This window comes from Daktulosphaira vitifoliae, unplaced genomic scaffold, assembly GCF_025091365.1.
Source record: "Daktulosphaira vitifoliae isolate Bord-2020 unplaced genomic scaffold, ASM2509136v1 Scaffold_3, whole genome shotgun sequence".
NCBI lineage: Eukaryota > Metazoa > Arthropoda > Insecta > Hemiptera > Phylloxeridae > Daktulosphaira > Daktulosphaira vitifoliae.
Window position 1 is genome coordinate 18,009,882 of NW_026099574.1, and position 60,948 is coordinate 18,070,829.

General features: G+C 25.5%; 6 protein-coding genes across 12 annotated transcripts; 4 read left to right on the forward strand and 2 right to left on the reverse strand.

The window, feature by feature from the left end:
- The first annotated feature begins 3,286 nt into the window (after nt 1-3,286).
- LOC126900702 (sestrin homolog) lies at nt 3,287-9,180 on the forward strand. Of its 2 annotated transcripts, none has more exons than XM_050676613.1 (7): nt 3,287-3,739; nt 4,852-5,031; nt 6,090-6,272; nt 6,344-6,518; nt 6,729-6,988; nt 7,585-7,920; nt 8,453-9,180. In XM_050676613.1, exons 2-7 carry the CDS (start codon nt 4,864-4,866, stop codon nt 8,537-8,539), a joined length of 1,209 nt encoding a protein of 402 aa, XP_050532570.1. In that variant the 5' UTR covers nt 3,287-3,739; nt 4,852-4,863; the 3' UTR covers nt 8,540-9,180. The 2 variants fall into 2 exon arrangements, with proteins under 2 accessions (XP_050532570.1, XP_050532571.1); XM_050676614.1 differs by lacking the exon at nt 3,287-3,739 and adding an exon at nt 3,864-4,001.
- Nucleotides 9,181-10,927: 1,747 nt separating this feature from the next.
- Nucleotides 10,928-12,222, reverse strand: LOC126900703 (methionine aminopeptidase 1D, mitochondrial). Its single transcript, XM_050676615.1, has one exon. The coding sequence runs from the start codon at nt 12,036-12,038 to the stop codon at nt 11,088-11,090; it is 951 nt and encodes a 316-aa protein (XP_050532572.1). The 5' UTR covers nt 12,039-12,222; the 3' UTR covers nt 10,928-11,087.
- Nucleotides 12,223-15,152: 2,930 nt separating this feature from the next.
- On the forward strand, nt 15,153-25,029 carry LOC126900547 (ras GTPase-activating protein-binding protein 1). Of its 2 annotated transcripts, none has more exons than XM_050676349.1 (10): nt 15,153-15,431; nt 16,514-16,669; nt 16,897-17,197; nt 18,008-18,250; nt 18,713-18,923; nt 20,763-20,908; nt 22,941-23,115; nt 23,189-23,331; nt 23,776-23,922; nt 24,390-25,029. In XM_050676349.1, exons 2-10 carry the CDS (start codon nt 16,572-16,574, stop codon nt 24,582-24,584), a joined length of 1,659 nt encoding a protein of 552 aa, XP_050532306.1. In that variant the 5' UTR covers nt 15,153-15,431; nt 16,514-16,571; the 3' UTR covers nt 24,585-25,029. The 2 variants fall into 2 exon arrangements, with proteins under 2 accessions (XP_050532306.1, XP_050532308.1); XM_050676351.1 differs by having other exon boundaries at nt 15,218-15,233.
- A 3,153-nt stretch (nt 25,030-28,182) lies between these two features.
- LOC126903346 (SPARC) lies at nt 28,183-37,648 on the forward strand. Of its 4 annotated transcripts, none has more exons than XM_050681495.1 (9): nt 28,207-28,295; nt 31,742-31,806; nt 33,250-33,350; nt 34,222-34,375; nt 36,659-36,774; nt 36,836-36,982; nt 37,056-37,258; nt 37,319-37,466; nt 37,525-37,648. In XM_050681495.1, exons 3-9 carry the CDS (start codon nt 33,267-33,269, stop codon nt 37,573-37,575), a joined length of 903 nt encoding a protein of 300 aa, XP_050537452.1. In that variant the 5' UTR covers nt 28,207-28,295; nt 31,742-31,806; nt 33,250-33,266; the 3' UTR covers nt 37,576-37,648. The 4 variants fall into 4 exon arrangements, with proteins under 4 accessions (XP_050537453.1, XP_050537452.1, XP_050537455.1 ...); XM_050681497.1 differs by lacking the exon at nt 28,207-28,295 and adding an exon at nt 28,347-28,365; XM_050681496.1 differs by lacking the exon at nt 31,742-31,806 and having other exon boundaries at nt 28,183-28,295.
- LOC126903345 (NAD kinase 2, mitochondrial) lies at nt 34,955-36,663 on the reverse strand. The gene is made up of 3 exons (XM_050681494.1): nt 36,373-36,663; nt 36,050-36,314; nt 34,955-35,967 (listed from the first exon to the last, which is right to left on the reverse strand). The coding sequence occupies exons 1-3, from the start codon at nt 36,652-36,654 to the stop codon at nt 35,375-35,377; spliced, it is 1,140 nt and encodes a 379-aa protein (XP_050537451.1). The 5' UTR covers nt 36,655-36,663; the 3' UTR covers nt 34,955-35,374.
- Nucleotides 37,649-40,428: 2,780 nt separating the features above from the next.
- LOC126903344 (glutamine--fructose-6-phosphate aminotransferase [isomerizing] 2-like) lies at nt 40,429-56,873 on the forward strand. Of its 2 annotated transcripts, XM_050681492.1 has the most exons (15): nt 40,429-40,598; nt 48,715-49,011; nt 50,037-50,144; nt 50,904-50,993; nt 51,066-51,379; nt 51,444-51,585; nt 51,732-51,764; nt 53,184-53,353; nt 54,111-54,350; nt 55,145-55,343; nt 55,421-55,665; nt 55,846-56,001; nt 56,059-56,187; nt 56,257-56,391; nt 56,453-56,873. In XM_050681492.1, the coding sequence occupies exons 2-15, from the start codon at nt 49,005-49,007 to the stop codon at nt 56,561-56,563; spliced, it is 2,079 nt and encodes a 692-aa protein (XP_050537449.1). In that variant the 5' UTR covers nt 40,429-40,598; nt 48,715-49,004; the 3' UTR covers nt 56,564-56,873. The 2 variants fall into 2 exon arrangements, with proteins under 2 accessions (XP_050537449.1, XP_050537450.1); XM_050681493.1 differs by lacking the exon at nt 51,732-51,764.
- Nucleotides 56,874-60,948: the final 4,075 nt, after the last annotated feature.

Sequence of the window (60,948 nt, forward strand, 5' to 3'; positions counted from 1 at the left end):
TATTTTTAACTCTTACAAAGAATTTTGATATCAACTTTAGGATAAGTATTTATTTAGCATTTTAATACATTAGGTGGGTACAGTTCGTACTGGTATATATTTATGATGCATGCTCCAACAGCGCTACATATTCTTTGTACTAAAACACTACAAATGCTTTAATGAGATTTTGTTAACTTAATTTATTCTTCTTCCTTTTCCTCTCCTTAATCCCAACTACTTGGAGTCGGCCAAGACAATCTGCCTAAGTTTTGTTCAGGACTCCTCATACTTTTTGACAAAAATTTTACGCCGCCCGTCGACATGACGCAACCTCATTAGTCTCCTCTTACGACTGGCAGAAGAGCCGTGGATGTATTCTTATACCCTATCCACAGGGAGAACTTAATTTATTAAAAAAAACATTTAGCTTTAATTATTAACTTTTTCAATTTACTTAATTTTAACAAGTTGAAAAAACAATGACTTGTCCAGCTTTATTAATTACTAAGTAAAAATTTTACCTACTAACCCTACTAAATCCATAATTCATAATCCCACTTAAGATATTAATGATCAAAGTTCGCCCTTATATATTTACAAAAAAAAAAAAATAAAATATCTTATAATGATAAAATAAATAAATCTTAATTATAACTTTTAAACAGACAAATATCCCTACCTAAAAATAAAATCTTATCGCATAATGATGACGGGACACAAAAAAAAAAAATGACATATTAAGTTACCCGAAAATTGGCCCACGTGAACATGTATTCATATAGTTATAATATGCTATTTGATAGAATACCAGTATCAAGGACACGGACGTTGAAACTATAGTTATTTAAAGACGACAGGCAGTAACTGTAAACGAAATTCTTATGGTACCAGTTACATGGACTTACACAATGCATATTACAATATAATTCAGTAATACATTAAAATTTAATGGAAAAAAACACATTTTTAAACATTTTCTTACATAGACCAATTTAAAATTAATATATAGTTAAAAAATTACTTCAATTTATTTTATTGTAGATTTAGTTTAAACAAATACTCATAGGCACAAAATAAAATGTTTACGCTCTGCTCCAAATAATATACTAAATCTTATTTTCATTTACTTATAAATAAGCATTATTTATATACGTCTTTTCTCAAAAATTATAGTACTTCTACTATTATCATTGAAACCAAAACATATTAATATGTTTAATGTAAAATACATTAACAATATACACACCCACATAAGACAAGACTCCAACAAACTAGTAAAATTTCGTTATACAAGGAAAATATTAAGTATTTAATTTCGATATTTTTCGTGTAATATTTTAAATTAATAAAATCTACCTGTAATACTAAGTAGACAAAGCAACCTTCTATTTGTTTCTATTTAATACCATAGTAAATAAAATTTTTTATTCTTTTAGTTGTTTATATATATGGGAGTCCACAGGGGGAAGCAAAGGAGGCATTTCTTCTCTTGACTTTTTGCTTGGTGAATTTTCATAATTGAAAAGTATTATAAAATTTCGTTATTTTTAATTGTATTATGAATACTAAGATTAAGAGCATTTGTTTATTTATAGATTAAAAATATTTAAGTTTGTTTTTTATTTATTAAATTTAAAAAGAAATTTAATCTTATATGTAATATATAGAACTAACAAAAAATCTTTTAACTATAATTTTTTTTTTTTTTGTAAGCCCATAGACGGCTATTAGAATAACATTTTTGAGTAAGCTAATTATATTTTATCTCTACCCTAAAATACATTATATATATAATATATATATAATGTATAATATATATATATTATATATATAATTTTTAATTCATTGGGGAGCTAATTTGTTATCTGTTGACGCCCTTTTATATGTATGTTCTAGAATTAAGTATTTTGAAATCGACACACTCGAAATTTCATTTAAGTGTACTGTTACAAATTATAATTATTAAATATTTATTTAATTTTAGATATTTTGTATTCATAAAAAAATTATATAAAATAAAGTAAAATTTTATTGATATAATTTTGCTCTTTGTACAGTTAAAACATCGACAAATTAAATCAAACAATTATTACCTTTAATTGGAAAGCATTAATAGAAGATCAAAGATCCAAAGATATTAATTGATAAGTAGATTAATTTATTATCGACCCAACATGTATTAATACTATACATGTTTTCTATATCTATTTAGGATTTTATTAGTCGACTAAAAATTATATCTATAACTCAGATTGTAACTGAATATTAATTCTTATTTAACTTTAATGGTAAATATTAATTAATACCTAGTAAAATAGTTGAAATGAATCTGATTTTTTATTGATAAAAGTGAATCTGAATCTTATCATTTAATAAAATTATTGTTTTATCTGAATTAAAGTTGTTTTTGAAAACGTTATCTTTTTGTTTAGTTCAATATTATTGATAAATTTCAAGTGAAATCCATTAACGTAACTATGGCGGGCGCCACCCTTTTTGGGAACAAAAAATCCTCCCCTCCTCAAATTTGAAAGTTATAGATAGTCATAAAAAAAAATAATTTAGGAGAGAAGTTAAAATAACACTCAAAAATTTTATTCTTATAAAATTATATCATCTTTTGTCTTAAGTTTTTAACAAATTATTAAATATTTAATGGATCAGATTTTATAAGAATATTTGCCATTCCCGCTTCGAATGTTTTAAAGATTATACGAATGTTTGATACAACTAGTGAAAAATTGAGAAACCACATGTAAATTAAATGTCATTTCCTTTGATATTTTTTCTCTCAAACTTAGAACATTTATTAGAAAATATGAAATAAATATATAACATTTTATTTAACAAAAAAAATTTACATAATAAATGACATCTTCAATTATCTTACTGTTTAATGTTTGTTGGTAAATAGTAATATTTGAGGAAGTGTAAAAGTAATTTAAATTTGTCAAGTACACTTAATAATTTAAACAATTAAACTATGTTTTATGAAAAAGAAAAATAATTGGCGTTCATTGAATTTAATTTCGATACATTTGTAATATCACTTTATTCATTAACCATTGACATAACACACAGCATGCATGCGTTATTTGTTAACTCAGCAATGTTGTATTTTATAACAATTTTACATATTATTATACATGTTTATGAGCCCGCCTAAAAAGACTAATGAATTAATACTAGATTTAAAAACCTAACCTACAAATCTATCATTCGTCATAAATCAGAGAACCATTGTCATTTTAAGTAGGGAGAAAACATTATTTTCTAACTTCACGGTCGTCGTGGGTCCGCACTGACTTTATTATCTACTTGCAATTATGGCGCACTTGTGATTTGTACTTTTAACCCGTGATAAGTTGAAAAAGATAGTGTTTGTTAAAATTTATGTGCTCATAAAGAATTGTTATACAATACACTAACACTTGCACTCTCGCGTTGACGACAGAATCGCACCAGTTCGCGGTTTTCTCGATTTTTAATTTCATTATAATTAGTATTATGACCACGACCAATTCGCTCATTGTTACGATCTATTGTTATAAATTATAACAGTTAGTTGAGTGACATTGTCGTTTTACTAATTTTACGATATAGTTGATAAATTATCGCTTCTAAAACGGAGGTCCCAAGTAAGTTTGCGGCAGAAAATGATGGTTGTCGCTGTACATCAGAAACTGGACACACAGACAACGTATGTGGTCATTATCGGGCAGACTCGGTTAAAATCGAAGACCAAGATACTCACTCGGTGAGTTGCATCATTCATGTTTACATTTTAACGCTTCATCAGCGATCAACAGTCATATTTTTTCTTTTGCGTCAAATTATTATTTGCAAATATTTACCTTTCTATAAATACATAAAAAATAAAAAGACTATAAATTGTACTTTGTCAAATTTAAACTTAATAAAGATATATTAAGTGGTGTGCTTATTCATATAATTTTCAATTTTTTAATCTTGCATGGGTTATAGAATAGAAAATTATTGATTGTTTTTCATTCTAATTTGTAAGTGAAATAACAAAACCTAGCTTTGTAATAAATCTATATAAGATATATTTGTTTTGCACTCATTTAGAGATTTTTAGTAATTTTTTTTTTTGCTATTAATTTCATTTATTTAATTAAATAATGTATAAATATTCTTTAAATTAAATATGTAATTAATTGTTCTAATGATTAATTTTGAGATTGGTGTATCAATCTCACAATTATATTTAGATTAATGCTTTTCTTTCAATTATTTAATTTAATTTTTAATGTTTAATAGTTTATAACAGCATATTTTTCAATATTTCCTGTTAGCACATGTCATTTTGTTACTTAACTATATTTTGATTGAAACATAAATTTTTATTATAATTATATTATTAAGGTTTGTAAAATAATGTCTATTAAAAATATAGTAGTAATACTTTTGTATATTAAGTACTAATTTATATTTTACTTATTTAAATGTGCTGATTCTATCTGTGAAATTTGAATTTAATTTAATTTAAATGAAAGTAATACTCAAAGTAACTCCTATAAGAGATTAAATATTTAAAGTTAAATATCTAAAAATGCATTTTTTTTTCTAAGAAATAGTCCTTTGTTTTGATATTGTGAATTAGCTTATAAGAAACATCTAAATTTTTGTGTATTGGGAATTATAAAAACATGATTGGCCTAAGGACATATCATTATATTCCATTTGATTCATTTTTATCCCTTTTAATCTTCTATTATTATGTTTTCTACATATAATGATATAGTAGCAAACTTTAAAGTTAATTAATGTTAAAATACGTAATGCTATAGCAAATAATTTTCTAGAAGTGATGTCATAATATATACATTATTTATATTTTGAATTTAGGAACAAATAGCAATGGAAAATTTCTTGTCAAATACTAGTTCAGTTTTTGGTTTGGGTCATGTTACCAATATTATGAAATTTCATAAGACATATTTTGAAACATTTCTTGGGCTGCAGGAACTTATTATATATGGAGAAGGACCTTTACCTATTCAGTATCGTCATTATATTGCTATTATGGTAAGAAAAATGTATCAATATTTATTACTTAACAATCAGTGAATAAATAATTTTTTTTACATAATCAAGGTAATTTTATGCTTACTGAAACGATATAGCGTATATTGTAAAAATTGACTTAGAAGATACATCATATCATTAAAGTCTAGTTTTTTAGTAGATAAGTAGTTGAAATGTAGTTTTTGTTTTAATTTTAATTTGTTATTAAATAACAAAAATATTTCTTTTGAGTCAATTTTAGAAATAATAGTATACTATTAAGGTCAAATGAGTAATTAAACATGAGTAATATTTTCATTTTTTGATAGGAACTGTATAAACTTTTAAATACTACTTATTGAGTTGTTTAAAATCATAGGTTATTAATGTACTTTTTTAAAAGTTGACTTTATTTTAATATACATTTAAAAAATGGTAATTAAACTTATGGGGTATCAAATTTTTTAAGTTATTTATCTTGTTTTTTGTAATGCTTTTTCTCGAAATCAGCTTCGTTACACTAATGTTTCATTATAAGCACGATTGAATCAAATTGAATTAGATTAAATAAAAAGTTTATATTCTTGAAAGTAAATCTCTTTATGAAAACTCTTATTAAATGGTATTTTAAAAATATAATTAGATATTTAATATTATAGTGTTATTATATTTTCAGTTTAATTTCTTAAACAACTAATTTTCAGTTAATGCTAAATAATAATGAAAAAGAATATTTCACAGAAAAGACTTCTTAAAAGCATTTCCGGACAACAAATTTCAGTTTATGATAGAAAATATCTTTCTTAATTTTGTAACTAATAGTTCTAGAAATTTTTATATTTAACTCTGTATTATTGATAAATAAAAAGGTGCCTTGACTACTTAAAACTCCCAGATATTTAGAAAAATAATGTTTATGGTTACTTAAACATTTTTTTTTAAAAGCAAAAAGTTATAGTTAGTACCTCCGAAATTTTTTACTATTTATCTCTACGATAATTGAATTAAAACTTGATTATATGAACAGATTATAAGTACATATGATGTGTTCTATATTTTAAAATTACTTTGAATTTCAGGCTGCAGGCCGACATAAGTGTACATATCTTATCAATTTTCATAAAAAACAATTTTTGGAACATGATGGTGATCCAAATTGGTTGAATGGACTGGCTCATGTTCCAAGAAAACTCCGTAATCTGTATGAAATAAACAAAATATTGGCACATAGACCATGGCTAATAAGTAAAGAAGATATTAAGGTTTAAAATATTTTTTTTCTTATTAATCATATAATAAAATTTTAATTTAATATTTTTAATGTATTTTCCAGAAAGTTGTTAAAGGTCCTCACTCTTGGTCTATGTCAGATTTGGCTCATGCAATTATATTACTTGTGCACTTTCATAGTCTATGTAGTTTTGTTTTTGCATGTAATTTAAATGATGAGATACCAAAAGCTCCAAAAGTAGCTAATTATAGACGAAGTAGCAAGGCATGTTTTCCTGGTATTTATCTTTTATTAATTTTTCTAAAAACCCTTGAAATTTTATTCTTAATAAAAAATTTTTCATTGTAATTTTCTTTTAGTAATAAACTTTGTTAGTTCTAATTATTTAAAAAACATCTTGCTAAAAAATCTGAAAAAAAAAAATCTAGATATTATAACATTGAAATGGTTGAACTTTCTTTAATATAAAGTTTAAAATAATGTTAAGATTCTACTGAAGACTTCTCTGATGATGAAGGCCTTGAACCTATCATGGAAAGAATGAAAAAGTTAAGTGATGTTTTACCAGCTTCTGAACAAGAACGTATACAACGTTATGAACTCTTGCAAAGTCAATTGTGTGAAAGTGATACTTCTTCAGATAATAGTTTAGATTCAAGTGTAAGGCCTTTTGTTGAAGACTCTGGATATACATATTTAGATTGCTCACGTCGACAGTTTGCTCAACAATCATTATTCATATTGCAGGTACTTAAATTTTATTTTTTAATGAATAAATTTATTGAAACTTATCTTTAACATGTACATTGTATTTAACATTGTATTCTATATCAAGACTCATAATGGCTTAATACCAGTTCAATTAACTAGTATTTGGTAAAGTAAATTTGGTAATTGTAAATTTTGTATTTTTTTTTTTTTTGAATATTTAGTAAATTTTATTTTAGATTGAAGTGTTTTGGTTCTTATGTGTATTTCTATCATATAAAATGTATGATTAAAATAAAAATGTCTGCATATATCCAAAAAAATTTATATACAATTATCTCACTTATTCCTAATATTCTTGATGTTTTAATTTAATTCAATCATAATTTTTGAAAAGACATTAGAAATTTAATAAATTAAACTATTACAATTAATTATGCAGTATATTTTTAATAACTTTAAACTTCTGTGTTACATTGTAACATATTAACAATTTTTTTTTTTATTGGAATACTGACAAAAGTTACAATATTTTAAGTTTTCTGATATATTTTTCAAAATTTACAATTCAGTTATCTTAATTATTTTGTATATACTTATCAAATAAATGTATTTATATTTTATGTTTTTAAAAGGAATTTTCATGGGACCATCATGGATTTTCATTAATAAACCGTTTGTTTAATGACATTGGATTATTATTAGATAAGAAATTCAAGACTGCATATAATATGACATATTACACAATGGGGGGTCGTCATGATATTGATACTACAAGGTTTCGCAGAGCAATTTGGAACTATATTTATTGCATCTATGGAATGAGAAATGATGATTATGATTATGAAGAAGTAACACAACTTCTCACTAATCCTCTTAGGGTATTTGTTAAAACAGCAGCATGCTATCCAGAAAGGTTAAATGTATCACATTCTGATAATGCTTTGAAGCATTTTGATATAAGTGAAAAGGTAATTTTTTAAAGCTGAAAATTGTAGTAAAATTTACAGTTGAAATTATTAAACTAAATATTTCTAAAAAAAATTTCAAGGACTTTTGCTTAAATTTTTTAAATGTTATTTTAATATCCAAATATAAAAGATCTAATGAACTTGGTTCAATATTTTTTAATTCTTAAAATAAATTTGGCATATAGAGTTATAAACAAATATAATATTTTAATGTCTAATTATTTTATTGGATTTCAAAAATTTGACATCTAATTTTATTGATTTGCAAATTTAAAACTTTAATGAAACTCATTTTTTAAACAGTTAATGATTAATATGATAAATTTGTCTCTTGCCAAAATATTAAATGCTTCTATTTATAGTTATTGATGACATCATTGACACCTGTATTTACTGATGTAAATAGACATTTTCCTTTGTTTTTCAAATTAATTAATTTTTTTTTTTACTTCATTTTTAATTTAATTTGTTGTGTTGTAAAAAAGTTTTGTATTCTTTTATTATTAATTTAATTATTAATAAAATATTTCAGATTCATATAAATCTTATGATAATGGAAGCACGGATGCAATCAGAATTGTTGTATATCTTGCGTGCTGTCATGAACTACATGTTATAATCATAATCACAACGAACCTAACTATGTTTTAAACTGATTTTATATTATATCATTTTTTATTGTTGTAATTTCTCAATGTGTTTCAATATTGGTTATATGATTTTTGTTTTTAATTATTAGTATATATATATATATGATTTTTTTTTTTTTTGCGTAAAGACTCAATTTTAAAGTGTTCAATATGTTTGCTTATTTATTAATATTTATTATTGTTGATTTTATTATTGATTTTTTAATTGTGAATTAAGTTTATTGTGATATTACAGAACTTATATTGAAAATTTACCTTTTTAAAACAGATGTATATTTTAAATTCTATATTGTTGATAACATATTTTTGACTTTGAAAACCAATATTTTTATACTACTTTATTTTTAAATTTTAATCATTAGTTGTGTAACAAAGTTTTTGTTGTTTTAACTTAATATTTTTTATTTATAATTATTGTTTTTGTTTGGATATATATTTGACCAGTATAAATTACTAAGAACTGATAATCAAACACAAGAAGTTACCCAAAAATATATATTTAGTTAAGGCAGTACAAAATTAACTTGTGAATTCAGACTTGAACAATTATTTCATTAAATGATAATAAATGTGTTATGCAAATAATTAAAGCTTTATATTTTATTGGTTATATGTATTTTTTAATTAAATTTTAAAATGTTGATTAATAACTAGTTAAGACCATTTTATTAGTTTTTGTAATAGGCTGGAGAGAAAGGTTAATAATACTTTTTTGGTCAAATAAATTTGAGATGATTAGCAGTAAAATCATAGAGAAATAGTCGTGAGGAGCAGGAGGGGTTTTAGTTTTTTGTCTGGGAGAGCCAATTTTTCTTTCAAAAGAATTATGAGTAAAAATATAACTTAAACATTTTCTGGGATGTATTATATTACAGTACGTACTATAAGTTAAAGGGGGCATGCTTCTCTTAAAAGTCGCCACTGGTATGAAATATTAAGTTCGTAAGAACCCAAGTTAAAAGATCTACGAATTTATTGTAAAACGGAACTAGAGACTTCAAAAGTAGAATCACAAAGTATATTACTATACTTGGTGATTGATTGAACAAGAGAGTTTCCAGAAAAATTATGATTTTGAAGTTTTGAGAAGTGCAGTTTATAAATCTAATAAGTTTAAGTGCTTTACTGTATTTATCTTGAATAGGGCAACTGGAGATACATTTTTAAAAAAGATAAAACCTAAGCCACGTATTGTATTCTTGCACTGATTAATGGGTAATATGTGATATGTATTTACATTTAAAGAAAGTCCTAAATATTTCCCCTAAGCAACAAGACGACATGAATTGACTTTTTCAATCAGTATCTGTAAATTCTGAACATGCATAAACAATTTCATATAATCAGCTTAAAAATAAGTGACCAGTAACAGAGGTAGTAAAATTTATATACAGAACAAACTGGAGTGATAATAAAACAGCACCCAATGTAACCCCCAAATGAAGGAGAAAAATAGGAAGATTCTAAATTATGGATAGAAATAAATTGAAGACGATTTGACAAGTATGAGGAAACTAGGATAAAAATGAGTCATTAATACTAAGGACATTTTATAAAAAAACAGTGATCTACTTTGTCAAATGACTTCGAAAAATTAGTATATATTACATCTGTTTGACAGTGGTGGTAAAAGGAATCAAATATAAAAAAATGTAAGAACTGAATTACAGGTGGTAGTAGAACGGTCAGGTCGAAAATCATGTTCATTAATAAGGATGTGATTAATAGAAAAACGAATAGTTTAAACTAAGAATATGATAATTAATTACATTACTAAGATCACTATGCTTAATACCAAGAAATATAAAACTTAATTTAGGGGAACTAATTTGTTGCAAGTTTTCTTTAGGTATTAAAAAACTTTGTTCAGAAAAAACATTGTTCTTATTTAAAATAATAAACTATTCTATTGATTTTTATTGTAATAACTATTTTAAAATGCTAAAAAATCACAATATTATAGCTCCGATGTAGAGTTTAAGGGCTATTGGTGTTATCATATGTTAATTTTTTTATGTCTATTATTCATGCCATAAAAATAATTATTATTGAGAAAGGTTTAATTAAAAAAAAAAACCTGGTAGATTTTGGATTTTTTTGGATAAATCTCTAAAAATCGCTAACGTTTTTGGTTAAAAAAACAGTGTTTTTGTTCAACATTGATTTGATTACTAATCCAATTTGTTAATTTTTGGTGTTGTAAACTATGTAAATAGAACAGATAAACTTATTAATATATTGCATGATTATTTGGGGCATTGACTCTTTCTATTATGTAAGGACAGAAATTAAATTTTTCTTTTAAGAATTAACTGACATACCTTTTAAATTATTGCTTGCAATCAGTTATAGAACAATTTGAGATATAAAATAAATATATTAATTCTTACAATAGAGATTAAACATATTCAGTTGAATATAACATACATAGCTTAAAACATTAAAAATAACTTAGAGTTTATTGTATTTAGTCATCTATGTAGACCTTTAGATAATATTAAATAAATTAAAAATTATTTAAAGAGTTAGAATTTCATATCCCGTATCTGTTATCAAAATAGTATGTTCAAATTGTGCTCCTCTAGAATCATCAGCTGTTACAATGCTCCAACCATCATCTAAAAATTCTACATTTTCAGTTCCTTGTACAATTACAGGTTCAACAGTAAAAATCATACCAGGTTTCATTACACCAGAGAATTTATTTAATGTTGTATGAAATATTGTAGGAGGACCATGAAAATATGTACCTATACCATGACCAGTAATACAAGAAACAACACGATGATCATTTTTAATTGCATGCATTTCTATGGCCTTCCCAATATCTGAAAAACTTCTACCAGGTTCACAAACACTTATACCACTATACATACATTGTTCAGCTATACTTAATAACTTTTTACCATATTTATCGACTTCTCCAATGCAATATGTTGCAGCACAATCTCCATGAAATCCATTTAAATAAACAGAAACATCAACAGATATAATATCACCATTTTGCAATGGTCGATCATCAGGTATGCCATGACATACTACATTATTTATAGAAGTACATATAGATTTCAAAAATCCTTTGTAATTAAGAGGTGACGGATATGCATTATTGTCAATTATTAGATTATGGGCAAACTGATCAATTTCATCTGTTGTAATGCCAACTTTCATTAGGCTTCGAGTACTATCCAAAACAAATTTAGCTAATTTACAACTTTGTCTCATCATTAAAATTTGACCTCCTGATTTTATTTCTGGAGGACTATTATAATCAGGTTCATCAAAAACTTCTCCAGTTTCTGCATATGAAGGTAGTGTCACATATTGTGGAACAATTCTTGGTGGACTTATATTACCTAAACTTACTATGTCATACACTCCATGTGATTGTTTAGTTCTCCACCAAAATAGTCGAGTGCAGAGGTTATTATAAAAATAATGTCTAAGCGTATGAATAAATAAAGTCATAATTATTTAAAACTAAAATTACAGCCCTATATAATAAAAAATATTTTAACCTAATTTTTATAGTATCAATTATTTTGATTCTTTTTTTTAAATAAAGATTAGAATATTAATATTATTTATAAGATTTTAATGGTGCAAATATTTTAAAATAAATATAAGTAAACAAAATTTGTAAAGAAATAATTTTGCTTCACATATCACTATTGTTGTTAATGTAATGATATTGTTATCATTATCTTACAGATGATTTTATCAAGTCAAAAGATAATTAACTTACTAAACTATGATTTTATTTCGATGATATCAATTAAAAAAGACCTAAATAATTACTTTTGGTTTGTACTAATATATTTAAAAATAAATTGATTATTAGTAGTCATATTATTATTTAATTACATGGTTGTATTTAGGGAGGGCACTGATTGCACTTGTCCTTGGGGGTTACTAAAATACGAAGCAATATAAATTATAGTTAAAATTTTTTTTTTGCTCATTCAAATAAAAAAAAATGTTTGATTAACAAAATTAAAACATTATTTGTGTAGTAAAATTGAGTATCCCTTAGGCCATTTTTTAAATGGTAACATACATACGATATTTAACTATATTATAAAATATAACTTTAAGAAAATGACTATTCTACAACAACTTTTTGATCAGTTTTTCAGAAGTTTATTTGCATTTTAATACCTTGGGAAGAGAATTGAGGCCAAAAAATAACTAGTGATAAAAATAACACCCCTCTCTCATCTCCAGACAATACTTATTCCTTATACCATAAGGTATAAGGATGATCATAAAAAATACTTAATGATTGATAAATTTAAAAAAAATGTACTTACGTGAAATCTAAGAAATAAATAGTAATAAAAATAATCATATTCGCGCTTAACCTCCCCAATCTACGTTTTAAAATGCTAATGTTTTCCAAACTACAAATTCAAAAATTGTTATCGAGCATTAAAATTATTTTCTCAAATATTAGTATAACAATTTACAAGTTAGTTATGTTTGTTCCAATTCAAAAAAATAAAGCCAATACCCTTGTAAGATGTAAGGAATAAACAAAAAAAGTAATTAATAATTGATAAACCCAAAAAATATTTATAACTAATAAAGACCAAAAAAATATTTTCGAAATTATTTTTATTTTTTAATTAATTGAGTGTGTAGAGTTGTAATACATGTAGGGCTGTGATGGTCTTAAGAAACATTACTTTTAAACCTTAATTTTTTCGTAAATTTACATTAATTCTTAATTGAAAACACTCAATACATTGAAGAAGCGTATAGTTGGACACAAGTATACAATATAACTCACATTGATTAACATCATTATAAAATAGCTTCGCAAAGTATTTATTAAATTTAACGATAATTTGTATATTTGTAATTCTACAACTGCTATGTTTTAAAATTTCACTCAGATATTAAACACTTTTTAAATAATTGGTTAAAATTTCTTTTTTTTTCATCATAAAGTATTATTAAAACAATTTATTGCGCTTGGAGTGAAATTTAAAAATGCGCCTTTTAGTTTCGTCGCAAATGCATAGACTTAAATCGAAGAGAAAATTACTTAGTTTCTCTGAAATTTTAAGATAATTATATGTATTTTATAAAATAAAAAAGAAGGGGAAAATCAATTTGTCATTCCCTCAATTTTATTCATAAACCTGCATTATTTAGCAAAGTACAAAGTTATAGGTATTAAAGTAGTTTATTTTTTCACATAATACAAAAATATTGCATTTATACAATTTTTTTTAAATTTTTTCTATGAACAAACCTGCATTTACAACTTGCATAGTAAATGTGATAAAAAGAGTAACATAGCCAGTGAAAATAGCGTTTATGGGGCAACAATTACTTTACCACCAGGCTAAATAATTCATAAATTGTTTATATTTTGTCAATATTTTTAAGTTTCAATTTTGTAATGTTTTATTACATTACATTACAATACATTAATCCAGTCAATCCATAGTATTATCGCCGCATTGCACAATAAGTGTTATAATGTATCAGATGATAACTAACAGTATCTAAGGTATAATAATTTTTGATATTTTTATATATTGATGACTATTTTGAGTGATTGATTTTTTTTTTTAGAAAAAACTGTAGTTTCTTTTTTATCAAAGAGCAGTATGCAATTTTTTAAACGAGTCGATATCAATACTAATTTTTTAAATTTGGATCCAAGTAATTGGAATACTTGTGATTTTTATTTACATAGAAAAGAAATTGTATGTTCATTTAAATGTGAAAAATGTGAATCGATAAATTATAAATTTACTTTTTTTTTGTTCAATATTAAAAGAACTCCCAAAGACAATTGTTGAAATAAATTTAATTTTAATGAAAGCAAAAATATTATTATAGTAAAAAAATTTTGGGCAACAATTTTTTTCTTGAAAATAGTTGTTGCCCTCCGCCATGTGTTAAAAGATATTTATGAATTTTATGCCATAAAGAAAAAACATTCTTCTTTAATCCTAATTTCTTTGGCAATATTTTTGTAAAAGGAAGACATTTTGTGATAAAATCAATGAACTTTTCGTTACTTATACGCCCAAATAATCAATCTAAAGTTGTTTTTATAATATTTAAAATTATTTGAGAATAATATTATTTATATATAATTTTCCATGGTTCACTTTTTAAGCTTGATATAAAGGTAGTGATATACCCAGAATTATGTCAATTATATTTATAAAACAATTTTTACTACTTCCAACAAAGTATATTTAATAACCAGTAATTATTTCTTAAATAAACTTAATTGATTCAAATTATATAATTTATAGCAATATTACTTAAATAATATAATAGGGTTAGTTTAAGTTTATACACGTTTTATCATGAGCATAATAAGAAGAGTAATTGCAAATGTACATTAGCTTCTGAAATTTTGTGGACCATGATTGTCACCTTGCCTTGATTGATTTTCGGTGAAAAGGCTACTCTGTAGTATATGTTATCGTAAAAATGGTTTCACAGTTGGTAGAATTTGTTGAATAAAAGGTTGTATACACTGTTATCAAACTAAAGTCGGCGGGCCGCGGTACATGCGATACCACCCGAATATAGCCGACACTAGTTTGTGAAGGGTTATTTTTTTGTTGTCTCCAATGTTGATTTCAATACGGGTTTTTCACTTGATTTACAATTGAATTTTTTCTTCTATCCGAGGCAATCTTTTGCTTTCGTCGCATTATTAGTTCGGTTGCGTGTGTGGTGTTAGCATTATTGAATTTTTTTTTATTAAAACTTTCGGTTTACGTCTAAATTAGAAATACATCGTTATCTTAACGATACAGTTTTCTTTTGTTTATAAACATTTGGCGCCGTTTTCATACTCGCCTAGACCCCGTGGTTCATCAAGTTTTAGTAAGTAACTAAGTATCAAAGATACTCGAACCAAACTCGGAAGTGCACCCATGACAATCATTGCAAAAGGCATAGCAAATTTTTAATTATTTGAATTCTGTTCAAAAACACGTTGTTTAATCACGTTTATCATCATGTTTGTTACCTATTTTTCAAGGTCTTATATTTTACCCTAAAAAATACATAAATATTTTGCCACGGCATGCTTTGATATTCTTTCATAATCTCTGATAAACATTTTTAGTTTTGTGGAATAATAACTATCTTATAATTTATTTCTGTTTAAAATTTAAATAACTGTTGATTTTTTAATTAAACGACCGGCAATTTACCTTAATCTCTTATAAATATTGATAAATTAAATACACTATCGTGAAATAATTAAAAAATAATAACTTTTGGGGAATTAATTTTTTAATTCAAGGGCACCTAATTATTAATAAGTATTCAATTTACTACTTTTAATTTGTGATAAAATAATGTTAGTATCTTGGTCACAACTTATAATAAATATTTTATTATTACAAATGTAATTATTTTTAGCTGCTTATAAGCTTTCCCTAAATATGTTTAACTAACTTCTAAAATTTATTTATTTTTTCAATCTTCAGTAAAAATTTTATTCTTAAATTAAATATCTAAATACTTAATTAAAGCTCATTTAAATAGCTAAAAATTTTATAATTTTTTAGTGAATTAATACTGATAATTAATTGATGTAAATATTCATATTACATTAGTGGCTAGTTTTGTTATGGAATTTTTACTTAAGTAAAATTTAACTTACATCAACTTGCTAAATCCTCTAGTTTTATTGGTATTTGGTTAATTTATATTTTTTTAAATTTGTATTATTTAATATTTAAAACCATATAATTAATTATAGTGACTAGGTTTTTTAAATTATTTTATATTTGTCATTTAATTTATGTTGGAATAATGAATTTATAAATAACAGAATTTCTGTAAGAAGAAATTTAATCATTTTCTGTTAGTATTTTTTAATGATACTTGATAAACTATCAATTATATTAATAATTGTCTACTCCATACAAATAATAATTCAATTAAAACAATTTCAGATATTTTACTTGTAAAGAATTGATGCTTGATAATCTTTGAGTGAACAAACAATATAAGATGGTTTCTGATAGTTGTCCTAACCCACAAAGTGTGGGCCGTGAATTTGTTCGTCAATATTATACTATGTTGAATCAATCTCCACATTACTTACACAGGTAATTATATTATTCTATATGAAAATTTAAATTATTTTACATGAGTTTTCCTATATATTTTATTGTTATTATTGGTTATCAATTATTCTTATTCTTAGTTTCAATTGCATATAAACAAAGAAAATTCTTATTTATTCCTATTGAGTAGCAGCAGGAATATTAAAAATGTTGTACTTCTTATTTATTTATAATTATTAATTTTGTTAAAAGTATATTTCAATTTTTAGGTTTTATAGCAGCGAGTCATATTTTGTGCATGGTGGTTTAGAACCATATAGTCGTGATATGACACCTAGTATTGGTCAGAAAGATATACATAAACGAGTAACTGAATTAAACTTTCGCGATTGTCATGCTAAAATCTTACAAGTTGATTCACAAAACACTCTTGGTAATGGTGTTGTAGTTCATGTTACTGGGGAGTTGTCCAACTGTGGACAGCCAATGCGTCGTTTTGCCCAAACTTTTGTATTGGCTGCACAGTCTCCTAAGAAGTATTATGTTCACAATGACATTTTCCGTTATCAGGTATTAAATTAATTTGATGAATATTTATCTTTCAAAACGTTATAAATACATATATTGGTTGAATAATTCTCCTATCCATGAAAAATATTGATTTTTTTCATTGATTATCTATTTTGAATGTTCATGGATAAGAATTTTTAAAGTAGTGTTAAATATCTTAACGAGATGTTATAGCTAAAAATTGTTCAATAAATTAGTTATATAGAGAGATAGTGCATACAGGAATATTGTTTAACTATGGTCAACACAATTTCTTATATTACTAATATTACAATATAAAATATAGTAGAATTTTTATTTTTCATAAGTTAAAAATATCATACTTTTTATAATTTCCAGAAAACAATTTGATCTATCTCTTCTATTTTTATAAAATGATTGGTTGATAACAATTTTTGGAAATGTAATTTGATTGTTATTAACTTAGACTAATGACTGGAAGTGATTTGTTTATTTCTATCTGTAGGCATTAATAAACCATACTACACATCCTACCTTGTATAAAAATGCTAATATCTTAAAATACTGGTTTATAAGTTGTAATAAGGAGCAGTTATTTTTAGTATGATAATTTTCTTATTTTTTAGCTAGTTAAACATATTTTTAATTGAAAAACTCAAGTTTACAATATTTTAAGGGTGGGATTTTTTTTTATAGAACCTAGGTACTATTAATTTCTATATTTACTATTTACTTTTATATTAATTGTTTTTAAATATATTGTATGAGTATTGTAAAATTACTATATTTAATATTGTATTATTGTGTTAAAAGTTTAAAAAAATTATCATTTGTTAAAAATTTGTATAGGATGTTATGTTAAATGAAGAAGATATGAATGAAGAAGCTGACTCTGGACAGTCTGACGGCGAAGAAAACATAGAAGTTGAGCAAACTTCAGTTATTCAACAACCACAACATCAAGTTAACTATTACAATAACTCCAATCAAGGACAGGCTCTGAATGGTGTTGGTTTGAATATTTTACCAACTCCTGTTCCAATTCAGCAACTTCCACCTGAACAAATTCCAGTTCATGTTCAACAACACATAGTAAGTCTTAATTTTTATATTTTAGCTACTTATTCTTAACAATTCTTATATTATTGACTAAAAGTGAGTTTTTTTATGTCCCAGTTCAGTTATCCTTTTTAACAGTGTTACTTTTCATATTTAGGAAGTACAGCATGGTAGTTGCTAGAATTCTAAAGTGGTTACCCTCCTAGGACTAGCAGCAACTAATGTAAACTTCAATTATAAGACATGTATGATTTGTCCATTGTGTCACATTGGTTCCAATTCTTATATTATTATTATTTATTATAAAAATATACACTGTCTTTTAAATACTTATTATTATTTTGACTCATGTTTTTAATGGAATTAGAATAATTGATTAATTACAATTAATATAGAATGTTTTCATATCTCAAATATTCTAGTTTATAACTTTAAAATTTTATGTGTATTTAATTCTTAAGAGAAATACAAACTAACCATTAATTTCCTTAATAGCCAACTGTTACTGCCCCAGTACAAAACTCAGCTCCAATAAAGTCACCAAATAATAATGTATCCAGGACCCAACCATATAATCATAATCAGTCGCCAGTTATGGAACAACCAAAAATTCAAAAATCGGATGAAACAAATACTGTTACATCTAATCATGTAGATCCTAAAGAAAACCAAGAATCTGTCAAAAAAGATGTATCAAACATTGAAAGTAAGAAATAAATTAATTGAATAGTACTTACAAAATAACTCAACAAAATAATAATTTTAAGTTTATTTTAACTAAGCTAAATATTTTTTACTGCACATTTGAATTATATATGAACTTATGCATTCATCAGAAGCAGACTATTTGATCCACTGGGGGTCTATTTTTGAGCTTGGACTAATCATTGGCGAATGTTTTAGTACACTAAAATATTAGATTATGATTTTAGTGCACTAATGGAAATTCGTATTTTTGAATTTTATTTTTTATCAGTCTAAAAATCTTGCACTAATCGTACATCGTCTAATCTAATGTCATTTCAAACCAATAATTATTAGTGCGATATGTTAAATTATATTGGCTGTACTATATTTTATATTAATTTTATAGTTAATACTTGATAATATTTATGATAACTACAATATTTACCCATAAGAAATTTGTCATGAGTTTTTTGTCAGTATTTTTTATTACAATTTGTGTAATGTTTTACAATGGAGGGGAAAAAAAGTCAATAAGTGTGACTTATGAACAAAAACAATTATTAATTGTTCAGAACTCCCAAAATTAAATTCTAAAAAATTTGGACCATCTTTTACCATGAAAGATGCCCAATTATTATGGTAAAATATTACCAAGATTTTAAATGAAACTGTTGGCCCAAAGAAGACACTAGCGAAAAATCGTAAAGCTGTTAGTACCTATTGTGACAAAAATTTTATGAAATTTTACTTATTGTTTAGTCAATATTGTACAATATTTTGCATACTTTGCGCTCTATACTTAGAGCAGACTTCCTCGATGGGGGTTCTAAATATGGACGTAGCTCATTAATTAAATTTAATGCAAGAACTTTTGTTAGTCTAAATTTTTGTATAAATGCCCTTTCGGACAAAACTACAGAAAATAACATTTTATTAATGTAAATAGATAATTTTACATATTGTAATTTGTTTTGTAACATACCAATGATCGGATCCTCCGCTAAACGAAATTTCATTGTTGAATGGCCATTATCTTCAACTATTTCTAAATTACTAATAACTTGCACATAATTTATATTAAGAAAGTGTTCCATTTTAATATTTAATATTAAATAAATTTGAAAACGTTATAAATATATAAGTTTTCATATAAATATGAATGATAACAGTAACATTAGTATACTAAAATCATAATTAGTGTGGCAGATACCACTCTAAAAAGATCATCTAAAACTTTAGTACACTAATAAATATTTTTTAGCATACCAACATTCAAAACTACGGTTTTTTAGTTTCACACTAATAGTTGCACTGAAACGTCATGTTTTAGTATACTAAAAAGATTAGTACACCAATATAAAATTCAAAAATAGACCCCCTGGGCTTCAAAGTTATTGGCCTGAACTCCTTAACTTATTTTTTTTTTTATCAAACGAAAAATAAAAGATTTAATTGTCTGGGCTCTAAAATGTTTATTCTTATTTATTTCATTATTTTTTACTTTTTAGTATTTTACTGTGCCCAGAATGATACAATAGAATACTTTTGATAGATAAACAGTGGAATATTCTCTTATTGTAAACATGATGACAAAATTACTAGCATAACAATTTACCTTTGAGTAATCATCCTAAATATTTATAATTTAAAAATTTTTTTTTGGTTACATTTTTTTCGGATTAAAATCAATACAATTCTATAAAGTATTGCCTACATAGTTTAATATGATGAAATTATAATTTTTCTCTCAAACTTCAGTTTTTATAAGTCACCTATTTTAATGTACACATGTTTGATTATTAAAAAAGATTATTTCTATTAAAATTCTGTTGTTAAATTTTCAATTAAATAATTTTAGATTCTTCTCCTGGGGATCAACCGAAACCTTTGTATGCCCAATTGTTTAAATCTGGTGGAAGATCTACTGAAGCTCATTCTGAAACTCCTCAGCCTACACCTGCTCAGATTTATTCATCTCCGTCTTTACCAAAGTCAGCTTCTCCTGTAAGTTTTTAATATATATAATTAAGTATAATCAAATACAGTTTATCAATAGTTATTAAAGAGTACTATTTCTTCCTTTAAATGTTCAATGAAATTTTCTTAAAAGACAATGTTGTTTATGTATTGACAGTAAAATCACTAATTTAATATTTGATCATAGTAACTCTTTGCTGGTTAAAAGATCAGCCTAAATAAGAAAACTTTCTAATTATAGACAATCAGCCTTGGAGTAGAATAAAAATCTATCAAGTACCTCTTCAGAAAACCTATGACATTTTATTAATTATTGTATGGTGAAACTATGTTTCATTATAAAATCTTTTTAAAAGCTTGTTTATGATGAATATTAAATAATACATTTTTTAGGTAATTTTATTTTGTTTATTATTTTGAACAGTATTGCGCGTATGTAGGATTTTTTCAAGAGGGGACTAAAGATTTTGGCTTATTAGTAATAAGCAAAATATAAGTTATTACATACTTTTCATAGCACCAAATTCATATACTGTAAATAGTTATAAAGGGGAAGGAGCTATAGATTCTTTAACCACCTTGGATACACCACCATTTCAAAATTTTAATAAATAACTGTTTTGTTTATTCAAATGTATTCTTTCATGCTTTAGACACTATCTTGTTTTAGCTTCGATGCAAAGCTGAGAAGGTATTGGTTTTACTATGATGTGGTTTTTTTTTTTTTGTGTCTGTTACCACTTTCTCAGCTCTCACCAAACCGATTTCTTTCAACTATATGCCAAAAGATCACAAATCGTATCTAGTCGAAGACATTATCCTCAAAAATTGAAAAAATTTTTCTCGTTCACCGTAAATGGAGGAAACCTTCAAAAAAATTACAAATTTAAAAATCGCTAATTTTTGAAATTTGTCTATTTTTTTTACTTAAAACTGCCATAACTTTCTTAAAAATGAACAAATCAATATAATTTTATTTTATAAATGCTTAATGTCTTTACCTATCATTTGGTGTATTTTTTTTATAAATCAGACCCTTTACCTGCCCACAGGGAGGATTTAAAATGATAACTTTTTCACAAAAAATTTACTTTTTCAACTTAACTTTTGAGAATGTTTATGAAACTCTGACACTTTTATATATATCTTAAATTAAAGCTAATGTAATGTACTTTATTATGGATAAAAAAAAATTTTGGACTTTATTTTGTCTTCACGGTTAAAATTGTTACCAAATGCTATTTTTGTGTTAAAATTCTCAATTTTATATTTTACATTTATTACTTTAAAATGCTATAACTTTTTAAAAAATGTATGGATCAAAACAATTTTTTCATGAGAAGTAGTATTTATATACATCTTTCATTCGACATACTTTTTTTTAAATCAGACTACTTCCCTATATACAGGGGGTTTCAAATCTGAAAAATGCATATAGAAAGTAGAACTTTTTCAATTTAACATTTGAAATTGTTTCGTAAAGTCTGACACTTTTATATATATTTTAAATTAAAGCTAATGTAATATACTTTATTATGGAAAAAAGACTTTATATTGTCTTCACAGTGAAAACTATGGCATGTCACCACTGTGGCGCGCCCTCCCTGTGCTAGATTTTTTTACTTAAAACTGCCATAACTTTTTTTCATTAAAAAAAAATACTATCTGAAAACATGATAAAAAAAAACCACTAATTAACAATCTTTAGTGCCCTTTTAAAAATTTCTATGGTTGAACTTCAAGATAAATTTAGATAATTTTTTTAAAGTTGTAAATATACACAATTATTATATTTTTTTGGAGATTTTTCAAAAAATTGTACATGTTAGTATTGATGCTAATGTAAAATTACTTAAGAAAGGTTAAGATTTATTTATAAATAGATACTTAAAAAACCTTTAAAAAAATCAATAGTTCCTCACAAGCTCTAAATAATAGCTATAATTATAATTTAATTTTGATGAGTATTTCCTTTTAACTTAATTGTTTCAATATTAAAAAAAAAAAATCTTCTTAAATCTTTCATTTTGTTAATAGTTGTAATTTGAACATCTTTTAGGTTCGAAACAATGATTACTCAAACAACACTTTTGGTAATAATCAATATGAACAGAGAAACAGTATGAATAGGAATACTAGAAGTAACAATACTTATAACAGTAGAAGTGGTGTTGGTGGGAGAAGTAATATGAATGAAAGATCTAATCGTAATACTTTCAACAGTCGTGACAATGGTTTGTTTCATATAACATCCACAAAATTAAATGATTTTGTTAATAAATTATAACTATTAAAATCTTTTAATAGGGTATAATAATGGACCTGGTAATGATTCGAGAGTAAACAGAGGAGGAAACCAACTAGGATCATATAATGGCATGTTCCAATCAGATGATCAGCAACTTTTCATTGGAAAAATTCCTCCAAATGTCCAAGAGAACGATTTAAGGGTATATTTAGATTAAATTATTTACAAGATTGTAAATTTTATATATTGCACCTCCTAGATAAATTTTTGTAATGTACAGCAGTATAACACTAAATATTTAATGGAATATGTGAAATAATATAGTTACTTCATATTCTAGAATTTAGGAGAGCATTAATACTGGAAATTTGTTTGGATGTTAACCAAAATAATATAATTTTGAAACATCTATTATTAGAATTTTCTTATTCTTTGATAAAATTAGGAATCATTTTTTCTTTAAAAATCTTATTCAAACATTATTTAAAATAGGTTCCACATTATTACACACATACTTTATAATTAAAATATAAAAGTGGCTCTTATTTATTAAATATGTCAATTGAATTTGTCCAAGAGAAATAATTTAAATAATATTATATTTTATATAAAAATCTGACTTAATAACTCAAATATTGTTTTTTAGAACTTGTTTGAAAAGTTTGGTAACCTTTTGGATGTACGAATAATGAAAGGAGGTAGTAAGACTGGTGGTGATCCATCAACAAATGGTAATTTTGGATTTGTTATCTTTGAAAGCATTGAAACTGCTCAAAAAGTACTTAAAAGTCGGGTAAGAATTTTAATTATTTTCAGTTGAATTATTAAAAAACCATTATAGTTATATTTTTGATATATTGAAAAATTAAATATTAAATTGTAAGAATTCTCAAAAAACAACAATATTTATATTATTTTTATATTTTTATATGTTCAACATTTTATTTTTACTCTATTCTCTATTAACTTAAATTTTGAGATAAACATTAAAGCTTTTTATTTTCTTCATAGTAATCAAATATACTTCTCTTATAGGGGGAGGTACTGATAAAAAAAATTTTACAATCCAATATCCAAATTTTAGAAAACTAATTTACACATTTTTCTTATCAAAAGATTTAAAAAAAAATTAAATGCAGTTAACCATTAAATGTCAATTTATTATTCCATATAATATTTCTATTTAATAATAGTGAGCTAATATACTTTTATTTTATTTTTATGATTATTATAAAATAATAATGTATATTATATATTTAGCCTATCATGTTTCCTGATGAAAATGGTGATATTAAACTAAATGTAGAAGAAAAGAAAAATAAGTCTAGAAGTTCAGTTACAAACTCAGATAACAGTAATATTGGAAGGGGTGGTATGCGAACTGGAAGTGGTCGTGGAAGTTTCAATAGAAACCAAAATGACGGCCCTAGAAACACCTTTAGGCGCCAAAATTAATGTAAAACTTTTTTATTATGTAAACAACTTCGATAAATCATCAAAATGACCAGATAACAATCCTTCTACAGAGAGACACTGTTCAAAATTTAAAAAAAAAAAAGACTTTACTTTTATACACTATTTTTTCTAGATAGTTAAAAATTTTATTTCTTTGCATTTATAATTATTATTATTCCTTAATAAATTATGTATCCATTTTTATAGCGCTTTAATTATAAAGTTAATGCTCATCATAAAATCTTGCATCAAGAATATTATCGAGAACTAGTCAAGTGAAGAAAGTTTAAACTAAAATTTTTTTCCCAGTACATGTATTCTTATCATTTTAATTAAAAGTAAATGAAATCCTCGCCTACGATATATATTCTTATTACTTTATGTTGTGTAAAAAAACAAAATATTAATTTATAATAACAGAATGATTAAAAAACATTTTATAATATTTAAATTTTTTTTTCTTACCTTGAATGTTATATATAATAAACAATCTATTTTGAAATTTGTTGTCAAATACCAATTAACTGTTACTTCTTTAAACGAAATGAAATTGTAATTTAGTTATTTATTTTTTATGTACATATGTATTAAGCAAGAGGTAAAATTGTCTTAATACTAAAAATTTTCTATGGTATTCATAGTAGGGCTTCCTTGGCTTAGGAATAACATGCAAATTTTATGTATTTTCCTTACTATATATTCATTTATTTTAACAGTTTATTTACTATATTATTATTTGGAAACATATTTAAAAACCTCTACATACTTTATTTTTATTCTATTGTTTTTCCTTTTGTTATAAGTGTCGGTTATTGATGTGAATGTATGATATGAAAAAAAAGTAAAGTTAATTATTAATATATGCTGAAAATGTGTACTCAATAATAAAAAGAAAAAGAGGCATTTACGATCGTTCCTAGTATTTATAAATGTAAGAATATTAAAAACAAAGTGTAATTAAAAAGAAAAATGCATCAATAAATAAATTTGTATGATTTTTTTACCAAACTTTTGTTTTTGCGTTTTCTTTAATGATATAAATAATTTTTACTGTAGTCAGTGAATCAGATTTAATGTTAGAATACATAGAATTTCTAAAAAAGAAATAACTAACAGAAATGATAAAAGTTCCACTTTAAACAATTATAACATTTGTTATATGAAGGAAGTTAACAACTACTCGTTTTAATAAAAGTCAGAATGAACCTTAATACGATAGTGAGTGGTTCTTGTAAGGCACAATTTAGTTAAAATGAGTTTTCTACAGCAACAAATGATTATGTCTTAATCCACTTTTAGCTTCGATGCGAAGCTGAGAAGGTATTGGTTTTACTAAGATGTGTTTATTATTATTATTTATTTTTTTTTTTTGTGTCTGTTACCACTTTTTCTCAGCTCTCACCGAACCGATTTCTTTCAATGATACGTCAAAAGATCACAAATCGTATCTAGTCGAAGACATTACTCTCAAAAATTGAAAAAAATTCCCTCGTTCCATGTAAATGGGGGAAATCTCCAAAAAAATTACAAATTTAAAAATCGCTAATTTTCGAAATTTTTCTATTTTTTTTACTTAAAAGTGCCATAACTTTTTCAAAAATGAACGTATCAATATAATTCTTTTTTATATAGATGCATAATATCATTACCTTTCATTTGGTATATTTTTTTCATAAATTTAACCCTTAACCTGCCCACAAGGGGGGATTTAAAATGACAACTTTTTCACAAAAAATTAATTTTTTTAACTTAAATTTTGAAAATGTTCCGGAAGGTCTGACACTTTTATATATATCTTAAATTAAAGCTAATGTAATATGCTTTATCATGAAAAAAAAAAATTTCGGACTTTATCTTATCTTCATGGTGAAAATGGCTACCGAATGCTATTATTGTGTGAAAATTCTCGATTTTATTTTTTACATTTTTAACTTTATAATGCTATGACATATTGAAAAGTGTATGGATCAACATTATTTTTTTATGAGATTTTCACTGTACTTTTTGGTTTTTTGCTCTTAATTATTCTAAAGTAACTTTCAACTTAAAAAGCAGACTGCTCTTTGACACCGAATACCAAACCGATCAACGTTTTATAAAATCGATTGACGAATATGTCTTGTTTGATGAGTGGGATTTTATTCGTCAACCTATTTATAGATATGATAACTGCAACTACTGATTAAGTCCATAATCTTATGACCTCATGGTACTTGCCAAAGTAGCTTAATGTTTTTTTTAGTCGCCCTGGCAAAACCATAGATTTTTTTATTATATTATATATTCAGAGGGACGGTTTGTCCGAGTTGGTAATGCGGCGCCTTCATTTGCTGAGCGAGAGATCAGTTCGGTAATTAGAGTCGTCATCCCTTTCTCTGGCGATGCACTAACCATTCTTCTCGGAGTTAAGAAACCTCCTTCTTCGGAAGAGGTCACTATGGTCTATAAGGCGTAAAAAAATAAAAATAATATTATACATTCAAATCAGTTGCTCGTGAGACTTCTACCTCGTGAGATGTAGTGCTCCTCTTTGGAATTTCAAGGGAAATAGACAATAAATCGTTTTATAAAAAAAACTAAAATTATTGTTGACCACGCTGTCTTAATGGACATTATTTTCCTTTGTGTCACTTGTTCACTTTATCAGTTACTAGGTACAGTGTGTGATTACATTTTGTAATTTCATGATAATTATGAAAAACAACCAACAGTATTAAAATTATGGAACGTACATCTTATATACTAAACTCTTTTTATCCGGTTAAATTGATGAAAATATTAAAAAGTATTTATATAAATTTAGGAGTTTTGTTTAGGCAATAAAAGCAACAGCTGTTGGCGTTAACGACACTACACGTCGGAACTGGAAAAAAATTAGAAATATAGTACCAGGAGTTCATGAGGTGTTAACTATTTTTCTGGTACTACTGTCCAATATGTCGTGTGATGTTTTCTTTATGGATTGAAAAATAATTGTAAATAGGTACCAGGTGTTTAGGTGAATATTGTCGAAAGTGGCCAATTGAATGAAGCCCCTAGAAGTGAACGATTTATTATAAAGTTATTTAATGCTGTTTAGATGTGTACTGTGCTGGCGTCCACGTTTCTATCACGGCTTTGTTCTATTAAACATAATACTACTTTTCTTATTAATAACATGACAGATTGTTTGCATATTTTCCAATATTTCAGACTCGTGGCATTATTTTATTTTTTTAAAAAGCTATTTTATAAGATCATGGCTATATATACTAAAATCAACCTAAAATGATAACTTGGTGACTTTTTATAAAAATTTTATATTATAATTGGGTTGGAATTTAGCCTATTAGTCTCTCTAGATACACTCCAACATATAACAAATTAATCGGGTTTAGAAATTGGTTTTGAGTCGTTTGTGGTTTTGGTTTCGGTAAGAAAAATCGGTTTTAACTGGTTATAACCGGTTTCAGTCTCTGGCCAAAATAGAATATCGACGAATTTTGGTTATTTTTGTTAAGGCTTGTAATACTTACATATGAAGATGATTATTCCAATGATAGGAATTAGGAATAAATGTTATTTTATATCGGTAGAGAGAGCTACACTATGTACCCACGTTGAAATTATGAATGTAATCTCGATAACGTTCTCGGTGAGTAGTGTGTAGAGTGATTTAATTCAAAGTGCGAGTTCGTTATTAAACGTGTTATTGGATCTCACTTGCATAAGGTTTGTGATTATTTTATTTATGTACTAAATGTTTTCATAATTTTTTAATATATCGTGTAAAGGTTCTAAAGTAAGTACAACTATAAAAATATAATAAAAGATCATGTTAGTCTATATTACTAAAAAAGCATGTTGGGCATAGAAACATACCACCATCCTTATTTATTTGTAATGTCATTCAAATTCATAATATAAGGTGTTTCAAAATTTATGAACAAGTTTAAAAAAAATTGATTTTAAATTATTTAATTGTTTAAACTTTGAAAAATAAAAATGATCCGAGGATCACTATTTATAGTACCTCATCTGTTAGTATTAAAAATAATTTTTTGATAAATTTCTGAATTGCGGTTATTATTTTTACTTAGGATAAAATACTTATAGGTTGTTTCTAATTTTTACTATTTAAGTTACTTAAAGGGTGTTAAAATTATACTTCCTTTGGGACATATATCACTACTAAAAATTAATTTTTACTTAAATATTTTTAATTCTATAGTTATTCATAATTAAATTTATTCTCATTATTTATTGTCGTGCCGATACTTAAAAAAAGAATTCTACTTATAAATAAAAAGAGTTTATTTGATTAAAATAAAATGGGTTAGCAGTATGGTCATATAGACTAAGTTTTTATCGTAAAAAAGATAATGATTCGTTTCATAAAACAATGTGTGCATTCAGAGTTTTTTGGTTTAAAATGATTCAAAGTGTATCTAATAAAAAATAAGTTCATTTAAAAGCGATAACTTTTTCCGGTAGGTCATTTAGATAAACTTTTATCGGTAGAGTAATGTAATTGTTTTTATAAAATCTAGTTCCGGTTGCAATACTGATTTTTAAATTATCATTTTAATATCCGGACCACTAGTACATAATATAAATTGATGTCATCTTTCAATTCTAGCTTTAATCGAAGGTTATGTTGAAGGTATTAACGATTAGAGCTGAAAAACAATTTTTGAAGAAAAGTGGTTATGATTATAGGCGTAACTAGGGTGGAAGCAAGTTGACAATCTCCCTAGTTGTTGTATTAGACCACAAAAATTTAAGAAAATTATATTTGCGTTTTAGAATGAGAAAAAATACGTTTAGCTCCCTCAAATGATGTACTCTATTGCTTATGGGTATTATTGTCAAGTTCCTGCTCCAAGCTAAAGTTAGTTACGTATTGAAGACTTTTTTTATTGTTTAAAAAAGGTGACGAAACATTCTCATGTGAATTCCTCTCTAACACAAAACTTAATTTCTATTTCTGTTATATTGAATTCTACATTTACAAATGAAAATTTTTGTAAAAAAATAATAATATTTTTTGAGTATACTTAAATATTGTTGTTAATGAACATACATTTTCCTACAGGAGTTATTTTAAAACACGAAAAAAAATCCTTTTTTACGTACATCTCATTATTTTATTAATCATAAAAGAATGAAATAGATTGATGACTATGTCCATAACAAATAATGAGACTAACATTTTTAAAAATCAGTTTACTTAATTTAGGACAATATAGTAATATTTATTTTTTTAAGTAACATGTCTCATGTATCCGCTAACTTTTCACTTCTGGTACTCCTTTGGAAAGAATTTTTGTGGAAGCTACTTGAGTTAACCCTCAAAGTTGTGTTTTACCCTAACACTTAATTTAAATTTAATTCTTTAAATATATTTCTGGAGCTGGGAAAATAGTTAGAAATGATAGAGTGTAAGATTTAATACATAAAGGGAATGGAATATGGTTTGAAAAATGCTGCAGTGAGTTTGATAGAATGAAGGAGCCGAGATGTCGACGTCCAAAGCTCAGTTTTGCGCAACTTTTGACGCTTTGTAATATAAAATTAAATTGTTTATTCCAATATTGGACTTTTATCCCAGTTTAATTATTAGCCTCAAAAAAATGTGTCTCATTATGGACATCCATTGTGTATATTCAAAACTTTATTTACTTTTACTTTTTATTTAAATATATTATTTTTTGATTGACACTTTGTCAATTTCTTTTATCAGTATTTTTTTAGCATTTAAATTATTTTTTTAAATTTTCTTTCTGTTTTATACATACATAAAATTTGATTGCTTTCAATTTTATCCATGTTAAGATTTATTAAATGATAACAAAAGAAATTATTGACAAAAATCATTCAGTATAAAAATTCATTAAAATTCAACTTTTTAGCTTCGATACGAAACTGAGAAGGTATTAATTTTACTATAATGTGTTTTTTATTTTTATTTTTTTTTTGTGTCTGTATACGCTCAATCTCAGTTCTCGCTAGATCGATTTTGATGAACAATACGTCAAAAGATCCCAAATCGTATCTAGTCGAAGACATTACTCTCAAAAATTGAAAAAAATTCCCTCGTTCCCCATAAACGGCGGAAATCCCCCAAAAAATTACAAATTTAAAAATCGCTTATTTACGACATTTTTTAAATTTTTTGAGAGATTTCCCCCATGTAAATGGGGGAAATCTCCAAAAAAATTACAAATTTAAAAATCGCTAATTTTCGAAATTTTTCTATTTTTTTTACTTAAAATTGCCATAACTTTTTTAAAAATGACTGAATCGAAATAATTTTTTTTTTTTTGTAGATACCTTAGGTATTTACCTATTATTTTATATATTTTTGTGAACATTTGACCCTTTACAAGCCCACAGGAAGGGTTTCAAAATGGTAACTTTTTTACAAAAAATTAACTTTTTCAACTTAACTTTTGAAAATGTTCCGGAAAGACTGACACTTTTATATATACCTTAAATTAAAGCTAATGTAATATACTTAAATTTGAAAAAAAAAATTTGACCTCTGGACTTTTTTTTTATTTAAATCACATACGTGAATTTTGTAGTTTTAGTTTTATTTTTTTTAAACCTTAAAATTAAGATTTATTAAATTTTTAACAAAATTGACATCGTAGCTTCGTATTGAAGCTGAAATATATATTAATTAGTACACCGTCTGCTTATAATACGCAACGATTAAATAAAGTTAATAACCATTTGCATTAGATATTATATTAAATTATGTAGTATTAATTAACCCAATTAAAACAAATTAAGTATTTAATGGTTTGGATTATTTTGCATTGAGTTTTTATAGAATGAATTATTCTACTTAAATAATAATATTGAATTACATACGTGACAACATCAATCTAATTTTTCATATATTTACACTAACGTAAATATGAGTGTACTTAATCTAATTTGATATGGAAATTAACTTCTTTAATTTGTACAATTTGACATAGTTTAAGTAGTTTATAAATTATACTGATAAGATACTACAATTATTTCAAAATTGGACAAGAATCTTGTGTATTAGGGAAGGGCTTATGAATTAAAAAAAATGTATATTGTATACAAATTTTATAAAAAATTATGATTTTATTTGTTAATAAATGTAAATGAAAATGCTAAACTATAACCTCTATTTCTAGCAATACCACTGTCTAAAACCTTAGTTGGATCATAATATGAACAGCATCGTTATAATATATATAAGGTGATTTTTATTTAACTTAATTAATTGACAAATAAAAATTAATATTAAGTTAAAATTAATTTAAACAGTTTTAGCTTCGATACGAAGCTGAGAAGGTATTAATTTTGCTATGATAAGTTTTTTATTTTTTTTTTTTGTGTCTGTAAACGCTCAATCTCAGCTCTCGCTGGACCGATTTTGATGAACAATACGTCAAAAGATCACAAATCGTATCTAGTCGAAGACATTATCCTCAAAAATTGAAAAAATTTCTCTCGTTCATCGTAAATGGGGGAAATCCTCAAAAAATTACAAACTTAAAAATCACTTTATTTTCGACATTTTTTCAATCTTTTTTATTTAAAACTGCCATAACTTTTTTAAAAATGATCCAATCAATAAAATTCCTTTGTTATAGATACATGAGGTATTGACTTATCATTTGGTATATTTTTTTTATAAATCTGACTCTTTACCTGCCCACAGGGGGGTTAAAAAATGACAACTTTTTCAACTTTACTTTTGAAAGTGTTCCCTTAACTCTGATACTTTTATATATATGTCTTAAATTAAAGCTAACGTAATATACTTTATTATGGAAAAAAAATGTTGGACTTTAATTTGTTTTCATGGTGAAAATAGTTACCAAATGCTATTTTTGTGCGAAAATTCTCGTTTTTATCTTTTACACATTTAACTTTATTATGCTATAACTTTTTGAAAAATGTATGGTTCAATACAATTTTTTTATGAGAAATAATACTTATATCCCTCGTTCATTCGACATACTTTATCCCAATCAGGATACAAATAAGGAAATAGCAGCTCATGTAGCTTTTGGAATAATCCATAAATTTTTTAAAATTAAACACTATTTAAAGATTTGCATCGAGGTGTTTTTTATGATAGTGATTTTAATCACTGTCAGATATCATTATACTTGATCCAACTATACCACGTCACCCCTATGCCGTTTTTTTTTCATGTTCATTTTTAATGTTTTATGAGGATTTCAGATTTATTTTTATAAAAAAAAATATACATATTTAGCATTTTTATATCTAGAAAGGAGTTGGAGTGCGCAACTTTAGGATATCTATTAGAAAAATAACGGAATCCACACCTCCTTCTAAATCATACTTTAAATTTTTAGTCATTTCTGAAATACTGTACCAAAAGTTTTTACCACCAGTAATTTTCTTAATTATTTATTTTATAAATATGCTAGTTAAATATTTATATTCCCATTAAAAAAAAAATTAAGTTGATACTCCTATATGAAATAAAGGGTGAATTTAAAAATTCCTTCACGATTAAACATTGAGAAATATATAAGTAAAAAATACAATATTATTTTTCAATCAATTAAGAAGCTAATGATAAAATAATTGTCTTTTATAGTTAACAATTATATTTACACTAATTAATTAAAAAATAATAATTACTATATTTGTGTACTTTTAGAATTTTCAAGTGACACTATGACGCAGTTTAAACATTTGCTTGTTTTTGCATTAGTACTTTTTGTATTATGTGAATGTTCTATTTCAGCCGAAGAAAAGCCGGTATGTTTTTAAAGAAATTATATTAATATTGTAAAAAAAGATCTTATTTAAGGAATGGTTTAGAAAAGTTGTTGTTTAAAGCATTAGTGGCGTAAATTGGAAAAAAATTTTAGAAGGTGCAAAATTGTTTTAATTTATCTAGGATGTAATCGACGTTTTTGATCCATTTTAATCAATGTTATCTTTATATTTAATAATGTCAAAATGAAAACATGAAAAAATTGATAGTTTTTAGAGGGGAATATCCTTAAATCAATATCAATTCTTACTTTACACGATGCACAAATAATTGTTAATAATTCAACATAAAATTATTATACATTGAATTATAAATATGTAGACATTTATCTAATGCGTTACCATGCATTGTATTATAAAAAAAAATAATGTTAACTACTCCATAAAATTTGAGTTATTGCATATTTTTATAAGTCGTTAATGCATACTTTTTTAAACCCAACCCAACGCTACTGTTAGTCAACTATAATCAAATCCTATTTAAATAAAAATATGGAGTTAATTTTAATTTCAACTGATGCAGTTATTTACAAATAATCCCGAGTAGATTCATTTAAATTACTTTTTTTAAAGTTAATTCAAGATCTAAATTTTCGTGAAATGTAATTGTCAAGGGAAAGAATTTAGCTTTCATCCTAAACAATAATTTTTTTTTATGGTATTTACAATAATTCAACAAAAATTATCAAGTTATTTAGAATGAACTATCCCAAAGTGTGCTCTATAAGTCTATATATATATGTATATATTTAAATACTTTTTGTAATCCAATAAATTTATTTAGTTAAAAATAAAAAATAATTCTTTAAAAATATCATATATGTTGACTACTAATTTTAATTATAATTTTCAGAGGAAAAATAAAAAATACAAGGCTAAAGCTGATTACTATTCAAAAATTAATGCTGAACAAATTTTAGCAAAAACTGTTGAAAATTTGGAAGGTGATCCTTCTCAGGCACAGTTGCAAAATGTGCGTTTAGTTGATGAACCAAAAATACAGGAAGGTAATTACTGATAGAGTATACTAGATTAAAATTCAACTTATTTTTATAAACCCTTTTATAGGGGCCACTCTAGAATTTAAAATGAGAACCTATTATTATTATTTTATTATTAAATAAAGAATGATCTAAATAAAATTTTTACTAGTCATTGACCAGTTTTGAGTTATTATTTTATAATATTTGAATTATATGGATATAATATTTGAAAATTTAAAAAAGGTAACGTGCAGGGTAGTTTTTAGAGACAATATATTTTTACTATAACTGGACAAATAAGAATTCTTCTGTGTTGTATATCTAACTCACTTACAACTAAAAATTATAACAATTCAAAAAGTAATAATGCAAAATTGGTTATTGGCCAGTCAAAATTTTATTTGGATCATTTTTAACTTAATAGTAAAAATATAATAATAGGTAACCATTTAATGTTCGAAAGTTACCCCTATAATCTACCCTTAGGAATCATTTTTTTTTTACAACAAACTTTTCATTTACAAGGGTTTATTAAAATAAGTTGAATTTTAATCTATATATTTTTATAGAATAATCATTTATATAATGAAAAAAATGGAGGTAGATGCTTAGTAAATTACCCTGTGTATAAATATATTTAAAAATTTATATAATAAAATACAATGTTAAAGTCATACTAAATCATTAAATACTATTATGTCATTATTAATTAATATCTTCGAATTTATTATAATTAACATTCAGTTATATATTTTTATTCTGATATAAACCACATTGAATATAATCAATTGACTTGCAACATAAACTTATATAATATAAGTTCACAACAAAATTATTAAACAATGAATTACATAATTTTCATATAATTTTAACTCCTTAATGATAGGTTATATTTTAGAAATAATTGACAGACAATGAAATTATTTTTAAAACAAATTCAGGAGAGTCATTTTTTAATTTGAGGACAATAAAAAAATACATATAATTGTAAAAATGATTTAATATAAACTACTTCATGGTAGGTCAGTTTTTTAAATCATGGTCTGTTATCCAAACAGATCTAATTGAATCTTCAGGTTTTGAACTAAGAACAGCTTGAGCTCCTTTTGGAAAAACATAGATTAAAAATCCGTCCAATATAATACATCCTTCTTCACAATGATTTTCAACAATTGCTTTTTTAATTTCATCAGAAGTTATTAATCCATCAGCAAGCCATAATAATTTTCCAGTCGGTTCTCTTATCGTGTACTTGAGTTTATCAGAAGAAGGGCTATATACTAAACTTTTATTATACCTAATAACCATTTCCTCGCATTCTTTTTTAGATAAATTTACTTTCCCATACTTAAAAAGTCTTCTAACTTGATCAATGCTAATTTTATTTAAAGAATAACTCCAAGCACTTGACCCAGTTCCAGTACTGATGCAAAGGCCAGATGATTTAATCTTTATTGGGTCATCATGATCAAATTTACATTCTAGTTCAGATGTACGTCCAGGCATTTTATCACCAATAAAGACTTCATTAAGAGCCAACATGTCATGAGTTGAATGAGAGTCTGGCTTAATTTTTAAAAAATCTTGATACATATTTACAGGAGGTTCAATTTTTTCTGAAAATAAAATATTAATTTCTCAATATTAAAAAATGAATGAAAATAATAGTATATAGTTTATATATACTAAGTATCATACTTTCAGCACATTTCATAGAAACTCTAATTCTGGTTCGGTTAATATATGTGAATTTTTGTTTTTCCAACATATCAAAGGTTCTTTCAATGTTTTGTGAACATACAGATGGTAAACATAAATAACCGAGTGAAGAACTAGGATTCGAATTAATGCCCACAACTTCTTTAGAATTATCTTGAACATAACTTGACATAACTAAGTATGTACCATCACCACCAATAGCAATTAAAACATCAGCCCATGAAACTGCAGTAGTGTTTATATCCTAAAAAAGAAAAAAAATTGCTTGATTTATTGATAAAAAAATATAAAATATGTATAACCTTTAAACTTATTATTTTTGATTCAACATCCAATTGTTTTATAGCTGCTTTTACTTCTTTGACAACATTATAATGCTCATTGTGTGTATCTAACACCGTTTTAAGATTGACACCTTGAGCACTTAACTGGTTTAATAGCTGTTTTTCTGGAATATTTTGGTTTTCAAGTTGTTCACGTTCTACCCTTGAATATTTTGCAACCATTAACACTTTTTTTCCTTTCCATAGTTGCATATATCTACGCCCAACACTAATTTGTTTAAAAGTTCTTTTGATAATCATTTAGATCCCTGTACTAAAAAACACTGTGGAGCTGGACGTGTATGTAAAATTACAGAAAGTGAAGAAGCACAATGTGTTTGTGTTTCTGAATGCCCAACTGAAACAGATATAAGAAGAAAAGTGAGTCACTTTAAAAATTTCAATGAATAAATAATATAAAACAAATTTATCAATGTAATAGGTATGCTCTAATCGAAATGAAACTTGGGGTTCAGACTGTGAAATTCACAGAATGAGATGTTATTGTGAAGAGAAGTCAGACAAGTGCACAGATCCAGAGTACAATCACTTGCATGTAGAATACTATGGCATGTGTAAACAAATGGCTGTTTGTACACTATTTTAATTTATCACATTTAAAAAAATTACTAAGTAATATATTTTATATAAAATTATATTAGGAATGTTCAGATTCTGAAATGGAAGATTTCCCAAGGAGAATGAGGGAGTGGTTGTTTAATATTATGCAAGATTTAGCAGATAGAGAAGAATTAAGTCCTCACTTTACAAAAATGATAAAGGAAGCAGAAACTAATAATACAAAACGTTGGGCTAATGCTGCTGTATGGAAATGGTGTGATTTGGACGGTTATCCTCATGACAAGTATAATAAAAACTACTTGTAACATAAAATACATTAATTGAAATTTTAATATTATCTCAGAGCTGTATCAAAACACGAGTTATTTCCAATAAGAGCTCCATTAATGTATTTAGAACATTGCATAGCTCCTTTCTTTAACAAATGTGATGCTAATGATGACCATATGATAACACTTGAAGAATGGGGAAATTGCTTGGGATTACCCCAGGTAAGTAGTTGGTTTTATTTAAATTTTTTTTATACTACATAATACATTTTATTTATAGGATTTGCTAGAAGATGAATGTGAAAACTTGAGAAATGATTTAAAAGACTAAGTTTCTATAATGATTAAACTATGTCATAATTCTTAAAAAGATAACATTTTCTAATAAATGGTTTAAGAATACACACACACACACATATATATACATATATATATATATATTTTTTTTTTTTTTCTTCTTATTTTAAATGATCAATACATTTTTTGGTTTAAATTACAATGGTGTATTTTTGAATAATTAAAAATAATTTTATTAATAAAAAATATTATATCATGGTATTTTTAAAAATTATTTATGTAAGAATTATTAAGTGCAGTACAAAAAGAAATATTAGTTAAGGCACAAATTGTTTTAGTTGTTAATTTATATTTTAACAGAGCTGAAAACTAAGAGAATAGTTAATAATAATTGTTATTATATAACAAAGTAATTACCATAATACTATTAATAGTTCCCACTACTCGTCTATGTGCCAAATGTAAAATGAATACAGATTATTCATCTATTTGTGCATAAAAACGAATATTCCAATTTTGACTACTTATATACCCATTAAAAAAAAATTGATTCCTTTGACTTGTGCAACAAAAACTGCTAACTGGCTGGAAGGAGATAAATAGCGAGTACCGAATATTTGCACAAGAACATCATTTCCATTATTTGACAAATATTGATGAATACCATATATTCGATGAATAAACGAGTAGTGGTAACCCATCTATAGATATTTAAAATGCTCTAAATAATTGTGATCAGTGTCATTCAAGTTCAGTAATCTCGTAATAGAAAAATATAAGAGAGTTTTGATTAATGTTGATAAATTTGTAACATACTAGAGGAAAATCTGAAAAAAAAAAATTCAAAATATTAGGCTTAATATTTTTTTTTCTAAAATGTAATTTTGTTTGATATAGCAACACTAACAAAAAAATCATTTTTTGAATGGATCAACCAAATTTTTATCTGATTCTATTTATTAAGGTAATAAATAAATAAATTAATGAAATAGGATGAAAATTAGTTTGAATAAAGGAGCTGTTCATCATATCATATATGGTGATTAATACTATAATATATAATAATTACAAAAGTATAGAATATATCATCATCATCATCACCATAGCCTTTATCCCAACTATTCGGGTTGGTTCTACTTTAAAAAATTGACAGAATTTTATATTGTATCAACCTCACACATCTCATTATGACTGATGAAATTAATATAGGGGCAAGGTGTGTTTCACGATTGAAATTTTCATATGGTTACCCATCTGGGAACCAACAGCAAACACAGCAGCTGAATATCAGCGCTAAGACAACAAATGAATAATTCACTGTGCCACACCATACTAATTAAAATAATCTTACACATGCTATTAAATTTTAATTTGTTCATTAAAAGATTGAATCGCACCTCTTTATTTTAATTATTCACATAACTGAATATTTACAATTAATTACTACAATAATCTTTAAACAAATTATAAATTAAAGGGATTTTTAAAAGAGAAAATTTAGTATGACTAATGTTAGAAATTTTGGAAACTAAGGATAAAATATGCCAGCAGACTGAAGATCAAACTCAGGTTTCTTACTATCTGGGAGAGCTTACCTACTAAGCTATCTGGTGGCTATACTTAAGCTCCAACTCTCAAGTGTACCTAAGTGGTTGATAATGTTATAAAGCATATTAAGATCAAATTAGTGAAATTAATTTGTTCCAAATTATGGAAATTTAGTTTTAACTTTTAATTTATTTAGTATTTTTTAAGTTTGAAATCTTTGAGAGTCTATATAACTACATTGTCAAATAATATAGGAAACAATAGTATTAAAGATACATTATTACTTTATACATTATAAAATGATACATTATTAAAAATGAATTTTAGTTTAAGTACAGTATTAGGATATGTAGTTTAGTTTTAATTTTTTAATGCTTCACTTTAAGATTTTCCCTTAAAGAAAAAAAGTGTGAGTTACTACAATAGATTGGATAGAGAAATTAAATACATTTAAAGAAATATATTCAGTCCTTTAAAAGGAGATTAAATTTTATAACTCATATTTTTTTATATTCAATTAAATAGGCAAGAATAGTGTTATATCACAATAATTTAATTGTTGAATTGTATACTATTTATAGCATTTATTAAAATTTAAATGCTATAAAGAAAATTATTATTATATTCTTTTAATATCCAAGGAATTATTATTCATCTACCCATATATAAATTAAATAAAAATAGATAATAAATTCGTAAAATCAAAAAAATGTAAATAAATAATTCCTAATTTAATACTACATAATAAATAGTAAAATGTAGGTTATAGATTAAAAATATAGGTTTTAAAATTTATTGAGATGTTAAATAGCATACATAAATTTNAATAATTCCTAATTTAATACTACATAATAAATAGTAAAATGTAGGTTATAGATTAAAAATATACATGATAGATATGACTTATAATACGTTTGGTAAAACTAGTAAAAAATGTTATTTTTACAATGAATAATGTAATTTTTTTTTTTTGAAAGAATGAAAAATTTTATTTTAGTTTAAAAATAAACTTATCACTATGCAATTCACTTAAAAGAGATGATAGAAAAAATATTTAATAATGAACGTACAAAAATATAATTGAAAAATAGTGCAACATCATTATAAATAGAATAAACAGTAATACCAGTCAATCTTAATTTTTATATGGTTAATTAATGTTCTTTACAACACAAACAAGTTTTAGTCAGATGAAATGGTAATTGACATTACAAAATAAAAATTCGTAGCAATTAAGAAGCTTTGATGGCGGGATAATCAAACTTGTTGGTGGGGTGACACTGTAGTACAATAATACCATATGAGAACAAAAGAGGTTATCTTGCGAAATTTAAAAACAAACATCGGAATTCAAGACAAAATATAAACGTCATGTAGTTATAATATATGTAGGTAATAAGTAAAAGCAAATCCCTTCAATTATAAATATGAGTATAGAAATAATCGGGAAAAATAAGACATGGTTATTCGTCATTTTGTCGATGAATAATAATTGAAAATAGAATTAACGTAAGTAATTAAAATTTATGTCTACTAATTTTAAATTATTTTGTACATAAAATGAACGGTTGTTACTATTAAATTATCACTAATCACTTATCACAATACTCATGTGAACGTAAATGCAACGGGTAGCAATGTTTCGAACAAGAATGTTTGATGCAAAATAAATGTCGGTAATGTAATTATGTGAACTATTAACAATATTTAATCGATCGGCTTACTTCTTTTTGATGTGGTCGGTGCTTCCGTTATTGTTGATAATTACCGGACAGAATTTACTTGTAAATATATTTTGCTTGCAACGTCGTTATCAGCGGAACAAGTGTTATTTAATGCGACTCATAAAGGACATAATGATTAAGTGAAAGTTAATGTTCACTGTTCACTGTCGTTCTATCATGTTAGCATTGTTGTTTTTCAAATACGGCTATGTTCTTATCTTATCAGTAATTGGCCATGTAATACAGCCATATTATATCACATGTTATCAATTTCGTTCGTCATAAAAAGTCCGTAAACACTAGGCGCTTACAAATCATTAGCCGCATTGACGCGTAAGTCTACTCTGAATGCTTGTTTTGGAATTAAATGAGTTGATTTAATCAATCTAAGTGATTATCAAATAATTTAACGTAGAATGGGTTTAACCTCTTTAAGTTTTAAAGCTACTGTCGAATATAACTCAAATTTGAAGTGTCAATTAACTTAATTCGTAGATTTTATTCTTCGAAAATATTTATAATATTCTTTCTGAGATATAGGTTTTATTATAAACATCATAAATATTTTATGATGTAGGAGAACTACAAGGTATCTTATAAATATGATAATATTTGTCTTTATAAGTACTCAAGTACTCATATTTTTACTATCCATTAATGGCAGACTTATGATTTACGTATTGACTATTATCAATATCTTTTTAATCAATTAATAATTTTATTAAATTCGAATTTTTAGGATGTATATTAAAGTTAAGTACAGTAAATTCGTAAATTTTTAAACTCGAAAACCAATTTGTAGTTCTGTGAGATTTATAGTGTGTGAGTCATACAGTCTGTCAACGCTTTTATTAAATATAAAAATTACAACGCACATTTTTTAATTTAATGAACAATGCACAAAATAATAATTATGTACTAAAAATACTAATTTTTGAATTTTAAATTATAAAACAAACAAAAATATAAAGTCTAATTATTGTTAAATTTATTTTATGTTTATGTTAAATACATTTACAATCTATTAAACTAAAATTTATAGTGTAACTATAATTAATATAGTACTTATTATACTAAATATAGTATTCTTAATTGTTTGCATTTTTTTAAAATATTTTTATTATGGATCTTAAAAAACTTAAAGAATAGTTTAGTACTCTTAACAAAAATTGCCAAAAATTCAAGCTCGAAAGAATTTGTTACTATTAATAATAGTTTTCATATTTCTAATTGCTATTTTAGTGTTGTTTTTAATATTTATAAATTTAAATACCAGACAGTTCTATTGTAAACGATTTTTGATGTACTTATAAATTGATAGTTAGTGTTTATCTTGAGGCAATCTTAACACGAATATGTTGACTAATACGCTCATTTCTTTATGTGGTAATGATCCCTTAACTCGATTTTATCAAGTTAAAAAAATTGTTAATTCTCTAAATTCTGGCTTATCGAGTAAGTTTGTTTTTTAAGCATAAAATACTTTTGTCTATAATCTATTCACAATTTAATAAAGCATTTTATATCATTGGCATTTAGTACAAATGCTATTGTCAAGTCATATTTAAAATATATACCAAATTTAGTAAGTTACTGTTATTTATAGCTAAAATAATAGAATCTTGATTATTTATTAATTGGTTAGCGGTAAAAGAATCACTATATTTTTATTCATATTGAGTCAATAAAAATATGATTATTTTTATTGATGTATGATTTGAAATTTTACGTTTTAATCAGTGGCATTTCTACAAGAGGTGCCATCTGGGGTAGTCACCATCACAAGGTGCAACAAAAAGTGTGTCCTAAGTTTTTTTTGGGCATCTTAACTGGAAACCAAATAAAACTTATAAACGTATGTAATATTATTTTATTTATGTAGATGGGTTTATGTATTTTCTAAGTTTTGAACTAGTGAGATATAAGAATTACAACAGTGGGAATAATCAAACTTTTTTTTTGAGATAAGTTGAACATTTTTTTTTTTTGTTCTACAAAAATGTTAGGAAGGAGACAAAATAAACCCTTAATACATCACTTGTTTAAATTCTAAAATCTATGTAATTGTAGTGCTAAACATTTTTTCAATTATCTAATTTTTTGAGAAAAATATATTTTAATATATTTATAGTTTATATAAAATAGAACTATTTGTTTATCAAAAAATTTTGTGTAAAGTGATAACTTTTCTATTGGTATTGTGCCATACTTATTAATTTAGATAGCAGTTTCAATAGATCCTTTGTTATTTATTCTTTTTATGATGAATTTGGAACAATGTTCCGTTTCGTGACATATAATGTAAGTTTGTACGTTTTACTTTATATCTCTGGAGGGTTAATTTAGTTGTTATTTACCTGAAGTACTATTAAGTTCAAGGGCTATATCTGGATCACCGACGAAGGCAGCTCATAACGATGTAGATACCATGATGCCTATTGAAAAAACATATATTGTGGGATCGTAGTATCGTTTTGTTATTTTCTATTAAGACCCGTTTAATTAAGTTGTTTTTGCGGTGATTACCAAGGAATTCGTGAATATCTCCTTAATTACCAGTACATTTTTACCATTTTAATCTGACCCCTGCGTGAAACTATCCAAGCAAATCTTGACAGTTGAGTTGCCGATATCGACTCCTAATTACGTACAATTATACTATTATTAAATTTCCATAGGTCCTATAGGTGTTATAGGTTATATTAAAACTATTTAATTTACTTTGAGAAAATTATAGAAATTACATTGAATTTATGAATGATTATTTAATAATTAAAATGGTTCCTTAAAAAATAATGACATTTTTTCAATAATCTTAACAGTTTTTATTATTAATAAAACATTTGCAAAAAATATTTTAATAAAATAGATATTTTTATTAAATTATAGTTTCTGAAATAATATATGTTAAAAAAAAGTAGTTAACAAGCACTAAAATAATAAAAGATTTCTCATCGAAATTTTATTTATATTTTGATCACGTTAATGTCTGACTTTACATTACTCAGACACTATTTGTTGCAAATAGTGTAAACCAAACTTTGTAAGTTATCAAATAATAGTATTGTAGTTATTTTTTTTGTAGCTTATTACGAATAGGTTATATTTTACTTTTTTAAATTCTAATCAATCAATACATAAAAGTAAACTAATAAATATATATATTTTTTGTTGAAAACTTGAGAAAATGTTCATTATCTTTAATTTTATTACGGATGTATATATTACACATTAACTGTTATCACATTATTTCAAGGCTAATGCTAAGGTTCTTATTTTTTTTTCTAACGATTTTCGTGTACACAATAATTTTTGATACGTCCTCTTTATCGTATACTTTGATAAAGGTTTCATTAATTATTCTAAAGTTTTTATTATATATCTTTTATTTTTTCTAATATTTTTCTTATCATTTATTGCATACTTGAAATTAAGGGACTTAAGTCACAAAACATTTTAATCAGTCCATTTAAGTATTTTTGAATTACATTCGTATATAAAATGTGGTAATTGGATAAATTTTGGCTAGTTAAATTATCAGAAAATATCTAATAGTACTAATTTAATAATATTGATCAATGTTATTCTACGTGATATTTTCATGCTGTGAACTATTCTATGTAACATTTTTTTTATTGTAATATAATAATTATTTATTTTGATATTCATTTTTTTCTTGCATTATACATTCTAAAAATACCATTTACACTAAAATATTTGGTTGTCGAAGTGTTAATTTTTCTTTTGTTTTAAGTTTTTATTTGAATTTTTTGTTTGAGTAGTTCATTTCCAGTGAGTAGAGTGGTTCGATTTTTTCTAATATGGTATACATACTCGTGATATCTTTTTTATTTTTTGAGCAACAGAAATACTGGCTTCATAAAATTGGATAGCACTAGATCTGTATTAAGTTCCCCTTAAAATAAGTCCTTGATTCTTTAAAACCCTAAATAAATATTTATTCTATTGTTTGAAAATATTTTTAATGAATGCACGTGTAACAACTTGAAAAATTGTATGCATATATTTAAATTATATGTAACATTTTTATTTGCTAAATTATCAATTTTAACGTAGATGTCTTTTACTACTATAGTAATAATACAAACTCATGAAAATACATTATTTATTTCTTTAAATATAAAAGAAAATGAAATAAATTACTTTGAACTATATTATTTTATAAATTAAATAATATATTAATATTTATTTGATTTAATGCTATATATTATTTTATGCTTTATTAGCATAAACCATGGTAAGTGCTCTGAATTATCTACTTTATTATCAATGGTTGTAATTATTAAAGAAAAAAAACCCATTTATTTTATTATTTAAATACAATTTTACTTTAATTAAATAATTAATTGTCTAAATAACAAAGAATAATATACTTTCAGCTTATTGTCCTTTAAAAGCAAAATATCAATTTTAAATACATCAGAAAATTATTTTTACTTGAAGTGCTTGAGGGTATATCCATGTTTGTAGTTGAGTTCTGACGTTTCGGACTCATTGCAGAGTTCATCTTCAGAGTGAACATGGATATATCCTCAAGCACTTCAAGCAACAAGACAATCCATGAAAGCTTTAACACATTCATAAAATTATTTTTACTTAAAAAATGATAGATGGAGTGAAGCTTTTGTGTTTTTAAATAAACATAGAGAAAGGGTGATTTTTATTTGATTAAAAAACTAATTTTTAGATTCAATAGCTCAAAAGTCTTAATTTGAGTGTACTGAAAATGCCAATAATACAGAGTGATTCTTTTAACACAGGACATTGAGTTTCTCTTAAAATAATAAGTTTTTTGAAAGTTATTTTCTTGACTTTTGTTAGTTAAATATATATTTTCATTTATCTATTATAAAATAATTTTTAGGTTCATCCTTTATGTCTTATAAGGATGTCAACTTTATATTTTATTAATTTTTAAACAAAACATACATATTAAACTATCTTATCAAATAGAAAATAATTCTCATTATTCTCATTTTCATACGTAGGTATAAACCTACTCATTTCCAGACATTATTTTAAATTTTTAATAACTTCTGAATTATTGGTCCAAAAGTAGTTATCGACCAGTCATTTTCTTAATTAGATCATATTCTAATTTATAAGCTTGTTTAATATGTATGTTTCGTTTAAAAAATAATAAAATATAAAGTTGACAACCTTATAAGATATAAGTGATGAACCTAAAAAATGTTTTATAACGGATAAATGGAAATACATATGTAACTTACAAAAGCCAAAAAAAATCACAAAAAGTTATTATTTTAAGAAAAATTGATTGGCTAGCGATAAAAGAATCACTGTATATATATATATATATTAATTTAAAAGTTATCTATAATTTAAAAGTTAACATTAACTTACAAACTGTACTTGAAATCTATTCAAAAGCAGTTAAAATGATTTATAATTTACGTGCAATACCTTTTCCATGTTTTATTATTGTTATTATTTTGCTTAATGAACATTTATTTGGTTATTGGAGAATTAGATAAAAGTCTAGGTAAATACTATTACAAATATAGTTATAATTATTTTTCATTAAATCATCTAAAACAATTATAACAAACAAATTTCATGCATAAAATTGGGGGTTTAAAATTTTTCAAAAACAAATAGCCTCCGAGTTGTCTTAGGACAAATGTGTCATGTTATAAATTTAAGTCGGTGTATAAAACTAAGTTATAAATTACTAGTACATAACTGAACGATTAATATGTTTATACAATTAATATTTGTTTGACCACATACATTTCACCGTTTTCTAAATCACTTTAATAATTGAATTTCATTACTGCACTTTGTGTACAAAATTTCATGTTATACGTCCATTAAAATGAATCTAATAAATTTGAGATACCATTAGATGATTGAATTTTTTATGAATTCGTAAGACGCCATAACTAATGTAATCAAAGTCGGCAACATTAGCATAAAAATAGCATCATGGATATTGCAGGTGTATATAGTTAATTGATGGATTATTTTCCTTTCTCCGGCAGTATTAAAGTGCACTGTCTAGTACAAAGTAGGTGATGAATAATAAAGCCCACCAAAAACTATTATATGAATATGACGGACTAGATCTAAATATATACGATGTAAATCTGTGATGTTAGTGGAAGAGAAAGTGAATTATGTTCGATTGATATTGCTACGATTTTTTGTTTAATACATTCTAGTGGTTGTTATTATATTTCATTTTTAGTGGCAAAACAAAACAAGTGAATTATACACAAACAAATGTAATTTATGTATTTGTACGTGTTACGTTGCTCAAAAATCGTTGATTGAAGAACTTACCGAATCTTATAATGTCATTTTTTATTTGAGCCAAAGTTAAAAGTTACATGTACGTACAAATGACACCACATATTATATAAATGGTTTCTAATATTCACAAAACTAATAATTTAATCATAAAAATTTAATTACCCTGTCCCTTTGATTCTGCTGTATAAACTCATTACTTTAGAGAATACCATTCATAATTGTAACATTATTCAATTATGGTCAACTAGTTGTTTGATTCACTCAATAATATTGTACAAATATAATTTGAGTAAAATTTTTATCTATACAAATGATTGCGTTAATTATAATTAGAGTTATAACTATTTAATTTAATGAGATAAATTTTTATAAATTGTATTTAAAAAATATTTGTTATTTGAGACGTAGGCCGCGCCGCGATAAGAAGAAATAAAGTTATTCAATTGAGATTAAGGGTTGAAACCAGTGGCGCAAATAAGAAGAGTGTATTGGCGTTCAATCCCTACTAGGAATAGTATATCAATAGTCTTAATTTTTTTTTAATTACCATAAAAAGAAGTTTCAAATAAAAAAATTGTATACATATATAGAAAACGGAAAAAGTTTTATAATACAAAAATGTGTTTGTGTATAGTACAAAGTATTAGACTATATTTATTCAAAATTACACACTTTTATCATAATGAAAGTGATATTGATAAAATTATGTTTATGTTTTAAATTTGTTCTATAAGTGAATAAAGTTTTTTAGACTTTTTTTATTTGTTTATCCCTTCAAAATGAACTTCAATATCAAAAAAATTTCTACCCCCAATATAAAACTAATATCTTTTCTTATTGGTTAAGATATTTTGTTTTAATTTTACCAGATTTTTTAACTCTGTTGGAAAGAATTCCAAATATTCCACTATTTTAAAATCACTTGATTGTTGTCCCTTCAATTAGAGGGTTTTAACTTTTATTTACATTGTTTTATTTATTTTCATTTTGAATGTTATTTGGATATCAAGTGCATTATTTAATGATATGGTAAAGTTTAAGTGTTATGGGTCATATTACTTTTAATTGGTCCGTTGTACACATTCTCTTTAAATCACTTATATTCAGCGCTTAAATTTTAAATATTAAGTTCAGAAGCTAAATTATATACTAAAAAAAGTTTAAAAAAAATGTAGTTCCTGGGAAACCAAAAATCTGACCTACACATTTCTTCAGTGACAAATTCAAGGGAAAGTTCAGAGGGTGCGTGGCTTCTTTTTGAATTATCATTATCTACTTAAAAAAAGTATTTTGAAAGATAAAATAAGCGAAAAATTGATATTGATATCGAATAATTCTGGATCCGCCCCTCCATTTCATACACCGTCTTATATGACTTTATCCCACATTGAAAACTTATTTTCAATCTTTTATATATAATTTGTCATTTCGCCCAAAGTTTCACGTAACCTGATTATGTGCACGTGTTCATGTTTGTGGTGCAAAACGAAGTACTTTTGCTCAGTTGTTTTTCTGCGGATAAAATCAATTTTTTTTTTTTTGTCAAAATATTGATGAAAGATTTTCCAGGAAAAACGTCGTTTTTTTAATTAAAAATGTTTTTACAGGAGTGCACGCACGTGTTTTGGATCGAACAGCAACAGAAGTCGTCGTTTCACCAGCACTCCGCACGCCCGTGGAGGGGCAGGCAGTGACGGCTCGGCCACGTCGCCCATTGTGCTCAGACCGTGTCACGTATACCTAGCAAAGCCGTACCTTAAACTGCTCTCGCGTTATGCTCAACTTGTAGTAGGGGCAATACGGCCGTCCCGCTGCAGTTTAAATACGTCCAGGAGGTTCTGGGCGCACTTCAATCTGTCCCGATAACCGTTTACGTCTGAACCATACCATTCTCGACATGTGCGGTGAGTACAAATTAATTAACTAATAAATTTTTTAATTGGTAAAATATTTTCTATGAGTACTCTTATATCTTTGGCTTAATTTTTTGATTTTAAATTTGATTCCATATAAAATTTTAAAACTTGACATAAATATTATATGATGGAAAAAATCGTGTTCAAAGCTTTCTCTGTGTTGTTTGAAAACTAAAAAATCAATTAATTTATATAAAATACAATGTTTTATAAAATAGTAACTAGAAAGAGTCCATCGTCCTGGGGCTACACGATCTAACCGGTTGCTTTTGCCATTTACTTTCTTGAAACATTACATCATTTCGTGTTATACATAACAGATTTTGGAATTGATCCAAAGACATAATTTATTACCATTATCTAGGATGGAAATCGACCAAGTTTAAAGTAAGATTCATAACTATTGAAAACGAGAATTTCCCCCCATAAAAATGTCAAAAAACAATACAAAAAAAGTGCAAAATAATTATACGATTTTTTAGCCTTGAAAATTTTAAGTATTCAAATTTTCTGTTGTCCGTTTTTTTTTTGTTATTTAATATTAAAAAGATTATTTTCTAAGTAGTTTCAATTAAAACTAAAACAATATATTTTTTTTTTATATTTTAATTCGGCGTAGTCATTAATAAAATGAAAATTTTCTCTTCGCAGTTTCTCGTCCATTTATATAAAGAATGTTAGTAAATTATATTTTTATTGAAGTTATTTGAAAGTTGTCTAAGAGATAGGTAGGTAGGCGTATATATATATTATTTTAACACTGCGTTATTGTACAAAGTGTATTAACAAAGAATCGACGGTTTTTTTAATTTTGTGGAAATGAAGTAACTCAATTTCTTAACTAAATTTAAGTATTTTTTTCTTTTTGTTGGTATTCATTAATTATATTAGAATAAAGACCATCAAGTGATTTAAGAATAGTGGAAAGTTTGCACATAACTGTCTTGTTAAAAACCTAAAATCAATAATCAAGCTGTATTTAAAAGTTAGTGACGACTTATATTATTTCTTAGGAATATTCGCTTACCTAAATCATCTGACACCGAAGTCCAGGGAAGAGATCATTGTTCTATTGGTGAATGGACTCAAACGACTTGAATACAGGGGTTACGATTCGGCTGGTGAGTATTTAACAATGAAAGATAGTTCTATAGTACTTGGAAATACATTGAGGTCTTATGTATACTGGCGTTGAATCAAGAGCATTAAACGTCGGTTATGGTTTTTCATCATTAGATATTTTACGACCCTAAGGGCGCTCTGACGATTTTTGTGCTTTGCTTTCATGATTTATAATCACTACTAAGTAACATAAATTATTATGAGATAAAAACGATCTACTAAAAAATATACGATTTATTCTAGAAGTCTGGTTTCTTGAAGTTTTAATAGAAAGCTATTTTTAATAAGTCTCCTGGGGCTTGAATAACTGTACGATTTTTCCGTATTCGATAATATGGAAAAATCATTGCGTTAACTCTCCGAAGGAAATTCTACAGATTATTTTGACAACTGACCGCTCATTCGTTAGAGTTCATGTACCGTGAAATTCGCCGTCACTTTAATTGTAGTTGATTTCAATGCAACTATAGAATTATTATTTTTATTATTATGATCTAGTGCCCAGTCTAAAAATTATCTCTTTATTCATTAAATTAATATGTTGACTTCTTAGAATCATTGCGGTCAATTTTTTTCTTTAATGACTTTCTTTTCACAACTATTATAATAACAATAACAACAGTATCATAGTTGTATATTGTAGAGTCTTTCGTTTTTTTTTTGCTATTGATTGTTCTACTGTGTGCGTAAATGTTAAACTGAACTTATAAAATTTAAGAAAAAATTTCCCTAATGTTTTGATTGGTATGTTTGAAAAGGTATTGCATTCGATGGGCCCGACGGTAAAGACATTACGATCGTGAAGAAAGAAGGAAAAGTGGTTGCCCTTGAAGATGAATTGTTTGCTTGTGAGTTATTAATAGAATAATTTAAAACATAATTGAAAAGTTACAACCTACTTGACGGGTTTTTGTTTGTAGTAAAAGATCAATTGGACTTTGAAGAAATTCAAAAAAGCCATGTGGGCATTGCTCACACACGTTGGGCCACTCATGGAGTACCAAGTTGCGTTAATTCGCATCCCCAACGATCCGACAAGGAACAGGTATTTTGCGTGGTCCATAACGGTATCGTGACTAACTACAAAGAAGTAAAAGCACTGTTGGAACGAAAAGGGTACGTGTTCGAATCTGAAACTGACACCGAAGCCATAGTGAAACTGGTGCACCATATTTATACACAGCATCCCACGTTACAATTTAGAGAATTAATTGAACAAGCTATACAGCAATTGGTATGATGGCGCAATTTTGTTTTCGAAATATCACTCGTTATTTTAAACAATTTGCTTTTGATAGGAGGGTGCGTTTGCCCTTTGCTTCAAGAGTAAGTTATTCCCAGATGAATGTGTTGCCACTAGAAGGGGTAGTCCATTGTTGGTGGGTATCAAGTCTGAGACAAGGTTGGCTACTGATCATATTCCTATTTTGTATAACAAAGGTAATTTTAGCACATTTTCTAGAGTACGATGTGTGTTTTTTGTTTCTTTTCTCTCTCTCAAACTTGAGTAGGAAATAAGTGTTTTTAGTTAAAATGGAAAATTGGTGTGTTTTTGTTTTTGTTCCATTTGTGTGGGGCACTTGAAGATACGAAAGACGGAGAGTCTCTCTCACTAACAGGTACACACACACACTATAAAAATCAATATATTGTAATGGTGTAAATAATTTTGCTTTTTTCAACGCATTTTAGCTTCAGCTAATTTAATATTCGTAAATTATTATAATGGTGATGGCTCCTGTTGTGGTGGTAGTAATGGTAATGGACCATCACCATTATTGATGGTGAATGGGTTATACTTTGTGTGAATAATTATATGTGTATAAATATTTTAAGAATGTAATGGTCAATTTTCAAGTACAGATGAAGACTTTCGAAATGTCAGGTTTGTTTTAAAAACTAGTTGTGGTGCAAATATAACGGCATTCTATGATCGACATTCACTGTTGTATTGTTGTAGTACTTAAACGTTTTGTAATGCAATTAATTAGGGAAACTATTTAAATGCTTGTTTTATATAATACATTACAATTTTGTTGCCTAATTTTTTATTGTCATCTATTGAGTATGCTATAAACGCACAGTGAATCCATTTAAATTAGTTTCTAATATATTTTAACGAATATTAATGATTATTTAATGAATTAAAAGAGAAACAATTTTTGAAAATGTTTAGATTTCTCAATAACTTTCATATATAAAGAAATACTCAAGATATTTAGATTTGTGGTTTTAAAGTTAACAAAGGATAATTATTTTTATTATTTAACAATGAGAATGTTATGTTTAAAAATAAGTTTATTAATTACTATAGTGTATGTTCTTATTACATTTAAAGATGAATGCTTAATTTATTAAATTAACTGAAAATTTTGAAACTTGAAGTTAACATTTTAATATTATATTATTTGCCGTTTTAATTAGTAAATTAAAATAATTTATTAGATTGCCTAGTGTAGTAAATAATTATATTATTAATTTTTTTACTGTATAGTTTTTTATTACTAGGGATTTCATTATGTATAAAGAAATTTTTTATCAATCTTTACGAAAATTTTGACATACTTATCAAATATAACTATAACTGATCATTTTTTTCATAATATATAATTTTGCTTCAAATAGTTTATGTAAATGTATAAAAAAATATAAACTATTTAAGTAAACATTTACTTTGTTGGAATAAAATCGTATTATATAAAGTAATTATGTAACTCTTAAAAAGAAATATATATATATATATATATATGACTAAATTTTTGAATAGTAATGTGTATTATTCGCTATTATGTCTAATAATAATTACGAAATTTAAAACAAAAAATAACATAGAAATATCTATTATCCTTCATTATCGTTGTAGCACAATATATTATAGTTCAAAACTTTATAAAATATTATTTTAATAATAAATTACTGGTGCTTATTCATTATAGCGCTAAGAACTCTTGTAGGATGTTGGGTGCGCATGTTATTATTTATTTATTCTGAGATACTTGATTGATGTATTCCTTTTTTTTTTTGCTTTTTGTTTTTAGAACACACTAGGTTTATACGCGGTGACAAAATGTCCATTCCACTTCCAATGGGCCGTCAGGAAAGCACATCTGAATTCCATCCACTGGGCGATAAAGAAGAAGTAGAGTACTTTTTTGCATCAGACGCTAGTGCCATCATCGAACACACTAATCAAGTTATTTACTTAGAGGTTATTACAACTAGTAAAATTTAGATTTATAAATCTCATTAGTCTTTAATTGTCAAATAAAATTTTAATAAAAACTATTAGAGGTATCACTATATAAGGTGAGTCACAATGATATGTAATAATAATTCAATAACTTGATTCAATTAATATTTTATGTTAATTTCTTTTTTAAATCATTTTTATACATGAGGACTATAAAAGTATTTTATTTTTAATTTATTGAAAAATATATAGAGTATTTAAAAAAAATTGTTTTTAACAAAATATCTTATTAATCTTCAGTAGTAAATATGCAGTAACAAAACATAAACAAAATCATAATTCAGCATTAATAAATTGTTTTTACTTCTAATTTTTTCTTTCACTAATGAATAACTTTTGATATTATAAAATTAGAATGTAAAAATTCAACATTTTCAACACTTTGAAATGCAACAGAATTTAAACTACAAAACATTAATAAAATAATTTGTACTAAAATTTTTTTTTAAATTTACTGAAAAAATAGCTATCTCGAATTAAAAAATATAATACGTTAATTTTTAAAACATTAATTTGTTTTGTTTAAAATAAATACTAATATTAATTATATTGAAATATTAGTATTAAAGTGTAAAAATAGTTTAAAAGATTAAGCGAAGCAAAATATATTAACTGGAGTAAAAGTTATAGGAAATGTTGTATCATTGTGACTCACGCTGCATAATCTATAGTGATTATACATTTTGTATAATGATATGTGTTTGTTTTATTTTAGGACGACGACGTAGCTGCTGTAAAAGAAGGGCGATTGACCATTCATAGAATGCGTATGTCTACTGATGATCCTCATGCTCGGGAGATCACCACGCTCAAAATGGAAATCCAGCAGATTATGAAAGGAAACTTTAGTTCTTTCATGCAAAAGGAAATTTTCGAACAACCTGAATCTGTCGTAAATACTATGCGAGGTCGTGTGAACTTTGAGAATCAGACGGTCGTCCTTGGTGGTATTAAGGTACAAGAAATATTTAGGGAGTAAAATTACCTACGAGGGAAATTTTATTCTAAATTAATGTGTTGGAAAGACTTGAAAAATCTTCCAGATATATTTGAGATTTTAAACTGTGATCAACAGTGAGACAATACAATGAGTATCAACATTTCTTTCTTAATAGTTCCAGTTCTTCATGTTCTATCATGATTTCAAAGTTTCACGACATCAATTTTATGATTTTTTTTATTCGCGGTATGCTTGTAATACAATTTAATTCTTAGAAGTAAAACGAAAACAATATGATTTAAGGTTATTTTATGGTTTTACAATTATAAAGATTTTTTAGTTTATAAACATAGAAGTGAACGGTTTACTTGCCAATATGAAAGATTTTCTGTTGATATTTGTGTTTTACTTCATAAACATTCATTGTAATAACTCGTTTACAATTAATGGAGGTTAGGGGCTGCTAGAAAACCGAACAATTTTCCGGCTGCCTCTATAAGAATTTTGAAGAAATTCAGTAGCAATAAAAGCTGTTTGAAATGTAAATTTTCGATACGATCATCTTTTCCCCGCCTGTCAGTTAATATTGTATGACTTCGTAAAACTTTTGAAAGCCAAAACATTAAGCGTTAATTGAAAATAAGTATCATCACACTTCAGCGATAGCACCTCCTGTTGCTATCGCTGTATTGTAAATAAATCTTTTTACATGAAATACGTGCAAAAGTCGAAAGAAAACTTAAAAATTTCAACTGGTTTACCTTGGTTTTTAGTAGTTAATTAACTAGGGTTTCACCATTATATTTCAGGATTATATTCCGGAGATAAAACGGTGTCGTCGTTTAATGATGATTGGATGTGGTACAAGCTACCACAGCGCAGTGGCCACGCGTCAGTTGTTGGAAGAGCTTACAGAATTGCCGGTTATAGTAGAATTAGCTTCAGATTTTTTGGATCGAAACACTCCAGTATTCAGAGACGACGTTTGCTTCTTTTTATCTCAGTCAGGTAAGTATACCTTAAATAATTTCAGGTGTTATAAATTTATGTCTTATGATTAAGTATAACGTATGAATTTGTTACAGGAGAAACGGCTGATTCTCTATTGGCACTGAGGTATTGCAAACAACGCGGAGCTTTAATTGTGGGAGTAACTAACACGGTAGGCAGTTCTATCAGTCGTGAATCTCATTGCGGTATTCATATTAATGCCGGACCCGAAATTGGTGTGGCTTCTACAAAAGCTTATACTTCACAGTTCATATCATTAGTCATGTTTGGTTTGGTGATGTCAGAAGATCGCATATCCATGCAACCTAGGAGAAATGAGGTAAGAATCTTGAGAGCACTTATTACTAAAATATCTACATATTACTTAAAAAAAAAAAAAGGAAAAATTATTCTATAATTTAAATTAACTGTACGAATTAAGTATTACTTTCGGTTAAAACCCTATATTTATTATAATTGAATAGCTAATTTTTTTAAACTAAATTATGATTTTTTATAGATTATTAGGGGCCTAGAAAATATTACTGAACAAATTAGAGAGGTATTGGCTACTGACAATAAAGTAATGAAATTAGCCGAATCACTTTATCAAAAGAAATCTTTGTTAGTGATGGGAAGAGGATATCATTATGCTACTTGTTTAGAAGGAGCTTTGGTTCGTATTAATTATTCAAACTAACTGACTACCTAATAATTCATGTTATTATTTTAGAAAATCAAAGAACTCACCTACTTACACAGTGAAGGTATTTTAGCTGGTGAATTGAAACACGGTCCTTTAGCTCTCATCGATAAACAAATGCCAATCATAATGATTATGACAAGAGATCCTGTGTATAAGGTATGCAATTGAAAAATGACATGGGTTATAATCAGATTTTATTAAAATTAATAAAAATGTATTATTTAGAAATGTATAAACGCTTTGCAACAAGTAACGGCTCGCGAAGGTCGTCCAATTGTAATATGCGAGAAAGATGACGTGGAAATTAAAAATTTGGCTTGGCAAACTATTGATGTGCCACACACAGTTGATTGTTTACAGGTGTTTACGATTATTTTTTTGCTATGGATAAAAACATTGTTGTATTTTCATCTTATTTTAGGGATTATTGACTGTCATACCAATGCAATTGTTATCTTATCACATTGCTGTCATGCGAGGATGTAACGTTGACTGTCCCAGGAATTTGGCTAAGTCTGTGACTGTTGAATAAAGTTATTGTTGCCTTTGAGTTTTTATTTTTCTTATTTTCAATTTTCGTTGTAGTTAACAAAAATTAATTTTTGGTATATTGTTTTATTACTTTTGTTTTATTTTTTTTATATATTTTTTATATCGTAATAATACTGAAATTAAGGTTTAACATGTGCTTATGTTACTATTATAATGTGATTATACTTTCATTCGATCAAATTACTACATTTTTGTAGTTAAATTCTCTTTTATTGAGAAATATTTTTTTCATATATTTTTTTGTGCAATTTTATATATAACAGAAACATAGTTTTTTATTATTGTATTATTTTTAGTATCAATCACTTTTAAGTATTGATAAAATATCATTCCCATAATAATTTGTTATTAAAAATTAATAATAAAATTTTATAAAAATGGTTTATTAATTACTTGCTTTTACTTAAATTTACTAACGTACACGTTTTTTCTCTATCATTCCTACAAGTATTATTGGCGGAATCTGAAGGGCTACATTTTCTTAAAGATAAAAACTTATAAAATTTGCATGAAATGAAATACAAAACTATTCACAGAGAGAAAGAAAATCTAATTTAAAATTTTTCTTTAAATTTCGTCTTTACCTAATAACAATATTTCAAATCCTTAATATTTTTAATATTTGATCAATCATTTTGATTATTCTGAATATTTAAAATAAAAATACAGTATAATCTCTTATTTTAATCGAATTTTTCGTATGTACTACGAAGATTTATAACAGTTCCTTCAAAATATTTGATGTTTAAACACAATAGATATTTTCAATTAAAATTTTATTATTCCAAATAAAATTAGGATTTATGATTGTTTATAAAAATACTATTATAAGTAACTATAACGTGTACTATCATAGTTTAGTCAATACATTTTCCCATATGAATTAGTTTCATTTGTAGGTAGTCTTTCTACTGACTTAAATGCATTTTATCATGTTAATTTTTAGGTGTATTATCTACACTTACTGCACAATTCTGTTATATCAAATGATTATTATATAATCATTTTTTTATTACTTATTAGCTTCGATGCGAAGCTGAGAAGGTATTGGTTTTACTAAGATGTGTTTATTTTTTTTTTTTTTTTTTGTGTCTGTTACCACTTTTTCTCAGCTCTCACCGAACGGATTTCTTTCAACGATACGTCAAAAGATCACAAATCGTATCTAGTCGAAGACATTACCCTTAAAAATTGAAAAAAATTCCCTCGTTCCCCGTAAATGGGGGAAACCTCCAAAAAAATTACAAATTTAAAAATCGCTAATTTTCGAAATTTTTTCAATTTTTTTTACTTAAAAGTGCCATAACTTTTTCAAAAATAAACATATCAATATAATTCTTTTTTATATAGATGCATAATATCATTACCTTTCATTTGGTATATTTTTTTCATAAATTTAACCCTTAACCTGCCCACAAGGGGGGATTTAAAATGACAACTTTTTCACAAAAAATTAATTTTTTTAACTTAAATTTTGAAAATGTTCCGGAAGGTCTGACACTTTTATATATATCTTAAATTAAAGCTAATGTAATATGCTTTATCATGAAAAAAAAAAATTTCGGACTTTATCTTATCTTCATGGTGAAAATGGCTACCGAATGCTATTTTTGTGTGAAAATTTTCGATTTTGTATTTTCCATTTTTAACTTTATTATGCTATAACTTTTTGAAAAATGTATGAATCATTACAATTTTTTTATGAGAAGTAGTATTTATATAGATCTTTCATTCGACATACTGTTTTTTTAAATCGGACCATTTCCCTAAATACAGGGGGGATTCAAAACATAAAAATGCATATAGAAAGTAGAACTTTTTCAACGTAACTTTTGAAAGTGTTCCGGAAGGTCTGACACTTTTATATATATCTTAAATTAAAGCTAATGTAATATACTTTATAATGGTAAAAAAAAATTTCGGACTTTATTTTATCTTCATGGTGAAAACAGACATTAAACTTAATAAAAAAAATACGATTTTTGTAAAAAAATTCTTTTTTATATTTTTAACTTTATAATGCTATAACTTCTCGAAAGATGTATGGATCAATATAATTCTTTTTTTTGTAGATGCATGATGTCTTTACCTATCATTTGGTATATTTTTTTTATAAATCTGACTTTTTACCTGCCTACAGGGGGGGATTCAAAATGACAACTTTTTCACAAAAAATTGACTTTTTCAACTTAAATTTTGAAAGTGTTCCGGAAAGTCTGACACTTTTATATATATATTAAATTAAAGCTAATGTAATCTACTTTATTATGTAAAAAAAAAATTTCGGACTTTATTTTGTCTTCACGGTGAAAATGGCTACCAAATGCTATTATTGTGTGAAAATTCTCAATTTTATTTTTTACATTTTTAACTTTATAAAGCTATAACTTATTGAAAAGTGTATTGATCAATATAATTTTTTTATGGGAAATACTATTTTTTAATAATCCCTTTTTCATTCGACATACTTTATCTTAATCAGGATATTAATAAGGAACTAGCAGTTTATGAAGCTTTTGGAATAATCCACCAATTTTTTAAAATAAAACAGTATCTAAAGATTTGCATCGAAGCGTTTTTTATGATAGTGATTTTAATCACTGTCAGATATCATTATACTTGATCCATCTATACCACGTCACCACTGTGCCGCGACCCCCCTGTGCTGGGTTTATTATTATTATTAAGTTGTAGATATATATATATATATATTTATTAAGAATATCAAGATTATTTATCTTTAATATTATTAAGAAGGCTGTGCTATTCATGAAAATACACATTGAAATATTAAGTAAATTAGTATAACAAAAATTTATTTATTCTAGGTTGAGATTTTTTCTGATACTTATACTTACTCATAATTTATTTTTCATCTTAGTTTCTTAATTATTTTTAAGGTTTATAAAAAATGTGAATATTTTACAATTATAAGTCAAATTATTGATCAAAACTATATTTATAACTGAAGTCAGCATATTTTAAGTAGTCCACAAAATGGTTTCAGAAAAAAATCCTCGCGTTAAAGAGAAATACATAATATTTGTATGTTTTATTTTTATAAATTAGAAAATTGTGCATACAATTACTTAATGTTTCTCATATTAAAATAATTTACCATAAGAAAAATTTAAATTGATTATAAATAATATGGTATTCAATTTTAACACCAAAAATTCTCTGTTTGTCTAGCATTTTACAAAGTACTATATTAACATTGTTTTCTGTTATTTATGTAAGACAATAAGTTAGAACGACCTTTAATCTTATTTTATTAAAGTTATACAATAAAACACCGTGATAAATATCGTCAAATAGACGATATTTAGATAGGTTTAAATAAACAGGTGCTCATTTTTTATTATCATTTATCGAGCTATAGTGATTATGATTCGATCTTCGGATTTTTGGATACCATAATAGTATGTGTTGATTATTATGTTTCGGATGAAAAAAAAATTTTAGTACCAGGAACTCATGAGATTACCGTCAAGAAACTTCATTTGGATGTCTATTGAATTGTCCCGATGACAATTTAAAAATAGTCGGTGATAGAGTGGACATAATTTCGAGACACTTGAACGTATAAACGCACACATTAGGTTTATGAATCCCTGGTACAGAATTTTGATAATTATTAGAAAATACCGATCCAATATTGTTCATATTGTTCATGAAGATTCGTTGGACGTTACCTTATAAAATCCTGATACAAAATCTTTATCTTGGAAATGTCAACTAAGTGTCAATATGAAGTGTTCAAGCTACGGTTAATGTTACCATTGACGTAATTGTTGTTTTAAACAAAGGTCTCATTAGGATAATATGCAAAATGAACTAGCCGCTACTATTAGATTTTGATCAACTTGACGAGACTACAAAATTCTCCGCTGATTTCGCTATCCCATGTGTATTTGTCAGCTTTGTGTGAAATCGAACTTTTAGTAACAATCAGGAGTCATCATTAATAATTTAAACTCGATAATTCAATTCCTCGAATTTTGCGAATAGCAGATTAAAACAATACCATAAAGCTAATTTTAAGTGTTACTCCTGACAGCTGATTATATAATAAAATTCTACATACTATTTTTAGTAAATATATACAAGGTGGAACAGATCTAACCGACAGCTCATATAACTTATGATCTACATAACATTTTATACTTATTTTATTTTAATCAATTTTTAGAATATTGAACTATATTTAAAATATATTTTATGTTATTTTTTGCAATTACAAAAAATATTTTAAAAGTTAATTTTGGCTTCGATGCTAAGCTGAGAAGTTATTCACTTTACTATGATGTGTTTTTTTTTGTGTCTGTTACTACTTTTTCTCATCTCTCACCGAACCTATTTCCT

Excerpts from the sequence above, each read along its gene's own strand:
- LOC126900702 (XM_050676613.1), top strand. The coding sequence starts at position 4,864 with ATGGAAAATTTCTTGTCAAATACTAGTTCAGTTTTTGGTTTGGGTCAT. Across the intron at positions 6,519-6,728 it reads TAGCAAGGCATGTTTTCCTG|ATTCTACTGAAGACTTCTCT; the intron begins GTATTTATCTTT and ends AATAATGTTAAG. Across the intron at positions 7,921-8,452 it reads ATTTTGATATAAGTGAAAAG|ATTCATATAAATCTTATGAT; the intron begins GTAATTTTTTAA and ends AAAATATTTCAG.
- LOC126900703 (XM_050676615.1), bottom strand. The coding sequence starts at position 12,038 with ATGACTTTATTTATTCATACGCTTAGACATTATTTTTATAATAACCTC.
- LOC126900547 (XM_050676349.1), top strand. The coding sequence starts at position 16,572 with ATGGTTTCTGATAGTTGTCCTAACCCACAAAGTGTGGGCCGTGAATTT. Across the intron at positions 16,670-16,896 it reads TCTCCACATTACTTACACAG|GTTTTATAGCAGCGAGTCAT; the intron begins GTAATTATATTA and ends TTCAATTTTTAG. Across the intron at positions 18,924-20,762 it reads AGATGTATCAAACATTGAAA|ATTCTTCTCCTGGGGATCAA; the intron begins GTAAGAAATAAA and ends AAATAATTTTAG.
- LOC126903346 (XM_050681496.1), top strand. The coding sequence starts at position 33,267 with ATGACGCAGTTTAAACATTTGCTTGTTTTTGCATTAGTACTTTTTGTA. Across the intron at positions 33,351-34,221 it reads TTTCAGCCGAAGAAAAGCCG|AGGAAAAATAAAAAATACAA; the intron begins GTATGTTTTTAA and ends TATAATTTTCAG. Across the intron at positions 34,376-36,658 it reads TGAACCAAAAATACAGGAAG|ATCCCTGTACTAAAAAACAC; the intron begins GTAATTACTGAT and ends ATAATCATTTAG.
- LOC126903345 (XM_050681494.1), bottom strand. The coding sequence starts at position 36,654 with ATGATTATCAAAAGAACTTTTAAACAAATTAGTGTTGGGCGTAGATAT. Across the intron at positions 36,315-36,372 it reads CAAAAATAATAAGTTTAAAG|GATATAAACACTACTGCAGT; the intron begins GTTATACATATT and ends TTTCTTTTTTAG. Across the intron at positions 35,968-36,049 it reads TTCTATGAAATGTGCTGAAA|AAAAAATTGAACCTCCTGTA; the intron begins GTATGATACTTA and ends TTTTATTTTCAG.
- LOC126903344 (XM_050681492.1), top strand. Across the intron at positions 51,586-51,731 it reads TCCTATTTTGTATAACAAAG|ATACGAAAGACGGAGAGTCT; the intron begins GTAATTTTAGCA and ends GGGCACTTGAAG. Across the intron at positions 51,765-53,183 it reads AGAGTCTCTCTCACTAACAG|AACACACTAGGTTTATACGC; the intron begins GTACACACACAC and ends TTTTGTTTTTAG.